Source organism: Scatophagus argus, chromosome 9 (assembly GCF_020382885.2).
Source record: "Scatophagus argus isolate fScaArg1 chromosome 9, fScaArg1.pri, whole genome shotgun sequence".
NCBI lineage: Eukaryota > Metazoa > Chordata > Actinopteri > Scatophagidae > Scatophagus > Scatophagus argus.
Genome location: NC_058501.1, coordinates 1,376,770 through 1,448,858, shown reverse-complemented (window position 1 = coordinate 1,448,858; position 72,089 = coordinate 1,376,770). Strand labels below are relative to the sequence as shown.

The window sequence follows — 72,089 nt, the reverse complement described above, 5'->3', positions numbered from 1 at the left end:
CTTGATGGATAAAAGTGCACCACCAGATATTGCAACTCCACACAGGACAATATGTCTCTCCCTGTTTTCCACTAGTAAGCATATTTCTCTCCAAAAAACAAGAAAGGAAAGAGCTCCATACATCTTTTCACTATTTGGAAACAACTGTCAAAGGCTGCTTTCTGTTATCTTTCTTGGAGCTTTGAGGCTCAGTCATTTTCTTACATATGCTAATAGGAATCTATTACCTCCTTCCCTTTCTCGATACGTTTTTGTTACTTTTCTTTATCTCCATGATTTCAAGAGAAAGGCCTAGCTTTAAGCGGTGTTTTAGTTGTGTTAGTTTCACTGAGAAAAGAATGGACCGCATGATAAAGACAGAATGATGAAAGTTAAATAACAAGCAAACAGTTATTTAAACTTGACCTGTGCCAATCACATGGATGAAGCTGGAACAAGAGAGCTGTAAGATCAATATGGCATGTCAGTGGCCTGCAGGCCTAACAAAGACACCCTGAGGCCCAGCTCCACAGATACGGGGTGGCAGTGATCTTGGCAGCACAAAACTGCAACCCAGCTCACTCCACGAGTGGAAACATCAGAGGCAATGTCAAACAGAGGTGGAGTGAGTTCAAATACGAAACCATGATTACTGTTTTGAACCCCCGACCCCTCGATCTTGCTCCAGCTCTAATGTGTATTCATGACTGCCAAGCAAAAATAAGCAAGGCCAGGCTGTGGGAATCAACACAAACGTTCTCACACACACATTATAGAGCAGTTAATCCATGCTTTGATGGACTGCCCCCTTCATAGTGCTGTGAGGGAGGAAAAAACACAGGGAGGATGACCTTGGTCATAACCCTGACCTCTCCTTTGAGGCCAGAGGCAGAGGAAGAGCAGGAGCAGGATCTGTGCACAAAAAAAAACAACCTGAGGCATTCACTCTCCTCCTCCTCTGCCTCTAGTGTTCAGAGAAGATCATCCAAGTCAAGGCTGCCACCTGGAGACACAGTTGACCAGTAAACCTTTGTTTCCTGATTGCCTTACAATTCTACAAAGAATTTTGCCCTTCATAATAACACGTTTTTTTTTTCATTATTATTTTTATTATTATTTGTACATATAAATTTAGCTGTGAGGACAACATGGCAGAGCAAGTTATAACCAATTCATGACCAAATGCAAGTAGTACAAAAGTCCCAGATAATTCAATTTGAAAATAACAATACAAAACGCTGCTCTGTATGTGAGGTGGGACATTACCCAGATTGTCAAACCAACCATTTAGTCTTCATTCTTTAGGCCTTTACTCTAAAACTGAAAAATCCTGTTTGAAAACACTTCTGATAAAGCACTCCCAAGAAGGCGTACCCCTCGTGCCTGAAGCTTGAATGAAAATATTGCTGCTTTGTGCACCAGAATGAGATGAAGAGGGAATGGCACTCGAAAAGAGACATGGACCAGCTACGCACTGGTGAGATTTATGCCTTAAAAGTGTAAAAAGTAAACAATATGTTTTACTTTTGCAAGGTAAAATACTCTAAGTACTAAGTGTTTGGTTTGAATTGAAGCGTCTCTACTCAGTTGATGACATTCTTGAACAGTTTTAAGTGAAGCCACACCAAGTTACAGTGATGCATTATGTGAGAGCATGTGATATGCACACAAAAAATATTCTGTGGCAAACTTGATATTTGTTTGTTTCCTACATCCTAATTTTCACCATATTTTCTAACTAGTTGAGCTACTCCACAATCTATACATGTACAGCCTGGTAACAGCAGCAGTACCATCCAGACTGTAAGTACCGCAGATAAATAATTTCCCAATATTATCTTATATCAAGTGAACTAGTAATCAGTTGGTTAAACTATTTATATACATATTTTCAGTTTGGCCTGAAACAGCACTTTTGCCATCTTGACCTCACTTTTTCACTTTTTCGAACATTTACTGGTTTGGTGAAGGACAAAACAAAGCCATACAGGGCGCTTCAGCATGAGGATGAAATTGGCTCAACAGGATGAGTGCATGGAAATGAAGGCAGAGGGAGAATGTGTGTATTAAAACATTGGTTTTGGCCTCTGTGTACTAACAGGAGACTCTTTTCACTGTGAACAGTGAGAGTGGCAAGTGCTATTCAGACAAGCTGACACATCTGAATATTCAGTAGGACTGACAGTTCTGTATTGTGGCAAAGCCTGTTTCTCTTGTTACCTTGCAATGCTGTGATTCAACCCCCCTCCCCACCTGGCTGGCTGGCATGACTCTGAGTGAATTAATGGGTGAAAGCAGCTGCTGTAATGAGAATGCCAGAGCATGTTAAGGCTGCTGCCCAGTCCCTGTAAGAAGTGGTGAGGTCTGCAGTCTGTTTCAATGGGGAGCACTTAGAACAGAGGAGGCGGAGAAGATTGTACTAAGCTATGTGCTAAGTACAATCCTAACAACAAAGGATTTCGTAGACCACCAGAGAATGGATCTTGATGCTCAGAAGAAAACTGAACACTTTATTCACTGGAGTACAAGGACCTCTGAAATGAATTATAGGAAACTAGGTTTAATAGAAATTGTTAATAACCTTTCAGTTCAATTCAATTCAGTTTATATAGCACCTTATACAATCAAAATTGTCTCTAGGTGCTTTACAGAAACCCAGAACCCCCGAGCAAGCAGACAGTGGCAAGGAAAAACTCCCTTTTAACAGGAAGAAACCTTGAGCAGGACCCAGCTCACAAGGGAGAACCATCCTGCTGATAGTCGGCTGGGTGAAGGGGGGGAAAAGTGAGCTCAATGGGTAACACTACTGACTTCGGTACAGGAGGGTGGGTTTCAAACCCCAGTCAGGGGCCATTGTTATATAACCAGTGAGGACCCAAGGTCTTGCTATTAGCCTACCTCAAGCAACCGAACAAGCAAGATTCATACCAGCATGGACATTGCCCGGATCAACAAGGTCCATGTCGGGTGTTGGAGAGCCAGGGCAACCTGGTGAGAAGTGGATCACTGGAACAAGACATTTGTGAACTAGGGCAGAAACTAAGGAATGTTACTACTTTACAATGAATCTCAGTGAGAGCTAACTGCACTCCATGAATGCTTAGGAGCACAAATGAAGCTGTTGATGGATAGGACTCACCCAGTGTGACTAACCCAAGGCAGGACAGTCCTAAGCATGAAGGATCCTCTGAAGGAAACAATTCCATCCAACTACAAGCCAATAACCTGCATTTGCACAACATGGAAGCTCCTGTCAGGCACCATAGTGGCTAAGGTCAGGAGGCACATGACTCCATACATGAGTGGGGCCTATAAAGGAATTGGTAACAATACCAGAGGAGACAAGCACCAGCTACTGGTCGAAGGAACAGTCAATCAGGACTGCAAGAACAGACAAGCCAAGCTGTGCACCGCATGGATTGACTGCTAGAAAGCCTACGACTCAGTACCACACATGGACACTGCCATGCTTGGAAATGTACAACTTCAACAAGACACTAAGAGCTTTCAACTCAAAACCAAGTGAACAAGATACCATCAGGTGCAGCATATACCAAAGTGATGCGCTATCCCCGCTGCTGTTCTGCATAGGCCCGAACCCACTGGACCAGATCATCAGTGGTTACAGATACCAGTTCCAAAGTAGAGCAACCATCAGTCACCTCCAGTAAATGACATCATGACATCAAGCTGCATGCGAAGAGTAAGCAAGACACTGACTCACTGATCCACATCTCCACAACCTACAGCAATGACAATGAAATGTTATTTTTCAAAATATGTGTTCTAACCATGCTAGGAAGGAATCTTGCCATGCCTCTGTAGGACTTGACTCTGAGAAGTGGCTACTGAATGGTTTAAGTTATTCATTCTCAGGAGGAATGCAGTGTGTTTGAGACACTACCATTTAGCTGAAATGATCCAACAACAATGGTGTTAGGCTGCAATCCAGATATATTTTAAGATATTATCTACACTGACATTATTCATAACACATAATGCGTTATAGCAGCTTTCAGTTTGGAAATGGTATCTTTATCCAACCAAATTCTCAGCTCACTGGTTTACTCTAGGTAGTCACCTGAACTAAGTGTTAATGGTGAATGAATCTTCTGAATAAATCTTTTTCATGACCAGAATATTGATGATGCTGAAAAGGACTCCTTTCTCAAAGTGATGCTGAGAAGTTGGTCCATGCATTCATCACTTCTAGGCTGGACTACTGTAATTCTCTTTTGTCAGGATGTTCTAAAAACTCTCTGAAGAGTCTTCAGTTGGTCCAGAATTCTGCAGCAAGTGTACTGACAGGAGTTAATAAGACAGCGCATATCTCAGCTGTTTTAGCCTCACTCCATTGGCTTCCTGTAGGATATAGGATGGACTTCAAAATCCTTCTATTGACTTATAAGGTTCTCAATAACAAAGCTCCGTCCTATCTCAAGGACCTGAGTGTTCCTTATTGCCCCAGTAGAACACTTCACTAACAGAACGCAGTCTGCTAGTGGTTCCCAGTATCTCTAAAAACAGACTGGGAGGTAGAGCCTTCAGCTACCATGCTCCACTACTGTGGAACCAACTCTCTCCATGGCTCAGAGAGGCAGACACTCTCTCCACTTTTAAGTCCAGGCTAAAAACATTCCTCTATGATAGAGCTTATATTTAGGGCTGGCTCAGGTAACTGAACCATTTTATAGCTATGCTGTCATGGGTTTAGACTGCTGGGGGGCTCATCAGGATACAAGGAGCCATCTACTCTCCTCTCCTCTTTTCTTCTCTCCTCTCCTACACACTTGATGTTCCATCTTTATCTGTTATACTGTGCAGTCTGGCCTTGTCTGTCTCACACTCTCTCTGTGTCTTCACAGATTTCTCCAGAGCTCCATCCACCAGCACCAACCTCCACCTGCATCACCTCCTTCCCTTTGCTTCTACCCTGCCTGCCATTAACCAACCTGCTGCTCCTGCTTTCCCTGTTCCCGGCCCAGCCTGCCCACCAGGAGCTGCCTCCATCAGCTCTCCCCTGACTGAACATTCCTCATCTATCCCATATCTCATGTTGTTAACTGCTTTCCTGCCTGTACAACATCCATTGCACGTCTGCCCGTCCTGGGTCTGATTTTTAACCTAGAGTCTCACATTTGTGCTCATATACACAATGCCTATATTGATCCCCTTGAATATTTCCCCCTTTTATTGCTTCTATAAATGGTATAATGGTCAATATAATTTGGCTTTTATGACAAAAAAACAGTCCTCTTTAATGTCAAAGTGGAAAACAGAAGTAATGTCAGTTAATTAAAAATATATGGTGTAAAATAACTGACTGCATAAATATTCAGCCCTATCAAGTAAGTATTTAATAGATGCACCTTTGACCACAATCACAGCACTGAGTCAGAGTGGACACGTCTCAATCAGGCTTGCACATCTGGTCATTTTATATATTTTGCTGCATTCATTGACTTGGAAATTTTTTCTCCCCTGACTTATACTTTTCAATAACCTTTTCCCGCAGTTGCTTGGAGTCCTCTTTTGTCTTCATGGTGTAATTGCAGCCAGGAATACTGATTAACCAGTGACTGGACCTTCCAGACACAGGTGTACAGCTTTTACTGCACTCAGTTGATCTCCATTTCACCTGTTATAAGACTACTAGCACCAATTGGTTAGATCTGTGCTGCATTAGGGCAGTCACTTTAAAGGGGGTGAATATTTGTGCAATCACATGTTGTACATTATATATTTTTAATTAATTGACATTATCTTGTAGAAATCTGTTTTCACTAGATTTGTTCTTTTTTTGACATTTTTTTGTCAAAAAAAACAAAATATATCAACCATTATACCATTTATAAAAGCAATGAAAGGGGAAAATATCCAAGGGGGTGAATACCTTTTATAGGCACTGTACATGCTCTTTATCCACAAGGCACACATTATCAATTTATCTCTGTCTAGCATCATGATCTCAGGTGGCCATTTTTTGATTAGTTGCCAGTCTTCAAGAGGATATTGAACCCAATATGAGCCTGGCAGAGAGCACAGTAAATAAATGAGAAATACCCTAAACCAAACTATAAAGTGTTTTCTCAGCCCTACTTTTGACATGAGGGCAGTTGTATTGATGGCTTTCACTGCTAATATCAGCACTGCAGGTCAACGGTTACAACAAAACAACAAAAAAAATTTCTTTTTTCAATTTTTCAATCTTTTTTATTAATTATTATTATTTTTTTTGCTTTCCTTTAACTTATTTCCCATCTTACATCTGGTCTCCCAAAGATGTGGGATGGCCCTGTGGCCTCTGACTGCGATCAGTGTATGCACATTTAAATCAACTAGAAATTTCTTGCTGACTTCCTTACTGCATCTTAGCCCCCCTAAAGCCCCCCCGCTTACTAAGCTCCATGAATGCACACTCCCCTATGACTTTCACCCATAATCCAATCAAAGGTACCAAAGGGACAAGGTGATTCATAATAACCATTCATTTTTTTGCCCAGTGAAGCTCCTTGCAGTAAAATTTACTGCGACAGCTGAAGTGTGATGGTGTGATGGTTTGAGACTTGTGCTGAAGTGTGATGGTTTGAGACTTGTGCTATTAAACGTGACTGCCATCTGGGCTGCTCATCTGTTAAATGTGGAAAGACTATCATAATGTAAATAAAGATAAGACGTTTGTCACAGGAATGCAGAGTTTTTTGTCACAATATCAATAACTCTTCTATGCTCAGCTGCTATTAAACAGACAGGTTCACAATTTTTCTGTCTTAAAACAATAGCCAGGTCCTTGCATAAACACTGAAACAGGGTGTTGCATGCTATAAGCATTCCCTTGTTCGTGCTGCCCATTAAAAGATCCCTTCCCCTTACTAATATACTTTCAGTTAAGGGGATATGGGACAAAATCTGGTCTTTGTTCCATCCATCTATCCATTTTCCAGCTCTTCCTGGGGTATACCAAGGCATTCCCAGGCCTCCATCTCATGCTCCATTATTTTCCCTTCACTTGTGAAGATGACCCAAAATGCTTACATTCCTTCACCTGGGAAAGCAACTCACCTCCATCCTGGAGGTAACAGTCTGATGCTCTGTATGTGTGCGTGTTTGTCTCCTGCTCTTCATTGCTTTTTTAGAAATGTGCCTAAGTCTTGCTGCTGTCATCAGGGAGGATCATCATACACACATTATTTTCAGTCAGACAGATATATGAGACAAAGACATATGAGACACATATGTCCCCTTTGTACACATACTATATATACAAGGGGACATACATGTGCAATGAATGTTAGGTATGAGTGAGATTTGGTGGGTTGCATATTGAGTGTGTGTCCTTGTGTGCATGTGTGTGTGTGTGTGTGTGTGTGTGTGTGTGTGTGGGGACACAAAAATGTGTCTTTGCAGTCGCACTGTGAGGACTTGGCTTTACCTATGGGAAAAAATGTGATTACTGTAAAATGAGCATGGGAGGTGAAAAGAGAAAGTCAGAAGATAGGAAATGAGAAGAAAGATGCAGGACAAGGTGTTTTGCATTATGTTGTTGTACAGGACAGCAGCAGCCTGAGTGTGTTCCTGTATGTGAGAGTGCATGGTTGAACAATCATCTTGTGTGCCTGCAAAGGCAATAACTCCCCAGGGGAATGCAGGAGAAGTGAATCTGTCTTTGTCATGAACACATGGAGCAATCAGGAAAACCTTAACCAAAAAAAGCAGCAGTTTAGAGTTCAGGCACAGTGACTGGATCACCTGTGTGGGAATTATAGCCAGAGAAGAACAAATGCAACTTAAGAAAACATATGCAAATAGATAAAACACAAGCAAACATGCGGGAAGCCTGAGGTTAATTTCAATACCTTTTTAAGACTTTTTAAAAAACCTTTCATCGTCACTTTAAGCTGTTGTTAGCAACACATCTTTAACAGTGAGAAGGAATAAAGCTTGAAAGAATAAATTAAACTAAAGGCAGGTTTATTGACATCCCCCTCAGGTCACAACAAGTAGCAACCCAAGTAACAGCCCAGCCAGCTTTGTTGATGCTGTCATCAAGCTGATGCTTAAAGTACGGTGCTAACCCGAATCTCATGACGTATCCAGTTGTGTCCTTGCCACAGGTGAATGTCTTAGCAATATCCAAATCCGGAAACATCGACCTAAAAATATCAGAAATACCTTTGTTTGAGTTCAATGACTGGTGATTCACCGCTGTGTTGAGACACCAGATAACCTCCACATGCAGCGTCGGTGTGCTGCCCATAGCCACCCTTATGACAGCAGACGACGAGGAAGAGGTCGCGGTCGTAGCTGTGTTGGCTAGCTCAGGTGTCACGTTACCAGGTGGTCGTGTTGCTGGTGGACCACAGAAAGATGCCATCAACTGCTGCTGCTGGCTAGTACCTTGCATATGGGACTTTACTGCATTTATGCCCATCGATGCTACGCTTATCGTTTTCTTGCAAAGTGTTCAGTAGGCTTACCTGTTATTATTTTCGACCGGCTTTATCCAGTCTTTAAATTCATTTCGAGCCAGGATTCAAAGAACTTGCACCTCCCCATTTTTGTTTTCTTCTCCTCTGTTTGGGCGCCAGAACATTCTCTGTCGCGTGACGCCGTACCCGAAAGCGCAGGGCCCCAGGACGATCTAGCTCCAAGTACGCCACCGACACATCGTTGTTCGTAATAGTCGCGAGGAGGAAAATAAATATTCATGGATACTTTTTGGAGTCAAAGTTTGAATACCAATAAAATGTAATACCTCATGAAATTGCTATTAAGACTTTTTAACACTTTTTAAGGGCCTTAATTTTCCCACAATTGAGTTATCCACTTTTAATACCTTTTAAGACCCCGCGGACGCCCTGAAATTAAAAATCAAAAACCAAACAAAAAACAACTTCATCAACAAGAACAACAAATGCAGGAGGAGACAACAGTGTTTTAACAGGACACTTTTGCTAAACTGGATATGGTTGTTGTTACTCATTAAGTAATTCAAGTTGGGGGGTTGCATCACAAAACCTAGTGAGAGCACTTTCTGGTTATACTCGCTGAATTTAGCTGTTTAATGAAAGCAGTAGCACATAAGTTACCAGGAGATTTAACCAACCAGACCAGACTCAGAGCCAGGCTTAATGATCCTGGTGCAGGCAGCAGCCATTCTGATCTGATTTCACAGTTACTGAATCTTCTAATCAATGTATTTTGCTTTATTTATACCAGTCTGGATTACAGTGCTTTTTTTAAAAAAAATTATTCAGTCACTACTACTGTTAAATTATGAGGACTGTTGTTGTTAGAGGTTTGATGAATATATTAATAAATGAATGTACTTTTAAGTAAGATGATTAGAAATTGCTGACTAAGTTCCAATAGTGTTTTCAACAATGTCACTGATAAGGGCAGTGTATTAAGTCATGTGTCGTTTTCTAGACAAATGCCAGAGATAACAGAGCAGTCTGTCAAGGTTTCCAATAACAAAGAGTTTTTGGGACATGTCAGACCCTTTGGCTTTGCCCAATAGCGGCTTTCTTGCTGCAATATTTCCTGCAAACATGAGACTTGTCAGAGCATTACACCATAATTATTTTAGTGTGTTTATTGATTTTTGATGTATTCTTAACAATGAAGGATCAAAGATCTTACATGAGTGGGCCTATGTGTTTATTGTGAGCTATTGTTCATTGGACGCCACAACGTTTTTTGACCTTTTACTTCGCTGGTATCACTAGCCCGCAGATGTTCTTTGACCGTAAAAAGGAGCATTGCATATTTAACAACATAAAACATAACAAAAATAAAACAACAAATGATACACAAAAGCAGCATTAAGCCATTTTCTCACTACATGGCCTTTACAGTAAAGAGAAAATATAAAACAGCTGAATATCAAAGACTGATGATGAGTAGAAACCTGGAGTTCAGTGGCTTTGGAGAGAGTGAAATTTTGTACACTTAAATTGATAAGTAAGTATATATAAAATGAAATGAACAATGAAAGAGCCAAGTGTAAAATGTGCATTGCCACTGCCCTGGTAAATGGACTGTACTTATATAGTGCTCTTCTTGTCTGACTGACCACTCAAAGCGCTTTACAATACAAGCCAGAATTTACCCAATCACACACACACACACACACATTAATACACTGGTGCCATGCAAGGTGCCACCTGCTAATCATAACTATTCACACAAACACTCACACACAGATAGAACAGCCGTCAGGAGCAGTTTGGGGTTCTGTGTCTTGCCCAAGGACACTTCATGTAGACTCTAGTGACTGAACCACCTACCACTCTACCACCTGAGCCACAGCTGCCCACAGCAGTACATTTATTGTTAGCTTAGCACTACCACTACTTCTCCAAAGTAAACTGGGGGTCTGTGAACTGTAGGTGGCTACTGTCTGCTTTGTTTTTGTGGTCTAGTTTTCTTTTTATAGAGCCCAACATGTGAAATCACTTTTTTCCTGACTCTCCTATTCCCTGACTGTTTGACTCTTGTCTCATCTCTGTGAATCTCAGTAACTCATCAACTGTTCTGTGAGTCCAAGCTGCACATCACAAATAGAGATCCCACATCACTGTACATGAATAATCATTGGTAAGTGGCTAAGTAGGCATGAGGTCCAATCTTAGACCAATCTTAGGATCCTCTGGGATACCGCTATAAAGCACAATGAAGTATCCTCGATGGTGGACCTCCAATGGAGTGCCATCAAAGGCTTTTTACTATGCCAGAAAATCATTTGGAACTGTTTCACCATAAATTCATCAGAACTTTCCAAATGCATCAGCTGCACAGTAGAAGCACAATTATTTTTAAAGTAATGTCATGCTAGCACTGCACTGTTTCACATTACAGCAAACATAGTGGAGGTCTGTAAAGCCTTACTTTGCTGGCTGTGGCACTGCGACACAGGCAAAACATCAGTAGCAACTGCCAGACCTGAGTAAAAGCCTGACTTTTCAGTGTTTTATGGATGCCAGCAGGAAACAGGTAGCACCTGAGAAGCTGTGACCATAGCAATACCAGACTAATGCTGTGAGGAAGTTGTTGCTATGGCAAGCATCCTGTGTTTAAATAAGAATGCAATGCTTTACTGGCGAGGGGGAGGGGTTGCCATGGGGACCAGGTACCATGGTGAAGAATAAGGTTAGACAGATATATGGGTTTGTCAGTACAGTAGCCTTTCATCAGAAATAAAATAGTAATCCATATGGTGTCACCCATGGTGATTTAAATAATATGATCCTGGCATGATATTAAGGAAAATGGAACAGATTGAAGTCGTGCCTTTTTGCCTTAAATTCACAATTTCATGTCATCCATATTTCTACATATAGAGAATCTCTTTAAATGAAGAAAGGAGTAATCACCCTTTGTGTTTATCTCTGTGCTCCCAAACTAGTTTTCCCTTTCAAAATAATATGGTTGGTCCTTTTCTGTCATATCCTATCCTACTCTGTGTAACTATGTATTTATCTGTAACTGGTTATGTGAAAGATGACATGAGATAACAGGAAACAAGGGAAACAGGAAGGCAACAAAGGCTGCAGCCAAATCCGACTTGTTTATCAGATCAGATATTTAAGACAGACTGTCCGCATCGTTTTATGCAAGTGAACATATCTGCATGGGTTACTATGGTAACTATGTAGGCTTCAGTAACTACATGCAGCTCAATCATCTTGCTCTCCAAATAACCACGCTGTCAAATCACAGAGCAAACAATATATTTCAGTGTCTGTCCATGGACTGTTGTTCTCCATGTTGTTCTCCATATCACTCTGCTATGGATTCTGCTCAGTCAATCTGATGAATTTCCATCACTCTGGATTTGACATCAACATTGTATATCTTGAATAATGGAGTCATGGTTTCTGGAAAGCGACATTGCTGTTATGTTTTTTTGAAATGTATTTGTTTGGCACTTTGAGTACCACAAGTGAGAGCCATCTAATTCCATTCTATTCATCTCAGACATCTCGAGAAGTGATATCTCCAAAAACTCACACCAAAACAGTCTAGATGGATTTTTGATTTTTGGGTGAACTGTCCCTTTAAAATGAAATTTTCCCCGACAGAAAATTTAAACTTTCACCAATGAATGTGAAAACTGCCTTATATGGCCTTATGTGTCAAACTCTGCACATACAGTATTCCAGACAGTGAAGCTCAAACATTCAGCTGTAGAACCAATTAAAGAGTTTGGTCGAGACCTGACCTGAAAGTGCCATGAGCTAACTTTTGTTGTGAATTAGCACTATATGAATAAACTGAATCGAATTGAATTTAGTAGGACAGTTTTGACTGTAGGAGGACTCTAAGTAAGTTCATTTCCCAGATCTGTCCTGTGTGCACTAAATGTAAGTTACACATTGCCTCTAGTTGTTTTTGGTCCTTTCTTGTAAATGAAATCTTAATGAAGTACCAGTATTTCGTGCATTCAGTTTTCCAGCATATTAGAAATGTCCAGCTCTCTCAAAGTTAGATTTTTTTCAAAGGCAGGGGGAATATACTCAACAAAAACATACACTTTAATTTTTGCTCCCGTTTTTTTCACAACTTCACAGCTTTGTTATGCACACAGAGGACAAAGATGTTTTTTTCTTTTACAAATTTGGTAAAATCTGTGTTAGTGAGCACTTCTCCTTTGCTGATATAATCCATCCACCTGAGAGGTATTTGTATGATGATGTCGATGAAACAACATGATTCCCTTAAGTATCTGGTTGACCTGTGGACTGTTCATCCACTACACGCTGGAACACGCTGTCGTACACGTCGATCCAAACATGCTCAATAAGTGAAAAGCCTGGTGAGTATCCAGGCCATGAAGGAACTTGGAGGTTTTCAGGCTTTGGGAATTGTGGACAGATATTGCAACATGAGGTGATGGCAGCCAATTAAAGGCACCACAGTGGGCCTCAGGACCTCATTGTGGTATCTCCATTCATGCAATTTCCATCAATAAAATGCACCCTATAAGCCTATAGTTAGGACTGTTCAGCCTGCGCCTGAACAACCCCTAGTTATGCTGCCATAGAATCTCCTACCGCACCCTCCTGAGGCCTGGTACTGCTGCTGGACCCTGAGCCCTCTATGGCCCTGCCTACTGCACTGGTACTGCTGCTGGATCCAGAACCCTCTCCATGGTCCTTCCTGGATCCTGCTGCTCCTGCTCTGCACTGTTCTCTCTATCCTCCCTGTCTGTCCTCTCCCCCTCTCCTGTCTCTCCTCTCCCCCCTCTCCCTCCCAGCCGGTCGCAGCAGAAGAGAGTCTGAGTCTGGTTCTGCTCGAGGTTTCTGCCTGTTAAAAGGAAGTTTCTCCTCGCCACTGTGGCCATATGCTTACTCAGTGTGGGGTTTTGCCCTGGGACCTGTTTCTCTCTGATTCTCTTCTTTTTTGAATGTGTTGTTTACACACCTGTAAAGTGTCTTGAATTAACTCTGTTATGAATTGGCACTTTAAATAAAATTGAAAATTAATTGAAAATTGAAAATTGAAAACCTATGTTTGTTGTCTGTAGCTTATGCCTGCCATTACTATAACCCCGCCGCCACTATGGGGCACTCTGTTCACAGTGTTGACATTAGCAAACCGCTCATCCACTGCCATACATGCTGTCTGCCCTCTGCCAGGTACAGCATAAACTGAGATTCATTTATTGAGAGGACACTACAAGTGCCAGACATCAATCAAAGGTGAGAATCTGGTTGAGTTGGAGCCCCCTACAGGTACATAATGGGTAATTCCCTACATGTGGTTCATCCCGAAATTGTAATGGATAACATGAGGCTTTTCCTCTTGCTTATGGACACTTGTTGACAAAATACCATTCAAAAAAACAAAACAAACAAACTAATCATTAATTTGCCAGCTTCAGTGCAGCTGTAATTTTGAAAGTTGCTTACACATACAACCAATTTCAATCTTGTTTTTCTGTTTCAAACATCATAAAGTGTAGGCTAGTTTCTGAGCCTCATGCTTGCTCTGTAATAGAACATTAAAACTGATGTCTTCATTGGAGATACAAAGATGTCTCCTCCTCCCTTTATGTTTGATTTTGTGTTACCTCGTCCCCAGCTCTTGAAACCTCACCCAATTGAATGGAAAAATGACATTAACAAAAAAAAAATGCCTGACTTGTTTGGGTGCATTTGAAATTGTATTCATTTAGATAACGTGTTTTTTTTGGACCAGGACTGTCCTGTATGAATTTCTTCATTTGGGAATGTTATTAAAATGCCTCTTTTTTATTTGATGTGTGAAAATTCCAGTATTTAAAATAACTACAAGAGGAAGAACTACTTTGGTAACCCGACATTTTTTAGTTTTTAACCTGATTCTTTATTTTTTAACCTGACTTAAATTTTCAATATCAGTATGTGAAAAACTGAATTTGATCAACCTGAAATGTTACAGATTATTGTTCTATTTGTTTTTATAGGTTATAAGTGTTTATTTTAGTCAATCATCTTTCAGGCATTTGGAAATGGTAAAGTAACACATGTTGTGTTGTGTTGGAGTGTTGACAGCACTGGGCTTCAAACAGCCAGGTTGGTGTGAAGGTGTAAGAGGATGAAGAGTGAGGCACACGTTGCAGCGTTCAGGAAAGAGCTGCAGCAGATGTTCCACTCACTCGGTGCTGGTGTGCTGAGTGGGCCATTTAGCAACATCAGACCTGCTGCTCTAATCTGGTGACCCAACACGGCAATCACGCTGTGGACACTCACGTCTATCCGGACAAACACACAGTGTTGTGGGCACACGAGCACGAACTGAACACAGACCACATGGATCAAAACAAGGTCCAAACAAGTTTTACTGAATAAAATCTCAAAGCACAACATATATGTATGTTTTTAAAAAAAGAAAAAAAAAATCCCTTGATACTAAAGAGGTAAAGAGATACTAAATTTACAGAGATAAGTATAAAGGCTCCATTTTCAATAAACATTTACATCAGTTTACAAAAGCATTTCGGGTAAGGCATTCAAAACAATACTGATATGATACATAATATGAAATATGAATTCAATATGTGCTCACAAACGGAAAGATGGGAAGCTTCATGGTAATATCCCTTTTAGAATAAAAGCACATTTTTCAGCATGCTTGTGCAGGCAAAGACATCAACAAAATGATATATTTGTAAGGATTCTGGATAATATTTTTTTTGGCACAGCAAGCCAGACATTTGTCATGTGGATATGTTGTATTGCTCCTTGTGAATGTCAGGTAAAGAGGGAAAAATACAAACAGAAAGCTATCACTGCTATTCATTCCAATGTCCGGGAGTAAGTAATTGCCACTCTGGACAAAGTGGGTTGTCCACCAATCAGAAGGTCCTTGATCCCCAACTCTGGCTGCATGTCAAAGGACAATATACCAAATTTTGATTGCTGAAAGGATTGCTAAATATAAAAATATCACCGAGGCCCAGCACTGTAGCATTCCTAATCAACAGACCTTGAATGGCCGTTAGAATCAAGTTTAGAAATAATAAGATCATGAATCCACCACCCTAACTCACACAACACATAGTTTTGATTTTTTCAGTGAACTATTAATCTATTTTTCTGTAAATCAATTGATGACAGTCTAAAGGCTGTTTTCTCCTTTCTTTAACCACAGAGGGTAAAGACACTGGTGGAGAAATACTGAATTCCTTTGTTTTTATTCTTCTAAAGGTAGCCACATTTAAATAACTACCAAAACCAACCTGCAGTATATTGTACCAGTCTTGTCCTATTTGTATTAATTAACCCCAAAATAAAAGAGACACCTCAAGTGTCCTTTGTAAAGATGTGAGAGAACTAACTAGTCTTCGCACACAAACTAACTGGTCTAGTCATATGTGATGACAGCGTGGACCCAGGAAAGACGGACAGCCAATGGGTGCAAGTGAATCAGCAGGTGTGAAAATGACCCGATCAACAAGTAACACGAATATGAATCAGTATTTAAGTTAGCAAGCCGGGCCATCTAGTTTTGGGTCCTCCCAAATGTTGAAGGTTGTAAAAGGTATACACTGCAGATAACCGATACCTTCGGTCTGCTGCGGATAAGAAAACAGTAAAGCGCTCAGTGTTGGCATTGTGTGGTCATGTTTTTAGTCTTGATTAAAAACACAGTTGCTGCAGCGTCTTCTCAACTGTGAGGACTGGCCGTTTTTTTCCCTGCATTACGATTGTGAATTTGGGATTTGAACTGTTAGACGGCTAGACAAAGGCTTAGGCTTGAACATGTGATGGGCCATTCATTTATTATCATAGATATTATTATTATTATTATTATTAATCAAATAATCATTTAGTCTACAAAATAAAAAAATAAAAAAAACATAACACATGGACACAGAAAAAAATGGGAACAAAAAGTCTTAAAACTGATACAAAACAACATGTAGATTACATCAGTCTGCTAGTATTTGGGCCTGATTGATTGATTGTATGTTTGAAACTGGTCATGTCTATACTGCTCCATCAAATCAATATTTAACATTCAGAAAACTTGCATGAATATATTTTACTGTAATTATTGTCTTGTGTTCTCATTAGAGAATTTGTGGTATAAATGCTGTTCTCTTTCAATAAATGTATGCATGAAAATAGTCACATTTAAAGATATTCAATTATTATTTGCATAAATAACATCTTTATGCTTTAATAAAAACAAACTGAAATTCTGGCACAGGTATGAGATAAGATCCAGAAGCTCCATTCAGTCTCTTGTGTCCAGGATTTCCTTCTCTTGTCCAGCAAAAGTAGTGCCAGACTACAAAAAGGGTGTGTGTGGAGGAGGTTAGAGTGTTGCAGTCTGCAGACTCACACAGCAGCTGGAACAGATATGATGTTTATGCCATGGTGTACCCATAGCTCCCACAATGCAATGCTACCAGCAGCCGGTCTCTCAGGACCTCCTGGCTCGGGTATTCTGGGAGTTTCAGCATGTTGATACTGCAAAGAGGAGACACAAAAAGGGAGTGAGGGGTGGACAAAGTCAACCCAGTGGAACATTGTGCTCATGACAATCCATCTGTCCAGTGGAGGAGCACTTATGTCTCATACTGATCCCACAGAAAGACCTGCAGCGATATAAATTACCTGTTGCACATTCCACCATGCAGAGACCTCTTCCTGTTTACAGACTGTGCCATCAGTGTATGCGGCTATCATAAGACAGAAGAAACATACTGCCCTCTAGTGCTCAGTAATATTTATAAATTGTCCCTCGAGTAAGACTGCAGAGTGACTTATGCTTATGTCTGATTGTTAAGAGTCCTACGTTTCTTGAGGTGAAGAATAAAACTACAACTTTGGCAGTACTGCTGAGCAGCCTCACCACCACAGCAGGACGTGTAAGAGTCCAACAAGGTTGAGTCAAGACGGAGTACAAAAAAAAAAGGTCTCATTGAATATTCTTCATGTTAGTCACAGATCACTTTGCTATGATTCAATCGCTCAGTATAGAGCGGTAACAACAGAGGACGTAGTGCATCGAGTACTGCCAATGCAGAACAGAATCAACGGCTCTGACTCTGAGGTTGACAGGTTCTTGTTCCTTCAGACTGTGAATATTGTTGAAAACTGGGATTGCAAATATTGAGACTGTATTTTACAGTTCCTAGAGTTTAGAAGTAAATGAAAACTCATAGGAAGGTTCCTCGAAATTGGAGCGCTTTTGAGTAAAATGTTCAGTCGGTACATTTCCAAATTATTAATTCAAGTTCACCACAAGTCTAAAGTACAACAGAGTCTTTTAATCAGTGTACAACACTACAGCTGTCATTGCCTATGCCTTTGTGCAGCAGTCAAGTTGCAATTCAGTATCTGACCAAATATGAAATCAGTCTTAAATAACAGACAGAAAACCCTGTGAATTTTATGTCACAGTGAAGTTAACCTTTGACCACCTGAATACAAGATATCATCAATTCATCATTTTATCCTAATAAACATTTGTGTGAAAGTTTGTCATAAATAGTGCGTGAATTCTTAAGTTCTGACATGTTTTTGCGAGGTCACAGTGACCTTTGACCACCAAAATCTGTTCACCTTTGAGTTCAAGTGGACATTTAAGCCAGACGTAATGAAATACTCTCGACATATCACATTCACCACAATAGAACAGGTTGGAAACTTAATGTCTTGGTAGATATCTTTTGGTTTCTTTTTAAAAAAAGTACCTCTGGAAATTAACAACTGCTTATAAACTTTGTCTTATAATGCTAAAAGTGTCATTAATCCTTTCCAGAAAACTACAGAGGAAATTATGATACATCAGAGGCATACCATGGCTTATACGTATCATCTGTCAATAAAGCCTGTCCTACCTGCTACGAGAGTGGCAAGGGATAGTGGGCCGGAAAACACAAAAGTATAGCTGCAAGTTACTAGTTGTAGGTTCATGTCCTTTTGCGGTCAAAATTAAAGCTGTGAGCAAAAACAGCAAGTTTCAGTCAAGAGCAAGAACATGGCCACCTGGAGATTCAAACCCTGGACCTTTGTATCCCCACACAATGTGATTAAAGCCTCGTTTCCACCGAAATGCCTTTGGCATAGTACTCTTGGAACCTTCGTGTAACCCCTAATTAAGTATCTAAAAAAAAGTTTTCGAGGGTAACAATGGTCACTTTTCCATTAGTTGGGAAACGACAACAGAGACTTTAACTAGTCTCGCAGCATCTATTAACCAACACAATGTAACCCGCAGCATACATTTACTACCAAGCTGACAACACAGACAACTATTAAACAATGACCTCTGTTCCATACAGCATCATTTTCTCTCTCACTTGCTGAGCCACACACTGCACGCACATTTTGTTTTCTCTTCTTGTCATGTTTGTACTTATTACAACAATGAGTTAAGCTCTTGAGAAAAGGCTGCAGACACTAAGGCAAAAACTAATTTAAAAAAAACCAGAGTTTTCAATTTGGGAAATCCTACATCATAGCACAGACAAAAAGACAACTCTTATTGCTTTAAATGACCAATGGATCATCTACAGTGTTTTAACTCCACCTTTCAGTATTGGATCAATGTGCCTGGCACCTCCACAGAGGGGCAACAAAAAACAAGACAAAATGGAATGGTTCCATTGGTGCCACCTTTGACACTTTGACACTAAACTAAACAGAACCAAACTTGCTGGAAACCAGTCTGTACTGACTGTGTTACTGGGGAGACAAGGACTCTGCACACCTTCTCAAAACTGTGGCAATGGCATCAGGTGCAATACTTGTATTTTTAAACTAAACACTAAAAATGTTGGTTATAATGTTCTGAAAATCAGACATCATTCTGCTTGGTTTCAGGTATACTGTCAAATATTTTGGTGATAATCAGAAAACAAAAAAGAAAATATTCTGCCTACAATTTGCAGCAAAATACTGATCATCACTGCAGACTCACTATAAACACCATCTGAATCACCTGATGGCATCCAGGGAATGTACTCGTCAGTTTTAGGACCTGTAGAAAATGCAATCATTGCAAAAACACCAATGAGGCCAAGCTCTTAACCCATTCACAAGAACTTCTCCAACCAAAAGTTCATCAGCTGCAATACATGAGTAATCTACATACTTGCCTACTACAAACAAAGAGGCCACTGAAACACAGGAAACATGGAATACATCATAGCCAAAGATTATCATGAGGTTAACCACGGCTGTCTAGCCACTTTGTTGAATATGAACAAAACTCCTCCAGCTAGAGGGGACAATTTCCCAAAGCTGCTGCTCAGAGAGGGGATTGCAACACTAAACATAATGACATGATGATTTTTTATTGTTTGTTTTCTTTTTTCAACAAGGCAAGAAACTATCATGGTGGACTTTTATGGTCCAAGAGGACTTTTTTGAAGAGCACACCTAGCTGGACTATGTCATAGTTCAAGGAAAACACACAATGTAAGGAGTGTGGCCTTGCATTTTTAGGCATCGATCTATGCGCTCAATAATAATAATAATAATCATAATCATAAACCAAGACACACAGGGTTCTGCTGCTTGGGCTTGAACCCAAATGGAAAAAAAAGGACTTGAACCATAATTGAATAAAAAAGGACCAAGACTACACCAGTACTACAGGCTTTAATAGAATGAGACATTACCAGGTACTAGAGGTAGGCAGTAGGTTGGAGGTGTATGGCACTGCAGCAACAGTGAACTTCTGTAAACCGCTGCCCCCCATCAGATAGGCAAAGCCACCATGAGGAACCCTGGAACTGATAGAGAAGGATACTTTACTACAATAGATATCCACACATTATTCTATATCAGGAGGCATAATGGAAATCCAGCAGACAAACCTTCCAGTCACAAACTGAAGCAGAAGAACACGTTCCTCTTGGGTCAGACTCTTCACCACCTCCCAGAACCACTGCAAAAAGATGCAGGCACATTAAACAATGGCTAACAGAAAGAGAATCAGAAACCCAGAAGGTGATGTGGGTCTGTTTGTCATATTTTTGTTTAATAGTAGTACACTAAAACATGTCCTGATACTGAGAATTGCTGACGAACGTTAAACTATCCCCCACCCCCTTCACCCAGTCGACTATCAGCAGGATAGCTCTCCCTTGTGAGCTGGGTCCTGCTCAAGGTTTCTCCCTGTTACAAGGGAGTTTTTCCTTGCCACTGTCTGCTTGCTCGGGGGTTCAGGCTCTGGGTCTCTGGAAAGCACCTAGAGACAATTTTGATTGTATAAGGTGCTATATAAATAAATTGAATTGAAATTGAATTGAAACAGATTCTTCAGCATCCTCCTCATCATCTTTCTAAGGAATTTACTTCTTCCGAACTCTGGGGTATTATACTTTTAGTTTGGGATTTGTTTTAACTATGTTCAAAATGTAAAAGGATACTCAAATGTTCAAAGTGATGGACTGAAATAACATATTCACTTTATTCTTTCTTACTTCCAGATGAGTCCGAAGACAGAAAATGAACAGATAAAGGAGGACGATAAGCCCTCCTTGGGTTATATCCAGGTTATGGCACGTTTTAAAATTCACAGTTCTAAAAATGAAGCAAAGCTTGGTGAATAAAGGATGTGTAAACTCTGTTATGCCACACATAATTCTGTTTGTGTGGTACAAAAACTATCCAGAAAATTATCAGGCAACTGTTCAACATTAAAACATCAATGAAAAACTGGTACTTTCATATTTCTATGCAAATAGTGCTTTCTTTTCAAACCAATGTTAAATGCAAAAAGATAATCTGTAGCCCACGGACTGGACGGTCAAACTGGCAAATTGGCATCATTACTAGAAACTCAGATGACTGAAGTGAAATGTGTGTTGAGTCTTTGAGTCTCTGCACGGCCATGACAAAAGAAATGGGAGAAGCCAATCAATCAAACCTAACCTCTCTCACTGAACCCCTAGTATGTACGTAGATTAACGGTGGGCTTTATAAACACTCAAACGACTCACCCAGTTCAGCAGGGATGTCCTACATACACCCAGAGTAGATATCAATCTACAAAAGAAGACTTAAACTAAAAGTGGCGAATGCATTCAGTGAAATCAGTAGTGGAAGTGAGTGCGTGAGTGAAAAAATGCAATGCAACACAAACCAACTGACAACCAAAGCCCAAGATATTTGAGGGAGGAGGACGAGGAGGAAGAGACAGAGACTGAGCTCCAGAAGGTGTCTGAAGGGAACACTGGCACACAAGGCCCAGGTGTGCCAGTGTTCAGGTGTCTCTCACTCTCACTCTGACCCCGCCCACCTCCAGCACCTGCAAACAGCAGTGGTGTACAACACAAACAATGGGCAGACAGGGTTGAGTGGGCCGCAGCAATTCTTAAAGGAGGCAGTCCATCAGGTTGGAAGAACTGGAGCCCACCTGGATGACCGGCTCCTGAGGGTCATAGCCACTGGTGTACTCAGTGTTCTTCCACCAATCCTGCACATCGATCTCTGGCATCCCTGAAAGTAGGAGTTCCTGTTCGTGCACACACACACACACACACACAACAGGCCTTTAGTTCCACAATTCATGATCACCATACCTTATATTACACTTGAACTGAATACACGCATTTGTTAAGTGGTGTGCAGTAAGGGCCTACTCTGTTACAAGTAACATTTTTGATTAAAGACTATCTTATGGGGCCCTGCGATTGACTGGCGACCAGTCCAGGGTGTACCCCGCCTCTCGCCCGTAGTCAGCTGGGATAGGCTCCAGCTCTCCGTGACCCTGATGGATAAGCGGTATAGAAAATGGATGGATGGATGGACTATCTTATGGATTAGTTTTAATGCAGCTTCTTTTTACTCTTACTTGAGTCAATTTGCAAAGAGAAATCATGACTTGTACCCTGTTATTTGTGGATACATTCATCATGATACCTTTATTTTATTTAGTATGTTATGCATTCATTAACATTCCGTGAGGAGGCAGGTCTCATGTCTGCACTGCATAAAACTCAACTGAACCACTTTCTACTTTATTTAGGTAAAGTTCTTATACTGGCGCTTGCGTTTATAAAACACTTAGTCGATTGCTGTAAGTCTGATGTTATTCCATATTTTTTTTTACTGGCAACAAATCTCAGGTAATCCATATAGACGAATATAGAAATAAAGAGTTTTAGTTTTAAACAGCAGGATGGTGTATGTGTGATTGAATAATAATAAACTACGGAGTGTTTTTCACGGTGCTGAAGGCAACAGTGTGACCAACTGTTATGCTTTCAATACTTTTGAACAACCATGAAGCTCTATGGCGCAGAGAAGAAGATATATCAGTGTTTTTATCACACAAAATACTCGTCCGTAGATACATACAGAGTTGGTTTTGCTCTACACATGGGATTTGTTGACAATCAGAAAAATATAGAATATTGCCACCCTCATCCTTTAACCTACACAAACATTCACACTGCTGACAACAGCTGATCAAACACAATGAAAAAAAAAACAAAACAAAGCAGGCTGTTCACTTGTGAAGCGCCCCGCAATGACAGCATGACCGAGACAAGTCCAACAAATCCAGGGTGGGATAATCATCATGCTACAGTATTGATCCTTGCAAGAGTGCAAAATAAAAAGACGAGGTAGGGGCTTCAAGGTGACCACCTCACCCAAACATGGCTAATCAATACCTGCATCAGTTGACGGGCAGGCAGGCAGCGCGGAACAAGGAGAATACAGACTGTAAAAGACAAGGGATGAAAGGAGGGCGGGAAAAGCAGGGAAGGACGGGGAGGTCAGAGAAGGACGACTAACCAATTCATATTCGTCAAAGAGCTGGATGAGCGAGGCTGGGATGAAGGTATGGAAGCCGTGCAGGAAGGCATTTATTTGAGGCTGGATGGCTCGCGTCATCCTCAGCTCCGTCACCAGCTGGACGTACTCGGCCTGAGAGAGGACACACACACACACACACAGATCAAACACTCCAGAGACACTGACGGACGAGATAAAGAGAGAGACCTTCATTCTTTCTGCTCTGCATTCTGACACAGCGCCTCCTGCAGGAACACTGCAGTACTGCACACACTTATCAGGACTCTTCCAGGCAGTAAGCTGGATGACAGAACACAGCAGCTCATAGGAGGTCAACTATGGTTGAATATACTAGAGGGGCTTGGGCTAGTCATTACTGCCACCTTCAGTCACAATGCTGAGCATGATCTGGAGCATGCTTTGGGATGATTCCATTAGGGTTGGGTGAAATGTATTAAATCACTATATAGTAAGAATATAACAATACATGTTAATCACCATATGGCAAATCTAAGCAACTCTACACAGACTCCCACTAGATATTTAGATTGATTTGATAGAATCCGAGTCTGTCAGAAACAACATACACCCTACAATTACAAGTTTTAGGTGCAGAACCCAAAACATTTTGGGCACCACTCAAGCCCGAGAATGTAACATCATTGTGGAATAACTGATCTCAGACCTAGATTGTATTTAGTCCCAAGAAGTAATAAAAATAAAATTTTTATTTATGACCTGCTCTAGCTTTCACAATTTTATGTACACATATATGGGAATAATAGTGCTCCAAAATGGTGTAAAATTACATCTTTTCTTTTATTGAGAATAGTAAAAATTTTCTTGGCAGAGGATCCTCAAATCCCCTGCCAAATATGTGCATCTAAGTCTTTTACAAACTAATGGAAAACACTATACATACAAGACACCTGTCTAAATATGTGCAAAAGAAAAAAAAGGAAAGAAGGAAAAACAAAAGAAAGAAAGCACCGGAGTATCTCACATCATCTTGGGAGCTGTTTTTCAAATCAGGGCTTCCACACATTCAGATGCACAGCAACCTCATGTCTAAAACTTTACTGACTTCTGACAGAGCTTAGTAACATAGCTAAAACGATTTAACTAAACACCTGGAAATATTCTGGTGTCCAGGATTCCAAAATGTGAACTTTCATGTTTTCATCACCATCGTGTTACTGTTTTGTTTTTTGTTTTTTGTTTTTTTACATTCACCCAAAATTCACCCATGTGTATGTTTTTAAATAATTGCATATATGCTCTATTTTACTTATTTTACAATCCAGCATTTGTGCAATCCAGTATTGTACTAAAACAAATAATTTACCCTGATCCTGATTACAGATAATTTTGAATAACAAATTTCATTTTTTTTATTATTTCCCACCCCTGTAAACATTTCTGAGGCACCCAAACGCTCGGAAAAGCTAAGATAATTTCTACTGTATTTTTCTCTATTTTATCTATACTATCAAAGGCGTTTCTCCAGATAATTTAATAAACTTTTTCTTCTTAAAAACATACGTAATATAAAGCGTTACCATCAGGCACTGATCTTTGTGCTGTGACCAAACAAGTTCTTGCATTACATGCTGACGCTGTATGACATCACGCCCCCGACTCCGTGGTGACTGACCTTGTTTTCCTGTGTGACCAGGATGCTGGTGCCTCCGGGTTTGAGCGGCACTTCCTCCATCGCTCCGAACACATCCGTTTCTACAGAGAAGGTGAGCTCCAGACCCAAGTCACTGATGTCATTGTCCAGGATCCACTGAAGGTTCTTGGCGTACTCTGGATCAATGGAAGACACGTCCTGATAGTTCACAGGGATGCCTGGAAAACACAAACACAGACAAATGCATTCAATACAGCATGGAAAGCCAGAACACTGGATCCAGGAAATTAATATTATTGTTTTTATTTTACTAAAAATGAACTGAGTTTCATACATACTGATGTGAAAATAAAAGCCAATATATTTTCAAAATATAACAAAGCAGATTGATGTAAGGATGGGCAATGCTAATCAATTTTCCCTCAAAATGTGTTAAATTATTAGTTTATCCATCCATTTTCTATACCGCTTATCAATCAGGGTCGCGGGGGAGCTGGAGCCTATCCCAGCTGACTACGGGCGAGAGGCGGGGTACACCCTGGACTGGTCGCCAGTCAATCGCAGGGCCAACACACAAAGACAGACAACCACACACTCTCACACTCACACCTAGGGGCAATTTAGAGTAGCCAATTAACCTAATGTGCATGTTTTTGGGATTGTGGGAGGAAGCCGGAGTACCCGGAGAAAACCCACGCAGGCACAGGGAGAACATGCAAACTCCACATAGAAGGGCCCAGACCGGGATTCGAACCTGGAACCCTCTTGCTATGAGGCGACAGCACTAACCACTGCACCGCCCTGATGAGACTTTAGTGTGCTCAAAGCACAGTCACTAAAAAAAATGACATGATTTGTTGTGTCAGTGGGGGTTTTTTTTAAGCAGTTTTCACTATTTTGGGAGCATTTAACTTTTATTTTGAGACAGTAGCGAGCAAATAGACTGAGAATGTTCTACATGAGCACAGGCTACCAGAACAGCCGAAAAATATATCAGCATATATCATCAATCAACACCCTAGTCTGACCTTTATTCATACATATGCCTGCATTCTGTTACCCAGTATGTGTTTGTAGAAGGAGCGGGTGAAGTAGATGTTGACCAGCTGTCGGTGGTACAGAGCCAGACCCAGAATTTGACCTGCGAACCGGAAGTAGTTTAGGTGGTCCGGGTTCACCGAGGAGTTACTGTTGGGCTGAAAAGTGGTACCTGGAATCACAAAAGCACATACCTTAATTCTACATGATAGTGTTTCTCTTGTAATTTGAGTGTTTTCACAGAAATTAAAAAAAATAAAAAAATGTTATGAACCATCAGCTGACTGAGTGAACAGAGCATAGTCTGGGTTGATGATCTCGTTGGACAAGATGTCGAACCACTCCCGAACTACGCCCTGGCCCTGAAACGCAAGAAAAACCAAAAGACAACACAACTCACTGCTTTGGATTAAATGGGACCATCAGCTGGTAAAAGGCTAACAGAAAGGTAGTTTATTATTGAGAACTGATGCAGCGTCATGAATGTGGAAACCCACCATCCCCTCCTCGCCATGGAAGCGAACAGCAATGCCCTGTTTGAGTTTCTCATTAGTGGACTTGGATACCATCTCACAGCTGCTCCTGAATATGGAGTCTGTTGGTGGAACAGAAAAAAAAACAAAACCTTTTAAGGACAAAAAGACAGGCAGTACATGTGGGAAATGTGGTGATCAGTGTTGGACATTTGATCACTTTGTAGCATTATTTTGCAACAAGCAGAATCTTTCCATTTCCACTCGTAAACATGGTTTGAATTATGATCGAGCTTGTGAGGGGAGGATGAAAATGAAAAGGACACGAGCTCCCCTGAAACCTATTTCGTGTCACAAGTTTGTTGGATGTAGGCCGCTTCGTCCTTTAATGAGGACTGATTTGGGTAGTCTAGGTAATTCCTAACAACTACAGTGAAATAAATAAAGTGAAAAAGAGAAGAGGGAACGAGAGTGCTCAGTCTTGTCTCAGTCACTGTCCTGACAGCCGGGCTAACATAATCTAAACAACAGACAGTTTAAAGGTTGGGTCGGGTGGTTGATTAGCACATAGGGTTGCTGGTTTGGCAGTGCGGACTGGCTCTGACCTGAGCAATGGAGATGATAGGAGGATGAAACATGTCACACACTTTGGTTGCATTCTTGCTTTTCATGGTTGTAAATAGAACTTTTGACCGTCATTCCAAGTTAAAAGTTTCTTCTTGATCATTCTTTCATATTAGTCTCGAGTCCATCCATCCATTTTCTATACTGCTTATCCGTCAGGGTCGTGGGAGAGCTGGAGCCTATCCCAGCTGACTACGGGTGAGAGGCGGGGTACACCCTGGACTGGTCGCCAGTCAATCGCAGGGCCGACACACAAAGACAGACAACCACACACTCCCACACTCACACCTAGGTGCAATTTAGAGTAGCCAATTAACCTAATGTGCATGTTTTTGGTATTGTGGGAGGAAGCCGGAGTACCTGGAGAAAACCCACACAGGCACAGGGAGAACATGCAAACTCCACATAGAAGATTCGAACCTGGGACCCTCTTGCTATGAGGCGACAGTGCTAACCACTGCACCACCGTGCCACCCTAGTCTTGAGTCACAAGAGTAATTTTGACTGTTTATGATGAATATTCTTCTTACTGTTTCTTAGTTATTGTGTCTAAGTTGCTATTCTCAAGATGTTAATTTTATAGGAGGCTCTTTTAATATTCAGCATTAGCATCTCATCAGCAAGTCTTCCAATTACTCCACCTTTTCTGTCATTTGGAACAATACAACATTTTGTAACAATACATTTTGTGATGGCGTGTATAACCAGAATATTTTCACACCCAACTTAAACTGAACTTGTCTTAGTCTTGACACACATCGTTCAACCCTGCTGAATTTGTAAGTAAGCCTGGCGACAATACGCTGGAGTGTAAATTCCATCTGTGCATGACTTTGGTGTCACCATGAACGTTGCCAATATCTTCTCTTCATACACGAAAGCAGAAGTGTACGGTGTTGAGCACAGCTTGTACCTCTGTGAATGAGCAGGATATCGTTCTCGTTGACCGGACGATGAACCATGTCTGAATCTGGCTGGCCAGCCAGCAGATGCTCATAGAACCATTCACAGCGATCCTTGAAAGGCTGAGGGGGGAAAAGACAAGGCTTCATCACACACTGTGCAGCACTTTCCCAGATTCATTTCCACTCCTCTGCGCTTTTAACTTTCACTCTGCGGATTTTTCTGTCTCAACTGATGAGTCAGAGAGCTTTCAGTGCTAAAATACTCGTCTGTAAAACAGAAACGAGGCTGGGGTATATTTGCATAATATATGCCTTTGTTCTCTAAGCGTTGGAGGTAGAATGAAGGATCAGCTTGGAAAAGAAAGAAAGACTTTTTCCCCTGGGGCTGTAGGGTGTACCGGGAGAGGAATCAGGAGATGAAATCAAATTCACGGGTTAAAGTCTGTAATTAAAACAAGGGCCTACTCCCAGGCGAGCCATAATCCATGGGTAACGAGGCTCAAATGCCGCAGCTCAAATATGAATACTGAGGAGTGAGAGAACAACACACAACTCGAAGCAGCACTTAAAATTTATGAAGCTGTATAAATGGAACTTAAAGACAAGTGTTATCGCCATGGTTGCAACACTGTTAAATGGTCCGAAAGCGAAGACGGGACATTTAAAGTCACTTTCCGTAAAGTCCCTGAGGATATAAACATAGAGACAGAGCTTCTTGTCAAAGTAGAAAACAAAGAATAAGGTAATCGCTTTTGCAGGCAAAGTGTAGTTCACCTGCGAGAAAGAGAAACGGAGCACAGTAAGCTGAGGGGAGAAATTTTAATGTGTTTTTAAACTGATGAATGATGGAATTTGGAGAAATAAAAAATAACTGAAAATATGAATTAAACATGACACTATCGAGACACTGGTGCCATCTTGTGTTTTTGATGTGTAACATTGCATCGTGTTGGTGTTTCCTGCAAGAAGTGCAACCAGTGAGATAGCAGCAATCCTAAGTGATGAAGAGATAATTAACAGCCTGATGAATATACATACAGACCAATTTAAGACTGGTAAAAAATTCACTGCTTTTATACCAGTGGATTTATCCACCATTTAATCATGGAAGACATCACAGGTCAGACAGCCTTAATACAAACAAAGTATTCTAATATTTCAGATGATGCTGTTTTTTCTGTAAAATCAGGAAATTTATGAATATAAAAGTTCCTTTTCTTTCCTAAAAATGAGGGTTAATCTCATTATTGACCTATCTTTCTATATTTAATGAATATCTGTTCAGTCTTGTTTTGTCCAACAGTCAAAAAAGATATTCAGTTGACACTGACTTAATGCAGAAAGAAACAAATCCTCGCATTGCAAATGATTTTTTTTCTGTTGATTGACCAATCAGTTGACGGGGAATTAATCAATTGTTTCAGAATTTTCAGAATTCAATTCAATTTTATTTATATAGCACTTTTTACAGTCTCAAAATTGAGACAAATTGTCTCTAGGTGCTTTACAGAAACCCAGAGCCTGAACCCCCAAGCAAGCAGACAGTGGCAAGGAAAAACTCCCTTTTAACAGGAAGAAACCTTGAGCAGGACCCGGAGAACTATCCTGCTGATAGTCGGCTAGGGGAACAACGCATACTGGGTTTTAGTGTTAAAATGACTGGCCAGTTAATTCATACAAGAAGGACTGAATGAATGAATCTGAATAAAAAGCAAATGTGGGAACAGGATTAAGATTGGTACTGCACATAAATGGAAACTAAATCTACTGCATATCTGTATATGAGTCACTGTGCAGCAACATGATATCCAAACATAAAAATCTGATATTGATATACTTTGTAACTAAATATAACTGTTACTTCCTGCTCAATAAGGAACAAATCATATTTTCTGAGAGACTGAATTTTGCTTCCAAACGTCCCTCGAAGCATTTCATAAAATAATTCACTGTGTCTTACTTGGCCCTTAATAATATGCATGAAGCGTGACATCAACTCCGGACACTCCAGGAGAAAATGGAAGTGGTTAAAGATGATCTTTGGATTCCTGAAAAAAGAGGAGACAGAGAGAAGAACAGAAAAACGATACAAGGGGCAGTGAGAAAACAAAGAGACCAGAGAAGAAATAAATGAAGAGGAAAGAAGTTGTTGGATCAATACTGTGTGAGGAGGCTGAAGTGTGGCAGAGGGCCACAGTGACTCACCTGGTTACAAAACACTTGAGCACCTCGTCATGCTTGCAGACAAACTCGATGAAGCGAGGAGACGTCATTCTGGGTAAGGGAAGAGAGGGTGGTGAAGGGCAAGGAAGATAGAGCGAGAAAGGAAAAACTGTGGGCAACTGCACCGCTGCTTTTTCATTGCATGGCCGGTGCGGACAGGATGACACACTCTGAGACTACAGATGGACGCTAATGAAATACTATACAAACAGCAAGCAGCAGCAGCACAAAGAGAATATAAGCAGAACACTGAAACTGGATGTAGCTGCAGTGGGTAGCTTCTCTTCATGTGAGTTCCATACTGCTTAGCCACAATGTCACAACGTCATATTATCAGCAGCAATATAAATGGCTGTAGCACTAGAGGTGGCAGTAGGAATGTGGTAGCAGTCAGTAGCGGTGGTCATTGCTATATTAAAGTTATTATGGGATAGCAGCACTGTAAAAGTGTGATTCTGGTGCTGTAGGAGGTCTGTTTACATCACAGCTGACGTTTCAGGCTCTCCATGTTGAATTCTGGTGCTATGTATATGGATTAGATACTGTATGACAGCAGACACATGAAGGCTGAGCACAGACCCTTGTGGCATCTGACAGGAGCAGCACATATAGAAGGCTTGGATCACAGCGCTGAGACGATTGGCTGTCATGGAGATAACATCCTCTCCATCGGCGTACGCCTCGGTTTCCATGACGATCTGACGGTCCAGCAAAGGGGGGAGCTTGGGTGTAGAGCCAGAGTGGTCGACCTCGCGCTGTTTGAGAAGCAAGGAGGCTATCTCACTGCTGGAGGAAGAGGAAGATGGGTTCTTTCTGTTCCTGTCCAGCTCTGTGGAGATGAGCACCAGCCACTCGTCAAGGGAGTGCCACAGCAGCTCCAGCGGCTGCAGAGGGACAGACAGAATGTGAGAGATCACAAAGAGAACACATGGAGTGATCCATGAGGGCATTGACCTTCAGGGTGTCTGCAGCTTTTACAATGCTTCATTTAAGTCTTCAAGCACCTTCTTCAGGTTGCCAAGGATTTCAAGACTAATTTCAAAGAAAAGACAGCTCCAAACAATAACCTTTGTCCAACTGAGTACAAATCATTAATCAACCGACTCTACTTCATGTCATTTTAATGAACATCATGCACATGGGAAAAGAATACTCTTTGCAACACTTGTTTAATGTAGCGGAAGGGTCTATTTGATGGTTCTGGTGTCTAAGCATATACAAGTAGTTTTGTTAGCTAAATGTAGCAAAGTATTTTTGGTGCATAAGCCTAACCCAAACCTAAGTATAGCTTGTAACAGGACATGAATACCAGTCACCTCTATAGCAACACGATATATGTGGTCTAAACTGAAAAAAAAATTCAATCTTACACTTCTGCAAATACCACTGAACATACACAGGCTCATCAGCGGTCCATTTAAAGATCACAATATGCTGCATATACACCTTCTACTAACCTTAAAGACCTGGCTGCGAGGTGTCTTGTTGCCATTGTAGCCCATGTCATTGCCGTTGTTGGGTGATGAAGGTCCCAGGCGGAACACATGGCAGAAAATACGTATAATTCTCAGCAGGCTCTTCATCTGAGCTTCATAACTGCTGGACAGGCTGAGGAGAGACATGGGGGAAAGAAGGGACTGATGCAAATCTTAGCACTTAACAAACACTTAACATGTGTTTGTGGGACTTGTATTCCTCTTCCGCCTTTATTTGATGGACACAGGGACTGCAAAACTTGGCCATCATATTTTCCTCAAGCAGTCTTTTAAGACAAATATTGTTAAGTAGCTATGAGTTGCTGCAGATTCCTGCATATGCAAACTGTGGTCAAAATTCCAACTGAGAAATAGTCAAGTTGCTGTTTATCTACATGCCCATCTAATATATGTAGTGACTGACAGAGAGCTATGTCACGTGCTGCAACGACAGTCACCTGAAGTTCAATATGATCGTAATCAACGAGTTTGCTCGGATGCTACACACTCATGTTCAACCTGGCAGCACAGAAGATCTATACAATCAGCACGGCTTCAAGATGAACACCCGAACTTAGCGTCACCACTTGAGTATCTGACTAATCTGCCAAACAGATGGCCGTGTTTCCAAAATGTTATATGACTCCTACCTTTTAATCTATGGATAAGTGCAATTAAAACTGGTGCAGTACGCTACAATATTTACTGAAAAAAGTTCTGTATAACAAGATTATTACATACATGCAAGATAAGAACATACGATAAAGAAAGCAAATATGTGCAACTATACCTGAGAAGCTTGTGTCCATTGGTGGTAGCCACTTCAGCAAGACTGGTCAAGATCCTCTGGTAATGACTGTCACTCTGCTGAGAGACATGCTCCAGAACCTGCCTGAGCTACACAGACACACACACAGACACACACACTCACACACATCAGCAGACGTATATACACATGGCTTATGAATTAATGTAGAGACAGACAGTTCATACCATGTTCTCTTTAATATCGTCATTCTGCGTCATCTGAATGAGGGTCTGGAACAGCCTGCTGTGATGCTGGATGAGAATCTCACATGTTTCCCCATATCCACCCTAAATCACACACCAGGACACAGTACCTCAGCATAAACTGAACAACACGACACTAAGAGGAAACAGTGTAAAATGCACTAAGTGTTCAAAGGATGTGGAAAAACTCACCTGGACACAGAGATCCAGAGGAGTGATTCCATTCTTGTCAGCCACGTATTTGGCACCTCGAGAGAGCAGGATCTGTGCTGTGTCTCTTTGGCCATGGCTACAAAATAATAAGTGTCAATGCAACTGGGCCCATTTTTGAAAGCAGTCTTAACAAACTCTGAATTTAATCCTGAAGTCTGGCTTGACTAATCCTGACATGGGAAATGGTGCGTTTTCTGTTCCAGAAAAGCTGATGGGAATTAGTTCAGTCAAATCTGATTATATTCAATCAAAGCGAAGTGTGCGCCTTGGGAAACAGGAAAACAAAGAGCAGAGCCTCCATTTTTATCCAGTGGATCTACAATATGAATACATGCCAATGCAAACCCTGACATTCAAATTAAAAAAGTCATACCATTCATACCAAGTCATACCAAGTTATACCATTTCATTTTATTTAGTGTAGTCGATTCATTCATCATTACCAACTTAAATGTCCTTAATGCAGAGTTTAATGTTAATCTTTTTTTTTATTCCACTTGTCTGGTCAAACATGTATATTCGTAATTCACTTGCCCAAAGTCACTTTTTGCTTGCCATTGTGCTGGTGTTTTATTTGTGTTTATTTTGTTTATGTTTATCTCAAAATTCAGCTAAAATACTTCCCTAGATAGGACAGGAAGCATTTTTTTCTTAGCTCAAGTTAGAGCTTGTTCCAGTAGACCTCTTCCAGACCAGCATAATGTCATAAATTTAATTCAGTCAAGTTCTACGTGAAAAAAAAAATAAAAGCAAACATACTTGAGATGAAATCATCTAGATTGCATGCTAGGTGTGTGTGTGTGTGTGTGCATGTCATAGCATCTAGATTGTATGCTAGGTGTGTGTGTGCATGTCATAGCATCTAGGTTGTATGCTAGGTGTGTGTGCATGTCATAGCATCTAGATTGTATGCTAGGTGTGTGTGTGTGTGTATGTCATAGCTATGTCTGAGGCTCCAGAGGAACCAGGAACTGTAAGAGAGGTGAGTTAAGACCACACTGTGGATCAGCAATGATATGTCTGAGGACATCACCTGCAGGCAAAGTAAAGAGGCGTGGCTCCAGACACATTTGGCCGGTTGATGTCAGCTCCACTGTCCAGAAGACACAACACCGTCTGAGCAAAAATAACACGCCTTCATATCAGATGCAGGGAAACATTTCATTGACATACTGGAACTGCGAGAAAAGATAACACATCACAATCAACTACAATGTATAATTTACAAATTTCGGTGCCTCATTCTCACTAAGTAATGGCTGAATTATCAATAGGACAAAAGCTTATGAAATGGGGGAATCTAAAGAGATAATTCTAATGTAGGTTCTCAGTCATCCGGGTCGTGGCGGTTGAAGCGCTAGAAACGAAGGCAACTGGATATCTTTAGGTTGTTGTAGATGCTTCGTTAGAATTTTTGCAGGTATCCAAGAAGAGACTGTGTGCCATATGTTTTCTGGCTATGTATAGCACACGCCTGAAGAAGCCTTTAAGGAAATACACCTCTGTAAAAAGGAATGTTCTGGAATTAGTCTCTTTGCATTACTTGGAGAGTTTCCATTGATTAAGATGAAATGCTGCTACAAAATTATAAAAGATTATGTGTTCATCCCATCAAGGACTGCAACTAATGATTATCTTCATTACTGATTAATCTGTAAATTATTTTCATAATTAATCAATGAATATTTCAGTCTGAAATTACATTTTCCCATAGCCATAGCGTCCAGGCAGCTTCAGCCACAAGAGCGGACTTCACACACTCTGATTGTCTTGAAGCAACGCTAAGCAGGAGGCTTATGACTATTTCAGAAAGTCCACAATCATCTGAGTGTAGGGATGTTTGACCCCACTGTTCCCCCTTAGTTCCTCACTCAAACCTCAAGAATGAGCCCACCATCTTGAGCCCGGTGAGAAAATGTCACTCATGTGACCTTGTCCACCATCTTTGTCCTCCGTCTCTGTCTCCCTTGAAAAAAATGAATAAGATAGGCAAAAGCGAGGGAAATCTATATTATACCTGCATCTGTATTGACATACTGCGTCAGTATATCAGCAGTTTCATCTGCAGAGGTGCTAGACTTTCCCTGTGTACATCCGTCTGTGTAAAAGAGGAAGTCTATAAATAAGGGAAACTGCATGATGGTTTTAGGTAAAGAGAGACAGAGACTTGGATAAATCCACTTGAAAGGACAAGAGCAATGAGTTAATTCATCCTGTGAACAGCTGTTCATCGTCTTACAAAATGATGCAAACCATAGTGCATAAAAGGTGACGGTCATATAGGTCTGATATAGGTTTGTGGCCTAAGGTAAGAGATGAGTTGAACTGCTCTCATTCCACACATGCACAGTTCAACTCTGAGCGATTATGCACACATGTAAATAACGTTTACAGTATTTCTGATTCGGTTTCATAAAATTTGCAAGTCATTAATGTCTGAGAAAATGGACAACCTTGGCCTTCATGCAGTCACCATCGGTCTCAAAGGCTTATTACAAAGGGGCATCCGCAAGGACAGGGTGGCAGCACTAGGGAAGAGTGACCCTTCTTTCAGCATGGTTAAAAAGTGGGTTGCTGAATTCAGATACGGAACAGAGAGCCTGGTTGATGGCACTGTCCTGAAAGACTGGTCCCTCTCAGCACACAGGAAGACACTGACCACTGACATGATACTGACAGATTATGTCTGTCAATACATTGCCACGGAGCTCAGTATCTCCAAGGAACATGCCCATGCAGTTAAACATTACAAACTCCAAATGATCAAAGTGTCAGCTTGCTGGATCCTGACACTTCTTAGGCCTCATGAGAAGTGGATTCAGCCCGATATGTCAATGGACAATCTTTGAGGTGGATCCTGACTGATTTCTCCAGCAATTTGTAACCATGGAACAGTGGAAACACTCAGAGTCTCTAGCTCACAAGAAAGCCAAATCAGTAAAGTCCGCAGGCGAGGTAATGGCCTCAGTTTTCTTGGATACAAAGGGAGTGGTGCTAGTGGACCACATGGAAAAAGGTCATACTACTCTGATCTCTTGAGACAGCTGCTGGAGAAAATCAAGAATATTCAGTTTCATTATGTCATGATAAACTCTCCTCATCCCACCCATTTAGACTGATCTACTTCAACTATGTGTCCCCACATACTGCGTTTGAATTTCACAGTTATCACTTACTGACCCATAAATCTGAACCTGAAATATTTTCTTGCCCAATCGATACATCAGTAACAGCCAGCGTGGACTAGGCACAACAAAAATCTATAACCTGTGACACAAAAATGGATGCTGTTTTAGAGATTCCCCTAAATGTCACAAAGTATAGCTTGCGTAGATTTCAGGGGCATTCCCTTTTAGCGCGACCATTATTTGAACTATATAGCAGATTCTCTTTGTGGTTAATACCATATCAATCAGTCAGTTAATGCTAAACAAAATGTTTTCAATCAGTTTATAAGTTATAGTGATGAGAGCTGACAATGAAGTGGGCCTATTTCAGCTACCAGTCAATCGTGGCTGACCTCATTTATTCGTTTATAGATTTTGGAGTTTGGCCGGTGCTCATTTTTTATGGCTAGCTTTTTTGTGGAGAAGCTATTCCTGAATATACACGTGTCATATCTTATTTTTATTTTTTATCTTATCTTATTTTTATTATTTTCACATCCTGGCAGTGACTGGCTTTACAACCTTTTACAACAATTTTACTATATAAGGTGCTGTAAATACTGCCCAGCCAATCACAATCACATCTAGAGTCATAGCCAAGTTGTCTTTGAGGCCCGCAGCTAGATATAACCATCAGGTCTGCTGCAGTCACACCAAGCAGCTATGGCGAGAGTTCCCCTGGAATACTGAACACAGAGAATGCGAAATGTATTGAAGTCTAACAAGCTGCCATGCCATCCCTAATAACTAGAAGGAATAAAGACGCTTTAGCAAAAGTACTGATCAAGTAAAAAGCTAATATCTGTTGTCAAACTTTGAGTCTCATGCTGGGCTTAAAATACATACATACATTTTCAGTTCAAGAGATATATCTGAATTTACTCACAGTTTTGTGTCCGTTCTGACAGGCAACATGCAGAGCTGTCTGCCCCATGGCATCCTCCACATCCACATTGGACACGTGCTGGACCAGATCATGGAGAAGCTCCGTCCGCCCATTCACAGCCAACCAGTGGATCTGCAGAGGTCAATATGGACAGTCACCATCCTGACTACAGGAGTCAATTAACCTCGAGTTACACAGATAACAGGACAATAATTTGATTTTAGAACTTTCAATACAACATGGACCACAGCCAGAAGATGACAGTCCACTTACAGCAGTCAGACCCTCGTTGTTGCAGATGTTAACATCAGCATTATACTCCAATAGTTTGCCCATACACTTTTTCTGTCTGAGGGAACGGGAACACAGGAAAGTGTTAAGAAAACAGTTGCTCTGTTTCATGCCTTTTCAGAGTTTTAACAGTCACAACTATCTTGACAGTCCACTGATTACATGTAAATACCATCTACAAGTCCAATAAGCAAGCAGGCATTTAAAAGAGTAATGGATCCAACATTCTCACAGCAACAACAACAGTTTGATATTCTACTGTACATTTGGTTCTAGATGTGAGTTTCAGTATTCGACCTGAGAGAAGTCAGCTTTTTTTCTTTTTTCCTTTGTGTAACTTATTAACCTGCAGGCCAAGTGTAAAGCAGAAGTTCAGAATTATTTTGATGTAAATTGGTACAAGTTCAAGTGCACTAAAGAAGGAAAAAACGCCTGCATTAATGCTGACACTAAGCTTTAATTGGAAATTGTCCACAGAGATGCACAAATAAAGACCAGCAGGACATGAGGTGGAGATAACAGTAATATTTTATGCCACAACAGCTCTCAGACCAGCTAGTCAGCTGAGGACGGTGCACCCTGGTAAAAGATGACAGTATAATTAAGGTGCAGAAGCACTGGAAAATACGTTGACTTGTCTTACGTGTTGTGTGTTACAAGGTTTGCGTTAGCCCCGTCCCATACCCGGATGCGGATGTTTACAGTATTTAAGCCTGGCTTACCACTGTATGGCTGGGAGATGTCAGATTAAAGAGAATGAAGCACAAGCTAATCTTCACAAATAGAAACCATTCAGACTGGAGGTTGTCTGGGATGGTACACGTCATTGAAATAGTAATCAGTGAGGGGCCTAATTCACGAAATTCTATCTTGTATTGATCGACTAATCCCACCATCGGTATATCCAGAGGAGAGTTAGATAGATATCTCTCCACACTATTCCTCTGGCATACAGGTAGTAGTAACGTGTCAGGAAACATAGCAATGCCCCAGCAAAAGGCTGTAAAATAGTAAGCACAGATGTAAACGATGCATGAAGAATTTCTAAATACCTGGCAATACCTACTATTTACAAATGATTTTTGATGAGGGAAATTCATTCAACATGTTTGCTAGAAATATCTAAAGGTCTAAAGGTGAACCCATTGGACCAGCTGTCACAAGACACCCCACTGAGATCAAATGCAGTTTAAGGCTCGTACCCATTCCTAGCAGCGAGGTGCAGAGGGGTACAGCCTGAGATGTCCTGATAATTTGGGTTGGCTCCTCTCTTCAGCAGTAGAACCAGACACTCCACTGAGCCACAGCTGTGCAGAGAGATGATGTTAGAACTGATTTCACTTGGCTATCATTCACGAGAACGGGACAGACAACCTGAAAGCATAGTGCCCCTGGCCACAGCCATCGCCAGCGCAGAGGCACAAGAATCGGCAGGTTCTGTTTGGGCCTGGCCAACATGCATGCAAGCTAATAATCAGCCTGTCCAGCTGTAAGGTAAACCCCAGTCAAGCAGGATGGAAGGTCCTATCAGAACTGAAGGCTGTGGTTACTGAGGAATAAGAACAATATCTTACTTTGCGGCGATGTGCAGCAGACTTCTCTTCACCCGTCCAAAGGCATAGTTCACATCAAACTTGGAGTTGAGCAACAACTCACACACTGACCTTTGAGAGACAAAATGGAACAAATAAACCATTTTTTTCAGTAAATCTCTGCAGTGGGAACCTCGAGCACTGAGATCACAGTGTGCCAGCACTAACCTGTGCTGGTCAGCCATGACCATCGGCATTAGTGTGTACACTGCGGTCTCGTTGTCTGTGGAGGGAGAAACAGAAGAGCACATGTTAATGCAGGTAAGATAGTTACAGTTCATTCCAATTCCAATCTGGTTGTACACCAACCAAAAATTAGGATTTGCTTTTTGGTTTATAATTATGCTAATTGTAACATCTTCCAGGAAGGTCAAGGAAGGTAGGTAAGTGGAACTTCATCCTTAATGTTGACTGTTTACGTGTAGAAATCAGTACTTCATATATTAGGACATATCTGCAATATCCATGTAAGAGTGGACAGCAACAGTGAATGCCCATCTGGTTGCTGTGAATTCTCCCAGCGACATGTGTTTTACAACAGGAAGTGAACTCGAATATCCTGGATCAAAATCATATGACCCACAACTCTGACCTCCACCCCTCTTGGGACTGTCTTGTTTTCTGAAATTCCACCGTGTTGCATAAGATGCCCTGATCATCTGATACTGACGTGAATGTGTTTGCACTGGAGGTACATCAAAGCTCACTGTGTCGAGCAGAGGGACGCACCAAAAACTACTTGAGTTGATATATTAAAAAAAAAGAGAGAGAATAAAAACAGAGACACAATTCTGTATTTTATAGTCTCATATTTGAGTGTATGGGAATCATTTCAAACCACAGAAGGTCTTCCTCGGGTAAAGAACTGGACATATAACTGTATTTATTTGTGATGAAAAGACAAAACATAATCCCCTGATATATCTCCTGCTATATTAAGTACACCACACTTTTGCTGGATTAGCTGAGCTGACAAACAGCAGTAAATTTGAGCGAGTGAGATCTGATTAAAGACAGAGTTTCGAAGTACGAGTATGCAGAGGAAAATTCAGGAGATGAAAGCTTAAAGGCGCTCTGACACTGACCCAGGAAGAATCGGGTACTGGAGAACAGTGAGGTGAGCTGCTGTTAGCTGAAAAACAGCACCATCTATCAAGTAAAATGATTATAAAAAATAATGTAATAAAAGTGTTTCAGATGTGCCCTCCAGTGAGTGATGGAGGCAAGATGTTTGTGGAGTCGGCTACCAAGATTCCTAAAACGTAAAGGCCTCTCGTTTCGACACTGCACCATCATGGCCCAGGGATTCCCAGATCTACTCACTATGTTGGCAAGGCTGTCAGCTCTAAATGGATTGAAGAGAAAGACATCACCGCAATGGACAAGACTGATTTAGTGTCTTGCTGCCTGAGGCAAACTTGATATAGGATATGATCGGAAATCCTTTCAGAGTTTGTGAACTGGCTGTTCGGCTCTTGCTGCACACGGTGGGGCATCAGCAGGCGCTCTGGCTTTAATACAACCCATTACATACCTAACTTATCAAACAGAGGCCAGTCTCTTAAACAAGCCTTCTTCAGTTGAGGTAAATAAAAGCCACGGTCACTGTTTGAGGAAATGTGTTACTTACTTATTTCCTTTCATTCATAATGGAAAGAACACAGTGGCCGAGAGGGCTTAAATCACTGCAGACTCACTAAACATATGCAAACAGACAAAACACAGCTTAAGAAAATATCTTCATCATTTCGACCACATAGAGTGTGTGGTTGTTTGTCTTTGTGTGTCGGCCCTGTGATTGACTGGCGACCAGTCCAGGGTGTACCCCGCCTCTCGCCCGTAGTCAGCTGGGATAGGCTCCAGCTCCCCCGTGACGCTGACGGATAAGCGGTATAGAAAATGGATGGATGGATGGATGGATTTCGACCACGTGGGTGCAGAATTCAGGAAATGTTCTGCAAATACAGGCTATACAACCAAATCGAGAAATATTCAGTGGAAGTGAAACTAGAGCTAAACACAGCTTGGACACACTTCTGGCTATCGTCTGACTCACAGAGTTGCTCGAGCCTGGTCTGTGTATCATCTGTTTATGTTTATCACGTGAACTGACATCCAAACTGACTTCAATAGCTGCATGAGTCACAAATCATCGTAACAATAAGCTGCGTTCAGCTGTTGTTCAGATGTTTTCTCAGTCTGTTTGTTTAATCTATTTGAGATAAGACTTCACTGTCATTGTAGTTACACTGAAACTTGTTTGGTAGCTCTCAAAGACCAGCAGCAATCAAAAGGGGAAAATACACCTCAAAGAAAAAGGAATAAACTAGTTTGTGTGTTCTGAAGCACACTTCCTTCCATCCACACTTCCTCTGATCGAATCAGAGACCATCAACTGATACGTGCTTATCATATTGCAGACAATTAAAAAGTTTACACATTTTCACCTTAACACTCAAAAAAAAAAAAAGAAAAAAAAATCCAGTCTTTACAATTATATTTGCAAAAATGTTTTTTGACCTGCTCTAACTGGAAAGTGTCATGAGATGCCTTTTGTTGGTGCTATGTAAATAAATTGAATTGAATTGAAAACGATGAAATGACACAAATATTCGTCACTGCTACTATTAAGTCAAAGCGAATAATAACAAAAACGACACAGTGAAAGTCATTTGAACAGCCTGCTCCTGTATGCTAGCCTGTCCAACCTGAACGCCACACTGTTTTAAATGAACATGCTACGCTGCGCTGCCGGCTCGCGCTGTTTTGGCTAACGCTTTTATAATCCTGTACGCTTACCTTCCGGGAGTTCCACGGTCCTCGCCCTGCGGAGGGAACGGGTAAGCCGGTTGAGCTGTACGTTCAGCTGCTCCATCGCCCGCTCCATCATAGGTAACCGGTGCAGCAGGAAGTCGAGGCAACAAAGCCTCGTCCGTCGGGTTTATTTCTTCCTAAATGAGGCGTGTTGTTCCTGAGCGGCGGCCATGGGCGCTGGCAGAAGGGGAGCCGCTTCCCTGACAGACACACTGATTTACAGTACACTCATTTTTTCCCTTCCACACTGCTCTGCCTCTGTTATTTCCTGTTGTGATGACGTCATAAAGCTAAGCAGTGTGGGTGATGTAGTTTATAGGACACTGGGCTTAAAGGTCAGCAGTTAGAACATGTAAGTTGTAGCCCATTGAGCTGTCTGTTTTGTAGTAGTGAGGTACATATAATTAAACACAGTGTGGTAGTACTGTGTAGTAGCTGGCTGGTACATCAATAACAATCATACTGAATTTGCACATGTTTCAGGTGGTTAAATTCTTCTTTTTTCCCCCCATTTCTGTGTAGTGTAGGAACTACAGAACCTTCAAACAATTTCGGGACATTAAAGGAAAACTTGGGTAGTTATGAATATTGATTATTGCTATTTGTTAAAAAAGTGTTGCATGGTATTTTGGAAGTTAGCAGGCTAACTATAGACACCGAATCAGAATCAGTTTTATCGCCATATATGTTTATACAAGGAATTTGTCTTGGCATAAGGTACAAATACGTATAGATTTTGAATAGGAATGACAGGATTTACAATTAAAAAACAAAGTTAAAATCTTTATTTAAAAAAAAACAAGTAAATATAGTGCAATGACTGGAATTTCAAATATTGAACACAACCTCCCAACCAAAAAAAAAAAAAAACAAGAAATGAACATTATGAACATTACAACAGGCTGTAGAATACATGTTAATGTAACGTGAAATGTAAATGTCTGTACAGTGTTAGAGACTGTGTATGGGGGGGCTATGTGTGTTGTTCATGTATACAAAATCAACAACAAAGCTGATGTTTCTTGTAGTTTCTTCTTTTAATTTTATTATTCTCTTTTTTTTTATTATTAGTAAATTTTATTTACTATTTTTATTGTTTAACCTACTTTATTTTATTTTGATCTATGACCAAATAGGGACATTCTTGCTAAACTTAACTTTTTTGCAGGAATGTGACGTTTTTGATGACACGGATGACAATAATGACCTCCTGACTAATAATAATAATAATAATAATAACAATAATAATAATAATAATAATAATATAAGCGGAGGGGGTTGAGCTACCAGAGTCAGGAGCTCAACCCCCTCCGCTCTGATCATGTCTTCTCTTTGTTACCATCCAGCTCTATTGACCAGGAGCTGGTGCTTGGCTCCCCTGGTATTGCTACTAATTCCCCTCTGGGCCCCACTCATGCATTGAGCCATGTGCCCACTGATCTCAGCTGCTGTGATGCCTGACAGGAGCTTCCATGTGATGCAGAGGCAGGTTATAGGTTGGTAGTTGCACAGAATTGCTCCCTTCTGAGGATACCCCAGGATGAGGACTGTCCCTCCTTGGGTCTGGATGAATCCCATCCATCAGCAGCAGGTTCACTTGTGCTGCTAGATGTTCAAGGAGTGAAGTTAGTTTCTTTAGCCAGTGAGCATGGGTTGTATCAGGTCCTGGTGCTGTCCAACTCTGCCTGACACTCTTTGTTGGATGTCTGCCATTGTGGTGGTTATTAGGTCTTGTTGTGGGAGATTGATTGCGGTGGTCTGCACTTAGTTCACTAGCCCTGAGCACTGATGCCTCCTTCTGTTATATGTTCTTTCAGAACTGTTCAGTATCTACTTTCTTGTATGTATCTCTTCAGGTAGGCTTTGTTTCTAAGTATATATACTGTATACACATACTATAATGACCCAAGCATGCACTGAGCAATATGACCACAGGGGGGCACTCTTCTCCTGTATATCTATATATACTAAAGCAAACAACAGAGTCAGATGACTGATCATATTTATTTAATGGGGTACAACAGTGGAATCACAGTAATAACTGCATCATAATCTTTTTACCATCCATTACACAATGAAATATTAGTATTGTTGCAATATTAGTATGGTTAAATAAAATAATGTCTTCAAAAAAAACAAAAACCTCATCAACAGAAATTCTGTGCTGTCAAACGTATGCATTTGTGACAATGCTTATGTGAGTGAGTGTCTGTATATATATGTATGTGTTTTTCTTACCTGGTGCAGACAAAAACCTGTTCACACACATGGGGACTCACCTACTTTATGGGGACAAAATGTAAGTCCCTATGGGTAAATGATCATATTTTAGGGTGAAGACATGTTTTAAGGTAAGGTTTAGGCTGAAGTTGGGTAAAGGTTAGGGTTGGGCAAAGTTATGTTTATGGTTATGATTATGATTATAGTTATGGTTAGAGTAAGTCTCCAGGTACTCCAGCTTCCTCCCATACTCCCAAAAACATGCACATTAGGTTAACTGGCCACTGTACATTGTCCCTAGATGTGTGTGTGAGTGTGTTGGTTGTCTGCCTGGAGTGGTCGCCAGTCCATGGTAAGGATAAGTGGCGTAGAAAATGGATGGATGGATGGATTTATATATATATGTATATACAGAGAGAGAGAAAGAGAGAGGGTGACGGGATGTTTTACAGAAGTTCTGAGAATTATCTTTAAAGGGCAACTGTTACAACCCAACTAATACAGGAAGACATTATAGGAGTTGGTGGGGACCAAACCAAACCAAAACAAAACAAAACTGGTGGACAAACTATGCAATTGATGCAGTTTTTGTAAGTGACCATGAATATATTATAATTTCTCTTCTTACACTTGTTCTCACTCATCAGCCATCTTTTGGCAGGGCTGATAATGTATATCATTGTACTATAGACTGCTGGACAGACTAATGGCTACACTTCATTAGCGGAAGTGCTGGGCATACGGCGAGACTTGGAGGGAGAAGATTCTTCAAAAACGTCATCCTCCATGCCTTCTTCTATGGGATTCATTTTTGCGGAAGTCTTGGTGCCAGGTGATTTTTCTAAAAAATGAATAATAAAAAATATATATATATTACAACTGAATCAATAATGTGTTTCAATAAACCGACTGTCACTTACTTTTGCTAACAGACAGTCAGGGATGAAAACTGCATCATCCCGGCTCAACCATCAACACAAGTGGTCACACGTCACAAAAGACACAAACTTTCATCCATATAGCTAACACTTCACACTGGAGGAGGTTACATCAAAAAATGCTTCAGCAACAACCTCCAGACCCAACACAAGAGGAGTGGATTAACAGACACCGTAAAAAAAAACCCCAGAAAAAGCCCTCTGGATGTGTTTCCATTACCACCAACAGCTGCTGCATTACAACTCTTAAGAGCCTTTCTGCAGAATAGAAATAGAACTGCTCTTCTGGACTAAAAGCATTTTGAAGAGCAACACTCCACCTCAGGTGCTTTTAGACTGGATCTACAACAGATACAAATATTTGGTTTTACACAGCTACTCCCCCTAATGCATGTGAAGCTTTTGCTCTGTTTTGGAGAATATGAATGAGTGATGTCTCTTGGGTTCAGCAAATAAGGGTCATCGAAGGTAGCGGTGGCTAACATCAAAGCTGTCAAGGGCTGATGTGACCAGTGTACAAATTATTTCACCATTTTTCATGAGATTGTCATAATGTCATAATGTTCTTCAGTCAGTTTTTACACACACAAGATACTCCAATCACTGATAAAACATGAAAGCATCTTTGTACATTCCGGTCTTTCCGCTGACAAAATGTAGATTGTTACAGTTTAGAGGGCTACTTCAGCAATTTGGTGTTGTTCTTCCATAAAGTTGGAGGGTTAAAGTTGAAGTCAAGAGGCTGAGATATCCTCTGGGTGCTACATTTTCCATAATGCTATAATGCCAATACGATCTTTTGTGTCCCTGCTTGTTTATATCCAGTCTGTAACACAGCATTAGTCTTGGAAATGGATAATCTCAACCAATCCTGATAACATTAAGTGCCACCAGAATGGCTTTCCTCTTTAAAAAGTAACCAAACAACCAAATGCTTCATATCTGCGGAGATTCTCAGTCATCCAGGTCATATTCACTCAAAGGGTTAAAGCAAGGCATCTGGACTTTTGAAGATCGCTGCTAATCCAAGCAGCGAAACGTCTTCAAGTCAATCTTCACAAGTCCAGACACCTTGCTTTAACCCTTTGAGTAACCAAATGCTTCTTCTTCATATTACTTACTGCAGTAATATGCAGGGGTACACCAGGACCCTGTGACGTCTCTGGGTTCACAGGGGGCGGTTACTAGGTAAATCAATGCACACTTTTGACCACACCCAAACACACATATCAGCGATGGCTGGCTGTGCTTTGAGGTGAAATGTGCTTAAAGCTTTCGACCAAAACAGGACAGGGGAAAAACTGATGTTCGGCCTGGTGGAAGTGTAGCTAAATAAAACAATGACATCACAGTTTAAGTGGGCGCCATTTTAGAACAGGATTTGAAAGGACTTCCAGTGGAACGAGCACCCAATATGACTGAGTATTGAAATTCCCTACTAAGGTTGTTCAACTTACTACCTCCTAAAATAGCAATTTAAATATTTAATAGCAAAAATAGGCGTGTGATGGGTTGACATGACTTACATGAATGCAGACAGTTCAAAGAACCCTGACACATCCAGACTTAATCTGAATGTGGTCTGGTTTAAATTAGCAAGATTAAGGTCAATAAAATCATCTGCATTGCAACAACCACAGTCATGTCATTGTATTATATTTTCTCAGTACTTTGCTGTACTGGAATGTTTCTGTAAAAATGTGTAGCAACCAGCCAAACATTTCTGCACGGCCTCTCCCACCTTTACACCTTCAGTCTGTCATAAAGAGCTGCAGGCCTGAGGCAGAGTGACGCCTCCCCTTCGGCTGTATTCACAAAACATTCAGAGGATCGTGCATGTTTATTTGTGCTTTAAAATGTAACTACTGTGAAACAATCAGCAAATGGTTTTATTTTACAGGTATTCATCTACTGCGTTTTGGTAATCACTTTTGAATAAATTGAGCACCGTTGAGCTAATAGGCAACATTTATCAATAGGAAAATTTTGCTAGAAGCACTTTAAAACTGTACACAAACTATAATTGCTCTAGAAATACACTGTAATTTGTATTACTCTGAACTTATGTGATGACTTCAAGGTTCGAGTTTGGATAAGACAAAATCAAACAATGGAATAATCTCCCACAAAGGCACATATGTTTCCGGGAACCTGGAAAGACGTGAAAACATCTTGTGGGACGATCGTGCGACTTACGGAGCGATGATCCAGCCGATCCTCCTCGTAGGATCTGGTTAAGGACATCATCAGTGTCGCTGGTGCTTGCCATGCTGTTCCTCATCTGCGTCATTGACAGCTGAGAGCACAGGCTGGGCTGACGCTCCATCTTCTTCACTGCCTGAGAGGCACCCACATTTCACTTCACAATTTATTCACGCCGCGCCAGACCATGCGCCACTCCATTCTCAGACAGAGCAATAGCAACAGCAATAATAACAATAATAATAATAGTAGTTTGTAATATACTATTATAATCATCTACATCTATGGGGGCAGCCGTGGCCTAGAGGTTGGAGAAGCAGCTTGTGATCAGAGGGTCACCGGTTCAATTCCCTCACCTGACGGGCAGGAAAAATTTGGGTGTGGTATAATGATTAATGTGACAAATCCTCCACCCCCCATTAGCTGGCTGATGTGCCCTTGAGCAAGGCACTTAACCCGCAATTTGCTCCCCAGATGCTTGATCCTGTGTGTGTTTCACTAGATGTAATTTGCTGGGTGTTGCATGTGTGTTCAGCTAAGAATAGGTCAAATGACAAATTCAGTGTGTGTATGTAAAAATATATATACTGTCAATAAAGCAGTTCTTCTTCTTCTACAACATCAGTACAATAAGCATGCTAAGCAAGATGTTGATGTGTGGTTGTGCAGCTACAGCTTTATCACTGTGATGTGACATCAGAATTGTGCCCACCTTGTCACTGAGTGTGGGGTCGTTCAAAGAGTACAGTTTGTTGGTGATGTCTTTGCCAATGAGGTACCTGAACACCTCATTTAGGAAAGTATCTGACTCCAGGAAGTAGGTGAGCCTCTCTCGAGACCAACACATGAACTTACAGTCCTCCTCCGCCATGATGGTCACCTGACAACCAAACACAACAACAGCATCTATTATTCAAGAAATGTTTTTTACTATTAGATTTTTAGTCCTTGGGGCAATTAAGCACTAATGATATAAATTAAATGTATTTATTTTCTTATTACCTGGAACTTCTCTCCTCTGTGCATCTCAGTGGACCTGAACTCAGGAGAGTCAATGAATGAATTAGTGTAGATGTTGTGGAGGAAATGGCCTCGGTACGACACCTTCATCCTGTCACAGAGAAACTTCAGTGTCAAAACTCTTACAATTATGCATTTATTCAGTGATTTAAAAACTTCAATCCAATGTTAAAAAATGTAGCTGCCACTTGTGTTGTTTGGTGAAGCCAAAGAAGTGGTAATTCTCCTAATGGTAATACTAGATTTCTAAGCATCGAAGCACCCTCAGAACAACTGAAATGTCCCAAATTTACTCTAAAAACTATTTAAAAAGTTCCAAGTTCGCATGTGCCCTCTCATCATTATGCTGTTATGTTAAATGTCCCAAATTCACTTTCAAAGTGAATGAAAAAGTCAAAATACATGAAGTATCCAACAGCCAGACATGAGTAAAGGTGTCATGCAAAAATATTATTTGGAAACAGTCATGTATATGAATAAAACGTGACTAAAAGTCTTAAATTATCTGATATTAAGTTCAACTTAAGCGCTTGTAAACTACAAGTAGCTCAAAACTAGTAGAGTAGAGTACTTGAGTAAATATACCTGGTTACATGCCATCACTGGAAGAAACTGCATTTAGACCATGGAACACAAACATCAGGATGTCTGACATTTTTGACTGATAGTCAACTAAACTGTTAATGGATAATAAAAAGTATAGATGATTAAAACTCTGCACATTGTCTTATCAATCAGTACACAATTCATTTAAACACCATTATCATTATTATTATTATAAATCCTTATCTTTTTTCCATTGGTGAGCTCAGTTTTGACGTAGGTTTTGTAATTTTTTGAGACATTAGCGTTTAAAGACTCTTTACCTCTTGAGTTTGAGTTGAGTTGTCTCTTGAGTTCGTGTACTTGCGCTCTGAATTCTGGATCTAAACTTAACATCGGAATTTGTCATTCCTATGATACGAATCTGCGACTGGAACACGGATGAACATGTACTTTCACTTACTTTCCTTTGAGCAGAATGCTGAGGCGTTCATCCACAGAGGTCTTGTCCTCGGCAGCATAGGCCTGGCCTTTCTTCAGCTTCTGGATGGTGCAGAACTGTCCTGTGAGCCTCTGAAACAGGGCCTCCTGCACATGGAGTGGCTCAAACATCTGCTTGTAGACCGGCCGCAACGCCCCGTCGATCTTAATCTGAGAGAGCAAAGCCGCGACGTTAAAGGAACACTTGGATCGAAACTGAACCTGCTCCTACTGACCCCCCCTTTTCCATGGAAAGTTTGTCCACAAAACATTTCTGTGAGTGTTGCAGCTTTCTCCTGAACAACTGAAGACGCTGAGGTCAAAATGTCCCCCAAAATTTTGTTCTAAAAATATAAATAACAAATTGCTATGCTACAACAGGCAACCACACACTACTGTCCAATATTCATTAGTAAATATAATCACAGTTATAGGTAAACTTAATAAACAGCCATTATCAATGCTGCTAGCTCTAGTATTACGGCTAACTGCATTTCTGCATGACATTTGTCCACAATCAATCAATGTCAAGAGGCTACTCTCTGTTTATTTTTCGTTGCTTTCCATTGTATCAAAAAGTGGAAGTTACTGTAGACTGCTGGGAAGCTCCAGAAATATTTGCGAACTAAGAAACTACACCACTTTGCATTGGCATCAAGGTGAGTAGATAATGATTGAACTGTTTTTTACTTATGAAAAACCAACATGAAAGAAAGTCATGCTGTTTTGGTCTATGTGAAAACACATTCAAATGCTAGTAAAGAAGCAGTAGCTGAGGAGAACAGGTCTCCTGTTTCATTATGAAAAGCCCTGGTCTCTGGTCCACTTCTAGCGGAACACTGGAGGCCCCTTACTTACAGTAAATCCCCCAGTGGAACCCCCGGATTCTATCTGCATCTCATTACCTTAAGACAAGATCAAACCCAGGAGAATATTCTGCTGCCCGCCCGACATGGCGATGAAAAACTGAGCACTGAGGCTGAGCATAAATGAAACACACTGTTCCCCTAACACCTGGGTCCACCATTTCAATTTGGTGAAACACTTGAGTGGCCTGAATATGAAGTGACGACTTCTAGAACGTGAATGGGAGCGTGTTGATGTAGAACTCACCGGCCTTCGCTTGTACAGGAGGAAGAACAAATGCATGAAGTTGACCACCAGAAATACAACATTCCAAATCATCACATCCAGGTTGCATCTGTACAGAGTCGCCCACGCAATTAAGAGACCACATCCTGTCAGGGTTAAAAACACAGAATGTTAACGCTTGATTCACAGTCTGAATTCGAAGCTGTCTGGTCTCATATCAGTTCTACAAGATCATACATGATGCAGTCACGTATGGTAACTATGTTTGTAATTTCAAGAAGCTCATTCACAGCACCCTGGGTTATTATGGCTTGCTTGGCCTAGAGCGCAAAACTAAAAATAAGAATAACCAAACAAAAAATTTAAAATAGTCTTGCATAGAGTAGTGCAAAAGGTGAGGATAAAATGTCAACGGTAACATTAGAAAATGAGAAAATTATTGAGAAATGTTCTTATTTTACAACAAAAATACTTACTAAAAAACAATAGAAAACAATCAGTACACTGACGCAAATTTAGTTTGAGACTCTGTAAGTAAAATGGAGGAATTCAAAAATATTCTCATTGTTATAAAAGCAAGGCATCTCTCAAAAGTAAACAATTGTAAATAATGTTCTGTAAAATGGATAGTTTTACTTTGATAGCTCAGGTATGTTGTGAGGTACTTAGGGTTACCTCAAGGTTAGGTTACCTCACAAGATTGCTACTTTAGCTCTGTTTGTTTACCCCTGATCTTCATTTATTATCTGTTTCTTTTTCCGTGGAAAACCCTCAGAGACCATGTGCCAGAGGGCAATACAAAGAAATTAGCTGTCAAATTAATTACAACCTAAATCCTGCTACTTTCATGTCCCCACTCATCTTCCAAGCATTAGATAAACAAGCTGGAAGTGTTTTTTTTTTCCATCTGCCACTCTCCACTTTCGTTATCTGCCATGTCGGAGACTTTTAAGGCCTCAGCTCTGTTGAAAACATCCCTCTTTGTGCATGACAGCTTTTTAAAAAAAGAAAAATCCGCACATGTCCACCCTGTTAACAAAACAAAAGCAAATCCTATACAAGTGGTGGTAATAATCTAGAGATCTTTGATGCACACGGCACTTCTGATTTATCATTCTTCAATATTCCCAGCCACGGAATTATCACCGACTGACCTGTCATCAGGAGGAGGCGCAACAGGATCATGTGCAGACCCAGGGTGGTGGGGATGACCAGTCCCAGCAGCAGGGACAGGTTCCCCAGATGGAAGAGGAAGTGGTGGGTTTTATCCCACTCCTGGCACAAAGCTGCATTGGGTTCCATGGTTGTGACTTCCGGAGCGGCCGAGGGAAAGGAGGCCAGCGTGGTAAAAAGGAGGTGGGGCAGCTCCGGGGTAGAGGACATCCTGCAGCACGGTCACCTTGAAGACTACAGCAAGCTTGAAGGCAATGTGAGTGGAGGATGATGAATTGTTCAGGGCTTATAGCTATTACACTGGTTTCCCTCCTCTTTGGTTTGTTTGTTCGTTCTGTATGGCTATCATATTTTCCCATTAGCAAATATGTTTTTTTTTATTTATGTTTGCTGTGACTTAAATGCACAATGTGCAGGTTCTGCTGCTGGGGTCTGTCAGTCAAAAGAGAACAAAAGATGTAAGTAAAGCGGCGCCAAGGGTTGTCTTCATTGTTAAACGGCCGCCATTGCAAATGAAAATCCATCTGATGTGACTCAAGCAAAAACGTTCACAGATGAGGTCATGTTTTAAGTTTCCCTCTTTTCTTATGTTGCATCACCAACTTCTTTCCTCGCCCTCCGACTCTACTAAAAGCTATCGCGACGGGCGAGCAAAAGTTGCCAAAAACGCAACATCAAACATTTTAGGAATTGACACGTATTGCGGCGAGGACAACGCGAGAATTCACGTGAAAATGTGTTTGATTCTGACTGGTCCTCACCATAGAATATCTGACTGCTCAGTGGCACATCGACAGCTCCACACTTCTCACCTGCTAGCTGCTTATTTTTGTCAGTATTCTTATTCCCAACGGTTACAGGTGAGCACTGCATTCACACCAGTAAAACCTGATGCAAAGTGTACAGCTTCATTTTAATTATGTAGAAGGACTTAATGAGATTTAACAAAAGCTTTTATTTTGGATGCCATTTTGTGACAGGTTTGTTGCAACTTCCTTTTTACCGAGAGTTACACTTAACAGTTGTCAGAATACTTTCAGTTTCTCCAGTTCATATCACTGCCATGAAGGTGAAGTGAATGGTTCACAACACTGAGACACTCGGAATTCACGGTCTGATTGATTACATGGATGTATCAGCTGTGTACAGTACTGCACTGTGCAAAACACCGGACCAAAACAATGAGCCAAAAGAGGGCAAAAGAAAAAGCTGTTGCCTCTTACATATTGCCTCCTGCAGGTTCTCTCTCTAACAAATACAATTGCTGTGTTATCTTTATATATGTATTTATCCATATATCTAGAGACAGACAACCACACACTCTCACACTCACACCTAGGGGCAATGTAGAGTAGCCAATTAACCTAATGTGCATGTTTTTGGTATTGTGGGAGGAAGCCGGAGTACCTGGAGAAAACCCACGCAGGCACAGGGAGAACATGCAAACTCCACATAGAAGGGCCCAGACCACTTCCACACATTTTGCCTTTACTTTTATTTTTTTTTTAAATGCAGTTTTGATCTGAACTATTTCTTTTCATTCATTTTCTGCCTCGATGTAATGTGTGCGCCTGTAGATGAAAAAAAAAACAACAAAAAACTGAGCATGTACACTTGACAAAACGTTGCAGTAGGACTAAGTGCATTAACAAAGAGCAGTTGGTGTGGAACAGTCACGGTACATCCTGTCATAATGTCTCAGCGGGCCTGCACAGGAAGGCTCCTTTTAAATATTTGGCTGTATCTGTTCTACTCAAAGATTAATGGAAGTTGATGGGCTCGCGGAGTAATATTAAAAAATGTAGCTATTTAATTAAAAAATGAAAAGCGACATATTCTACCTCAGGTAACAGTACGAACTGCAGTGTTTTTGTTTTATTTTTTGTTTTTGTTTGGGGTTTTTTTTGTCAGTGTCAGGACGATGTGCTCCAGAACTGGGAGGGCTCAAATGTAAAAATAGATGCGAGGACACACATTAAGCCTCCCCACATTTGCGATTTCTTACAGCTGGAACTTTCTAACTGCTCAAAGTAGCCTACCCGAAGAAGAAAAACGCCTCTTTACTTACCGGTTTTAGCAGCGGAATGCGAGTCTGTACAGCAAAAGGGGGGAGGAATGATTTCTGTGAAAGACTTGAGAGACTGCTGCTGGCTGAAGAGCCGACCCTCTGATTGGGGGGGGCTGCATAATGTGCGTCGCACATTCCACACTGCGAACAGGGGAGAGACTAAAATGGGAAAGAGGGCGAGCGGAGCGCACCTGCAGTGACCGACAGCTCCGACAGGGGGCGACAGAGCACAGATTAGCCCCGTTATCTGGTATGCGGAAAATAACTGTACTGATAAACCTGGTCATTCGCCATGGCAGTAGCCAGACTTATAAAGACAGGCTGTTTCCCTTCAAATACTTAAAGACTAAACTAACATTTGTGTAAAAACCAGACAGAAACACGTAGGTTTTCAGCACTGCAGTTTTAATCTTCTCTGAGTAAATCCATGTTAATGTTTCTCTAAATTGGTGGTAGGAATGCAAATAAATCTACTGAACTAATGCACCTCAGGTTTTAACCACCGGGCAACCATGAAATGTTAGTTATCTCATATTCTTTTGTCATTCATAAACAAAACCTTTGAAAAGTTGTGATGAAATGTGATTTATTTTAAATGCACTTCAAAAACAACCGACACCAAGAGCTACTGGATAGAAAACCTCTTTAAATATCTGATCATACTCTGCGTTAAATCAAGACTGTTTTTATTATTTTGGTTTATTTTTGATGTATTCCTTTGGAAAATGGTAAGGATTTTATTGTAGATTACTTATAAATGTAACTCAAGGCCTGCTGTTAAGAATGAACTTTCATGGTAAGTTTGCACTGCCATTAAAATAAAGTATAATCTATTTCTACAGCACAATACAGTCACAATTCACCTATTTACATCCACATTTTACATCTGCACAATATTTGTTCACAACAGACACCCATCTATTCTGGCAATATTTCACATTTAAAACAGTTAAGACATCTGCTGCCATATTTATGTCACTTTTTTTTACATTCATAATGTACACGAGCATCCAAGTAAATAGCTTTTTGACTAAAGCGTGAACGTATGCCTCTAGAAACAAAGCTGATAAGCGCAGCTGTTTTCCTTAAGGTTCAGTTTAACAGCACAGTCGTAAGTGTCATACAGCTAAAACCATCTCCATGTACACACAGGCTTTCAACCTCCTCAGTCATCTTCCCTGCTTTTCTGTGGACAAAGATTTAAATCAAAAGTCAGGTCAGAATGCCCACAGATAAATCATCTCCCCTCGTCAAAGCACTCTGAGATGTGTGAAAAAATTGACCAAAACTGCCAAATTGTTAATGTCCAGTAGTGGATAGTAACTTTCAGGAACGTTCCACTTTGCTGAAGCATCAATTAACCACCAGAAGAACCAGGGGTAGAGACTGGGAGTTAGACATGGTTTTACCGATGGCTACACAAGCTTGTCATACACACAGTAAAAACCTTCTTCACCCAGCCGACTATCAGCAGGATGGTTCTCCCTTGTGAGTCGGGTCCTGCTCAAGGTTTCTTCCTGTTAAAAGGGAGTTTTTCCTTGCCACTGTCTGCTTGCTCGGGGGTTCAGGCTCTGGGTCTCTGTAAAGCATCTAGAGACAATTTTGATTGTACAAGGTGCTATATAAATAAATTGAATTGAATTTGAATTGAATTAAAAAGCAGCTCATTCATTTCTAACCTGAAAAATTTGTAGTCAGGCACAACCATAATAATGAGTCACCAAATTATTCACCAAACTGCCAATTTAATAGAACAGTTAGACATGTTTGGAAAATAAGGGTGTTCTTTTTCTTCCTGAGAATAAGATGTTTCTTGGTCACAGTTAGTGCACACTGAAATCTGTTTAACTTCCTGTGTCTGCCCACACACATAAATGACATTCAATAATTTACTAATGTGGCAATTTGAAGTATTTCACATGTTACTGGTTGAGATTTATTGATGGAGTTTTGGGTCTTCGTGATGCATAAACAAAAGGTATTTACTGTTTCCCTGCTGTTCATTTTTTTGCCAGTGCTCCAACACATGTCCTGAAATGCTGATAATAAATAAATAATGTGATTGCCTCACAGCGCAGCAATAGTAGCGAGGGCTCGCTGTGTTAGGCATCTTGATGTCTTGTTGTAACAGCAAGTTTGGTAGGATTTGTAACACAATGGTTATACAGCTGTACATCAACTGTGCTCACAGATCATATCTGGCAGCCTGGCAGGCAGAGATACTGCACAATGTCAAGATGTTGTATCAGCACTAATGCACAAACCCAATGTCTACTATCAACATCTGTCCATGTTGTTCTTCTATGTAGTGCTATTATAACTAACTTAAACAACATATCAGCTAAAAAACAAATATATACAATACATAGTCTTCAGAATTCCAATTATAACAACCTGTCATGTTTGTCCTTTGTAATTTATGATGTTTATTGCATGTATGTTTCTCTCTCTCTCTTTCATCCTCTCTGTCCTGTCTACCTCTTCTTCCTCCCCTTCACCCAGCCGACTATCAGCAGGATGGTTCTCCCTTGTGAGTCGGGTCCTGCTCAAGGTTTCTTCCTGTTAAAAGGGAGTTTTTCCTTGCCACTGTCTGCTTGCTCGGGGGTTCAGGCTCTGGGTCTCTGTAAAGCATCTAGAGACAGTTTTGATTGTATAAGGTGCTATATAAATAAATAAATTGAAATTGAAAATAAATTGAGTTAAATCATATTTTTTTCTTTGTTTTCATATTAAACAAATGATAAAAAGCTCAAGTGTCCCAAAACTGCTGAACAGTTCCTTAGTCACTGGTTCAGTCCTATAGACCTGTTATAGTATGTTGTTTTGATGTTTTGGTTTTGCTCTCATGTCATCCATCTCTATATACAGTCAATGGCTGCCTACCATTCAAATGACCCTGCTCTTCCAGTGTGTAAGAAAAGGTATCCTCTTCACTTGACAGTCCATGATGGCTGACGAGTCTGCTAGCTCCACCTACGCAGTCGGCACACTGAAATGTGATGATAATACTGGTAGATGAAGCATGCAGTTAAATCAAGTGGAGCAGTTTGTGTGCATACTTGTATCACTTATGTTGCAGGGGACAAAAATCTGTTCAACACACTGTGGGGACTCACCAACCTTATGGGAACAAAATGTGTGTGTGTGTGTGTGTGTGTGTGTGTGTGTGTAAGTTCAGGCAGTCCTTTCACCCTGAGCTGGCACTTGCAGGAAGACATCTGTTTTTTCTAATTCGGTCCTCGGCATGTGACAGTAACTTGGTAAGCGGAGATCGTAGCGGTGCCCGGACTTGTCAAAAGCCTTGTCGTTCAGGGAGTACAACTTCTCAGCAATGTCATTGCGCACAACCAGGGCAAAAATCTTGGCTATGTAGCGATGCTTAGCGAAAAGAAGATAAAGTTTCTTCCTCCTCCAAGCCACATATCGGCAGGGGTTATCAGCACGAAGGGTCACCTGTGAAGAATAAAAGAGAAACAGAGGAAACAAGCTGGCAGTTAAAGGATCATTCCAACATATTACAACTTCCTTCTAATCTTGCTAGTTTTGTCCATGACCAATGTTATTGGGAACTATGAAGACCCACATTATAATAAGTTTGATTTATCCTTGAATAGGGATAAATTCAACCAAAGATAAACTTGACAATTTAATAGTTTAGTAATTTATTAAACAGAAGAATAATACTAATACTCTTTAGCCATCAACTAGATATGTTCCCAGAATTAATTGTACATACAACCTAGTTTGACAACTTTGTTGGTAGATGAATAGAAGAATAGAATAGAATAGAATATTGTTATATGAATCTTTTTTTAGGAAAATTCTGAATGACCACCTAAATTTAGGGTCACAACTAGAAAAGTCTAACTTTATCCCAACTGAATAATACCTGAATTTTTTTTTTTCACATGCACATGAGATAAAATGAACCTGGAATACACCCTCCTCTGATGGTCTGAGAGAGTCCCACTCAGGTGAATCCAGAAACTGGAGGGGGTAGATGTAATGCAGAAACTCTCCATTAACTGTCACGCGAATTCTGTAGGAGAGTGGGTGAAAAGCTGATATTAACACACTTTTTTATCAAACAGAACTCAAACTGTGCATCAAAGTTTGCATCTTTCCTGCATATTTAATGTAATTTAGTGTGATCGTGTAAGCTAGTTATTCTAAGTGTTATATCGACAGGTTCGAGTCCGGGTCCTGTCTGGGGTGCCCACGCGGGTCTTCCCCGGGAACCCGGGGGCGTACCCCGCCTCTCACCCGTTGTCAGACACTGTAAGACATTATGAGAGGAGAGTCACCTGCCAGACAGCAGCACTGACAGCTTGTCAATCGCGGTTTTTCCCTCTATGGCGAAGTAGTGGTCCTTGTCTATGGCGTGGACGTCTCCATCGCAGCAGTCCATGATCTTCCCAAAATGTGTGAGCGACACTCCCAGGTTTTTAAACACGCAGTTGTAAAGCTCCTGGAATTCCTTCTCGAAGGAGACGCTCCTCAGCCTATAGGCGACATGCAAGACCTGTCCCAAACACACCCCGAAGAGCGCCAAACTCCACAGGAAAGATTCCGTTGTGCAGGAATCCGACCATGACCACACCGTGGAGCACAGGAAGCCCAAAGTCAGAAAGGTGAACAGGTAGAGGAGTCCATAAAAGCCGCTGCCGCCCATGAAGCCTAAGAAGAGGAAGATATTAGCCAGCTGGAAGACGGAGCCCTCCGAGCCGTCTCTCCATTCCTCACACAGCGGATGCCCTGGCGACGCCGCCTCCACCGTGAAGTTCGTGGCTTCAAAGTCCGGCGGCTCCATCAGTACTAAAGTGATGAAAACTACCAGAGCGCTTCACATGGAATCACCTACAGGCTTCCAGAGCCCGCGGGCTGCTCAGACAAACACAAGGCAACATGTCAAGCGAATATGAACACCTGACCGACCGTGTGAAGAGGACAGAGTGAGCTGGGATGTTACCGGAAATAGTGTCAGCAGGTAAAAATAAAACCGCACGGGGTTTAGTCTTCCTGTCCTCTAGTCTTTCCTCTTCTATAGGAAAGCCTTGAGCAGATACGACGATATGATTTATTATTGGGATTAAGGACGAAGTGAATCAATCTAATTTAACGTACAAATAAGTAAATAGTTCAAATAGGCGGTATAATATTACATTAAGTGAAAGCAGAACTGCTCTGAGGGAAGTACTTATAGACCCTTTAATTAAATAAAGGTACAATAAAAGTAAATAAAAATAAAAGTGCTCAACACATTTGTTTTTTCCTTGTGTCTGCTATTATAAATGATCTCATCAGATTATTATGATTCATGCGTGTAAATGCATGAATCATAATGAATAATAATCTAATCTGCTGATTATTTTCTCCGTTAATCGACTGATTGTTCGGTTTGTAAAAATTCTGACAATAATGAGAAATCCCGTCACGATTACTCAGTGCCCAAAGGGACATCTTCACTTCAGCTTGATTTGCAGTTTCAAGTAAGATAAGTCAAGACAGGAATCCTCTTGAAGAACAACTAATTGCACAAATTCTACATTTAAGAAACACTAAAGTAAATTTAACACTAAATTACATGCAGGTTTGCAAAGGCATGTCTCTCTTTTGTCGTTTTTATAAATCTGGTTCTCCAAATCAGTGAAGGAACTAACAAGGTGAAAATGCTTGAATAATTATGTTAATACAAGCACAGTAGGCTATCGGTTGTAGAAGATCTGTTTTTGGTTGGATTATTACTGGTTATATGACTTCAAACTAAAGGTTAAACTCATAAACTGGCTTATTAAATACTAATCATGATATCAAACATTTTATTTTGACAGCTAGAATGCCTCATTTCCAATGTCCGTCTCCGTTTGACTTAGCAAATTAAAAATGATGTACAAACGATGGCAGTTGTCCTCTTGGTCCTGGCGTACTAATGACTCTTTATATGTAATGGTGAATACGATGTAATATGGAGAAAATTTTAAAAATAAATAAATGAATAAACAGATAAAATAAATCAAAAGCAAGCTCGGCAACATAAATGGCTCGGTGATGGGGAGGTATGAGACCAGAATAGCAGCAGCCCTCCCTATGTGTCCCCGTTCAAGGTGACTTTGACTGTTTGCCGGATGAGAGAAAGTGTGGGTGATGTATCTGGGGCAGCAGAGAAGGACAGAGAACCCCTGGGTGTATTCACATCATGTCAGACTTAAGGAACGAGTGCAGAAACATTCTCATTGGGTCTGGCCCTGCTTTTTTCGGACAAGGGTTAATGACAAAGCAAAGCAAACAGACCGAGGGGCATCAGATGCCAGTTCTGAAGCTATTTTTACTCTGAGGATGAGAGAACATGATATAATTGTTGGTTATGTGTGTGTGTGTGTGTGAGGACATGTCTGCATAGATGTTTAACGACATAGAAAATGTTCATATGAAAGGCGTTATCGCCATACATATCACAAGACACCTAACACTAGCTATTTTTAGAACATTTCCACCCTGGACAGTTTGTGTGTGCATGTGTAATTATGCACACAAGTATGACAGTATGTGTGCACAGGAGAGAGCTATGATACCCACAAGTGACAAAGTGCAGAACATTGGTCAGCGCGCAGGGAATACGGCGCTGCTGGGGAGCAGATGTGTCCAATCACAGACCACCTTCCCCATTACACACTCCTAGGAGACAAACAACAATAATTAGTTTCCTTGAGAAGATGAGCTTTCGTGTTATTTGCCAGTGCTGTCTTATTTTTAGCTGTGAAGAGAACATTAGCTCTTTTGGCAGGGTAGCAGTTGCAGAGAACCATTCCGGTTCCAGAGGGTCTCAGGTTCCATCTCACAAATGGCAGCTAACAGTGTGCTGTCCTGAACAACACACCATAACAGCAGGGACCCCACCCCCACCTTTCCAAATTCCATTTTTGACTGAAGTTGCAAATGACACAATATCTGTTGATATTGCCATAATTAATGTGCCACTGTTCTATGTATATTCCTGACTGAACAGTCCATACATTTATTACCTCCAGGCTGGACTATTGCAGCTCCTTGTCATCAGGCTGCAACAGTAAATCCCTACAAATTCTCCAACTCATTCAGAGTGCTGTTGCATGTTTACTGACTTTACTGATCTTATCTTAGAGACCCAATAGTACCACATTATCCAACAAGAGCTTTACACTTTCATTAGGCAGGGTTACTTGTGGTCCCATAGAGTCACCAAAATTAGAACGGGAACCAGAACCTTTAGCTATCAGGCTCCTTTCCTATGGAATCACCTTCCATCTTTGGTCCGGGAGGCAGACATCCTCTCTTAGACTTAAAACATACCTTTTTGATAAAGCTTATAGTTAGGGCTGGCCAAGGCTGGCTCCTAGTTATGCTGCTGTAGGCTTAGACTGTCAGGGGTAGAGGAGCTTTCACTGAGCTTCTCTCTCCTCCTCTAATTCTCCTTCCATACACATTCATGTCCCATTAATGCATGTCTCTAACTTGACTTCTTCCCCTCAGTTGCTGTGCTTTCTCATCTCACAGATTTCCATGGATTGTGCTTGGAGCTCCTGCAGTGGTCCTGCTTTACACCAACAACTGTTATCACCACCTGTCATATTTCAACATTATTACTATTATTATTACTACTACTATAGTTATCATCTCGTCTTCCTCCACTTCTCCGAATCCTGGAAGCCCAGATTGTCCTCTCCCCGGCCACTTCCACCAGCTTGTCCGGGGGGATACCAAGGCGTTCCCAGGCCAGATGCGAAATATAATCCCTCCATCATGTCCTGGGTCTGCCCTGGGGCCTCCTCCTGGTTGGACATGCCTGAAACAACTCTCCAGGGAGACATCTGGGAGGCATCCTAACCAGGTGCCTGAACCATCTCAACTGACTCCTCTCAATGCGAAGGAGCAGTGGCTCTACTCTGAGCCTCTCCCGGATGTCCAAGCTCCTCACCCTATCTCTAAGGCTGTCGTTATAATGATTGTTGGTTTTTATTCTTCCAGTACTCAGTTATTATTGCTGTTGCAACGCATCTCTGTCTGTGTGCCCTTTCTCTCCCTCGCTCTGTCTCTTTCTCACAACCCAACTGGTCAAGGCAGGTGGCTGCTCACATAGAGTCGGGGTCTGCTCTGATGTTTCTGCCTTCTATAAGGAAGTTTTCTTTGCCACTATCGCCAAGTGCTTGCTCATGAGGGTTTTGTTGGGTCTCTCTGTACCAAAAATTAAATTAAATACTTTGGTCTAGACCTTCTCTAGTTAGAAAGTGTCATGTGATTTGTCACTATATAAATAAGCTGAACTTCACTGAACTGAAATAACCAAAACTAGCTTCTCTGCAAAACTGTATGTAGGCACAGTGGTGCTTAGAGCTGAATGTTAATATGAGCAAGTCAGGGAATCACCAAAGTGATTAGGATGAATGCCTGTACAAAACTTCATAGCGATCTATCTAGTATTTTTCATTTCAGTCCTGACCAAAATGGTGCACTGACTGAAGAACCGACAGATTGAAAATGCCATTCATAGAGCTATGGCATTAGCATGGCTAAAACTTGGTCGATAATAAGCTATATGCTCTCACACGGGCTTGCATTTTGTCAGCTAATAAGGTTGCAACCTTTTATACCGATTCCCACTATGCCTTTGGGGTTGCTCATGATTTTGGTCAGCTTTGGAAAATGAGAGGGTTTGTGTCTGGAAAACCAGTAGAACATCATGCTCTGATAAACGATTTGTTAGCTGCCATTATGCTTCCATCTAACTAGGCCATTGTAAAATGCAATGCACACTCAAACAGTACTGATGCCAGAGGAAACGTTAGAGGTGATGCAGCAGCCAGACAAGTTGCACTTTATTTGGTACACCAATGTGCCTCCATGCAACCTTCCAGTCCGCTTAATCTGCCTTCGATTAATGTGATGGTCCAAAAATCACACCGAGGGAAGGGAGTGTAATCTGTGGATTGCAAAGGGCTGCACCCCTGAAAAGGAGTCTGGTTTGTGTCTCCAACCTGATGGCTGACTAGTCTGTCCTCATACTGTACTGTATGTGCTTGCATGCGTGGCTCATGGTCCGGTACATGTGGGTCATTCATTTGCAATGGTTTGCACCAGGCATCGCACAGGATTCACACTTGTAGATAGATTCAAGGATTCAAGGAGCTTTATTGTCATTTCACACATGTAGAAACATGAGGTGGAACGAAATTAGTTTCCCCGGTCTCAGTATAAGCCCAATTGCCTAACAAAATACCTAATGCAAAAAAATATAAAAAACAATATATGAATATAAAAAAAGCAATCAGAATAAAAGATATAAATACCAGAATAAAGCTATCTAAACAGTACTGCGGTATTGTGCAAATGACTTAGACAACCAAAACAAGTAGAGTTGTCCTTTAGACCAACACAAAAACTACAAAAAAAGTTCTTAAACCCGGGAGCGTGAGAAGCCGCTGCACTACTGCGTGCCGCCATCTTGATGTATGATGTATGATCTGCCAGCAGAGCAGGAAAATGAGCAGCACAGTGAGACATGACCATTTCTGTTGTCATTTTCCCCTATTCCTCTCCTCTTTCCCAGTTGTGTGGGTGGGTGTGCTGAGCCTCCCTTCAATCAGTTGCCTTTTTAAGACCGGTCTCTTCTCTCCACCTTCACCAGATTGTCCCGCTGCCTTAGTGGTCCTTGTGAAGATCCTCCCCGAATCAACTTAGTTTGAATGCTTTTGTTAGTTAGATTCCCCATTTTTTCATCTTTTGTAAGGAAGACCTCCCTAAGTTCAGTAAATTCTTGTGTTTTAGCCACTCTAGGTTTCCATGTGTCCTGCTTTTGGGGTCGCCTTTCTGAGAGACATACACCATCAGGTCCCTTTGTAAATAAGCAAATAGATTTTGTCCATAAGCCAGCCTGTCAATGTTAAAAGTAATTACTTGTGATTGCTGATTGCTTCTCAAGATGGGTGGAATGCTTCTCCAATCGGAGGAAAGATGTATGAACAGTTGTAAAATGTCTGAGGATTGATTATGTGAAAAAGCTAACTGAAATTTTGAGAAAGTATCATTTGCATGTAGCTGACTTCCTAAACCTTCAGATGAACCAATCCACCCTAATCAAGTGTTTGGAAAAGGTGTCTTTGTCTCGTAGGTGGAAAGGCCCGTATCAGGTGCTGCTGACCACGCGAACAGCCCTCAAGATTGAAGAGAAACCAGAATGGGTCCACGTCACACAATGAATATTCGCTCTGAAAGCCGAGGATGAGGAGGTGCAGCCCTGCAGGCAGACTGTCCCTGCCCATCCTCCTGTTTGGCAGACTCCTGAAGCGGGTGATTTGGAGGATTCCTGATAGCTAGGGGATGGAGGATTATCTTCTGTCTGACAAAATTGGTGAGAAGCTTAATGTTGTCACTGATGAGCCCGACAGGAGGAACAGCCTCTCACAGCATGCTTCAGAGAGATGGAACCAAGACTCCGGCCTTTGCTTTGATTACTGCTTTGCACAGTCTTGGCATTCTCGCGATGAGCTTCATGCCTTCACTCTGTGGTCCATCTCATCCCAAACCATCTCGACTGGATTTAGGTCAGGTGACTGTGAAGGCCAGGTCATCTGGCGCAGCACTTCATCACTTTCCGTATTGGTCAAATAGCCTTTACACAGCCGGGAGGTGTGTTTGGGGTCATTGTGCTGTTGAAAAATAAATGATGGCATGTCGCTGCAGGATGCTGTGGTAGCCATGTTGGTTCGGTGTGCCTTCAATTTTGATTAAAACCCCAACAGTGTCACCAGCAAAGCACCCCCACATCATCACGCCTCCTCCTCCATGCTTCATGGTGGGAACCATGCATGTAGAGAGCATCTGTTCCCTTTTTCTGCGCCACACAAAGACACTGTGGGTGGAACCAAAGATCTCAAATTTGGACTCACCAGTCCAAAGCACAGATTTCCACTAGTCTAATGTCCATTCCTTGTGCTTCTTGGTCCAAACAAACCTCTTTTGCTTGTTGCATTTCCTTAGCAGTGGTTTCTTAGCAGCTATTTGACCATAAAGGCCTGATTTGCACAGTCTCCTTTGAATAATTGATGTAGTGATGTGTGTGATACTAGAACTCTGGGTGGCATTTATCTGGGCTCTAATCTGAGGTGCTGTTAACTTGCGATATCTGAGGCTGGTGACTCGGATGAACTTATCCTCAGCTGCAGAGGTGACTCTTGGTCTTCCTTTCCTGGGGCAGTCCTCATGTGAGTCAGTTTCATCATAGCGTTTGATGGCTTTTGCGACTGCACTTGGGGACATATTCAAAATTTTTGCAATTTTGCAGACTGACTGGCCTTCAGTTCTTAAAATAATGATGGACTGTCATTTCTCTTTACTTAGAGCTGATGGTCCAAACCCTATTAAGAAGGCAAGATATTCCAAAAATTAAGTGAAAACCATTTCAGGTGACTATATCATGGAGCTCATTAAGAGATAGCCAAGGGTTTGCAGCGCTGTCAACAAAGCAAATGGTGGCTACTTTGAGTAATCTAAAATATAAAGCATATTTGTTAGGATGACCATGTAGTGGATGAACTTAAAAACAAGAGGCTTGAGGCAGAGGTTAAGTGCAGACCAACCAGGTGTTTATTTCACCCACACGAAGATATAACAGGAGAACAATGAACAAACACCATGGACCCTGTGCAACATGTGGCCCTGACCACCAGCCCTCCTAAATACTGACAGCCTTTTATACTTTGCCACTGATTAGGACTTCAGCCACTACCAAACATAGGGAAATATACCCCTCCTCTAACATCAAACATTACAACAATTTACAAACAGAATTAACATTTGTCTCCCACCGCCGGCATGCTCTCAATTTATATTCTACTATACAATAATGTGACAGAAACCTGGAAAGAAAACATACAATACATTGTCACCCCCTTTCCTATTAACAATATGGTATCTCCCAGAACCTTAAAATGGTGTTCGGTTTTCCCAGGGACTTTTTTTTGCCTGAACACCCTGGAAAGAAGACAACAGGTGAGTGATGTGCCACACAATATCGTATATGCAAGGCATCACTGCAGAATTGGTAACACTACTAAGACCACATGTTTGATTAACCCCACTAAGTTTGTTTTGTCTCCTCTTATCGTTGCAGGCTCAAATCTAGGAAATGCTAGGAAAATTAGTAATGAAGAGGACCTTCATTACAATATTTAGAGTTATTTAACATTTTTTTCTTTGCTACATAATTCCATATATTCTGCTTCATATATTTGACCCTTTTAGTATGTATCTACAATGTAGAAAGTAGTAAAAATAAAGAAAAAACACTGAACGAGAAGGTGTGTCCAAACTTTTGACTGGTAGTGTTCTCCATACCAGTCGAGTGAAAACAGACAAACCTGGAGAAAATTAAGGTATAAATCAACTTTTCGAGGTCAAACCGTGGCAGGAGTCTTGAGATCATACACAGTCGGAAGTCATACACCGTTGGAGCAGGACTGGATCATTTTTTTTGATTTGGGGGTCAAAGCTGAGATTTGAGTCAAATATAACACCTAGTTTTCTGGCAGTGAGTTATTGACTGGTGGACAGAGGACCAAGGCTGATTGATTTCTGAGGATGTGGGGGGGCTAAACAGACAGTATGATTTCTGTTTTTGAATTGTTGAGTTGAAGAAAGTTGTGGGCCATCCAACAGTTTACATCACTGAGACAGTCGGTGGCAGCCGCTAGGCTTCTTGGGTCGCTGGGTCTCAAGGGAAGGTATATCTGTGTTGGTTGCACCATAGCAAGTTTAAAATCAGAGGGAACGATACCAATTTCTAAGGAATTGTTTAGAAGTTAAATAATGAGACCAATAGCATTAAAAACCTCTTTGAGAAATTTAGTGATAATAACATCAAAAATCCGATCACATGGTTTTATTGGATTTCTGGTGTTGGTGACTTTCTGGCTAAATTGGGACTGAAATTTATTGCACAGCTCCTCAAATGGGACAATAAAAACGATTATTTAAAATGACACTGCCCTCTTTAACTGCCTTTTGATAAGATTTCATTTTTTCATGTCATATCTGATAAAATACTTGAAGTCTTGTTTTGTTCCATTTAAATTCCATCCTTCTACACTCTTTTTAAAACTTTGGCGGATTCGTCCAACCAAGGACTGATGGTTTTGCTGATTTTTTTTTTTTTTTTTTTTTTTTTTTTTTTTTTTTTTTTTTTTTTTTTTTGACAGGTGCATTTAAAAAAGGTGACCAACTCCTCTGTCATAAGATTTGGATCAAAATTGCATAGAACGACAAAAGTAAAATTAAGTTAAAGGTGAGTTAAAAACCCGGCGACCGATGGGCGTGGAGTGACCAGATCAAGAGTGTGACCTTTCAAATGAGTTGGGTCCTGAACTTCCTGGGTAAGGTTGAAGGGTTCTGAAAGGTCCATAAAATCAGACACAAGAGGCTGAGAAGGGCAGAATATGTGGATATTAAAATTACCTAAAATTAGAATATTTCTGTATGTTGATATAAAATGTGATAGAAACTCAGCAAGGCGAATTCTTGGATAAGGCTTAGGGGGTCTATAGATTATAAAAACAGTCACTTTAGAGTGGATCATAAAACCACGGTGTTCAAAAGAGGCATAATGGTCATGTAAAATAGGAGTGCATTTAAAACCCTCTCTTTAGATAACTGCTCCTGGGCTGTTGGGCTCGTTGGTGGTGGTGGGGGGGTGGGGCAACCAGAGACAGGTGTGTGATTCAGAGCTTGTGATGAGCTCCTCCATCAGCTTGTCTTTGCCTCGGATATCTTGCTTTAGCCGTTGGATGTTGTCTCTTAGCTGCGAGTATTGCATTTTGCAGTCTGCACAGATGTCCATTTTAACTCCATTTTCTCCATAATGTGAAGAACCAAGATCACTGGGTTTGCGATACACATTTGCACTGAATCTCAGCAGCAGACACCCAGGCGTCTCCCCCGGAGACAGCTGGAGGGTGAGCTGATACCAAGGTCTTGACAATGGCAGGTGACTGGACACTTACTGGACAAATCTTGATTCTGTTTAACTTTCATTTATTTAACACTGTCCTGTTTTGGTTATTTCACCTGTGGAGTAGATGCACAGTCCCTTCCTTGTCATCTATTTTGGGGTTTTGCCAAGAAGTTCTCTAAGTTGTATAAAAGACTAGTGTGGGGGTCTCTCGGGTCAGAACTGGGTGACATCACACATAGCGCTCTTTACTGATGACTCCTGATTTTCCTTGAGCACAAGTTCAATAAATCTTTCAGCATAAGACCTCCGGGTCCAGCATCGTTTGTTCACCACTGCAGTACTGAGATTTTCTTCTTAACACCATGATGCACTGAGCTTCTCTCTCCTCCTCTAACTCTCCTTCCACATACATTCCTGTCCCATTAATGTATGTCACTAACTTGTTCTGCTCCGATGTTTCTGCCTTCTAAAAGGACGTTTTTCCTTGTCACTGTTGCCAAGTGCTTGCTCATGGGAGTCTTGTTGGTTCTCTCTGTCCTAAAAACTAAATTAGTGTGGTCTTCTCTTATTGGAAAGTGTCGTGAGATAACTTTTATTGTGATTCGGCACGATATCAGTTGAACTGAATTGAACTGAACTGGGGCGGTGCAGTGGTCGCCAGGTTCAAATCCCGGTTTGGGCCCTTCTATGTGGAGTTTGCGTGTTCTCCCTGTGCCTGCGTGGGTTTTCTCCGGGTACTCCGGCTTCCTCCCACAATACCAAAAACATGCATATTAGGTTAATTGGCTACTCTAAATTGCCCATAGGTGTGAGTGTGTGCATGAATGGTTGTATGTCTTTGTGTGTTGGCCCTGCGATTGACTGGCGATCAGTCCAGGGTGAACCCCGCCTCTCGCCCATAGTCAGCTGGGATAGGCTCCAGTTCCCCCGCGACCCTGACCCTGACGTATAATCAATATAAAAAATGAATAAACTGAACTGAATACTACAGCATGTGATGTTCAGTAAAATAAGCTAATCTTTTGCCGATTCCCCTGAGCAAAATTTCAGGTTTTAAGCTATGTATGCCCCTCAAAAACAAATCAAACATGATCATCATCTTGAGTCGTCAGATGTACTTTCTCATATATGTATACTTGTTTTATTTCAAATAATAAGTTATGTGTATTTTAAAGTTGCTCTTTATTTTTTGTGGACATGACTTTACACAACACTTTAAAAAATGTCTTCTGTGATTTACAAAAAAAATTAAATGTTGACAGGCTTGGTGTACCTTGTTAGAGAAACAAACTCAAAGGGAGCTACAGCACAGAGAACACATGAAATACATGGTGGCTGAGGAGGGACTTAAGGTGGGCTCGGGGTGTGGGCAGACATGAGATGAGGGTGAAATCAGCATGTGCCAGATGACAGGAAAGTGGTGGTGGACTATCCATTATTCTGTCTTTAAAAGCATTTTGATAATGTAAAGAAAAGGCATATGGTTCAGGAATAAGATGTTTGCCATCTGATAGGAGTGGAATATCTTTCACCTTTTCTCAATTGACCAACCCCATCAAATGTGCATCAAAAGGCATGAAATCTGCAGATAGGAAGAGGAAAAGAAGCCCATTTACACTGTAGCGTCTGTTGCTTCTCCTCATGCACGGTGAGGAAATCGTCATTTCACTCTGTCCATCAGTGGGGCAGATCAATGCTGATGATGTGTGCTCAAGTCTTTCTAACAGAGGAAATGAAAGAAGACATGGGTGATGGGTTCAACCCCAACAAAAGAAAATATGGAAAGCAGATTCAACCTCCTTTTATCGTCCCTGCATAATGAGAGAATAGCAGACAGGTGATTTCTATCTGACCTTTTTGTCTGGGTTACCCTAGAGACGCCTGTTCTTTCAGGGAACAGAGCCTTTCTCTACTCCAGAGGCACGGTGAAAAGAGGAAGAAAAGGCTAAGACTGTTACATGGACCTCTTTGTTACATTAGATTCAGCTTTATTGTCATTATGCAGAGTACAGGTACAAGCCAATGAAATGCAGTTTGCAAGTAGTGATACAAAATTATACAAAATTTATAGTATTATTGACAGGGGTTTGCAACATATATACAGATATTATTTGAATAAAACAGCAATTAAATTATGATGAATCAGATGAAAAGGGAACGTGTATGTGGTTTGTGTGTACAGTGCAAACAGTATACACAAAGTGTGCAGTTTTTTGTATGTGCAAAAGATTTTTTTTCTTTCTCTCTCTCTCACACACACACACACACACGCGCGCACACACACAACCCAACCGATCAAGGCAGATGGCTGGGGTCTGCTCCGAGGTTTCTGCCTGCCTAAAGGAAATTTTGTCCTCATCACCAGTGCTTGCTGATGGGGGGATGTTGGGTCGCTGTAAAATTAAATTGAAGAGTTTGTTCTAGACCTGCGCCCATTGGAAAGTGTCATGAGACAGCTTCTGTTGTGATTTGGCGCTACATAAATAAATTGAATTGAACTGAACTTAATTACAATGTAAAATGTTCTTAAAGTTATGCAAACTGTTGTTAGTAAGTATTACATATGAGTTATTCTTGCCATACAGTAAACATCCATATTGCACACCATCTAGTATGATACCATTATATCAAAGAACCTCCTAGTACCCCAAGGCCTACCCCTGCTCCACTTTTTCTGCGGTTGAGAAACAACAGATAAGACTTTTTTTTGTCTCGATTAGATGTATTAACTGACACACTGTAACCTTACTATGCGTTTGACTGACAACTTACTGCTTAGCTTTTTCTCTGCTTCGCCACCAGTCTTTGTTACTTTTTTTTTTTTGCTTTTCTCACTCGCTCAACCACATATGCACAAACAATGGAAGACACTGAACGTTTCATGTTCTTTCTTACATCGTCCAGTCTCCTCCCAAACCTCATATCAGACCCAGCCTAAATCTGCATGCCAGTATTCAATTATAATCCTCACAGCTGTATTCTTACAAATGACCTAGCAGGTTAACGACATCCACCTCATACTGTAAGCGGTCACAAGGTCTTAAGTCTTGATGAAGCTAAAATATGAAGCTTGTGGATTTTATGCCATAATGACCAGGATTTGCAAAGATTTTACCTGTATGATGAGAGTCCCAGCCTGACGATTAGGAGGTATGCTTTGTGTCAGTTGTCATTTGGTTTACACTAAATTTTCATCCTGTGGTCCACACTTGATGTACTGGATAATAATGTTTGTTTAGTAGGTGTTCTCGAGCACCACATAATGGACACAGGACATGACACTCAACTTCGTTGTGCTGCGTTCAACAGACATGCAACTTCAGCGAGGTGTTGATCAGTCAGAGTAAAAAGCAGGATGCAATCACTGCACACCCACACTGCCTGCAACTTTTATTACAATTTTTATTTTCATATTATTATTCTCGTTTTTTTTTTTTTGCCTTGGCTTATGCTGGTCGTTTCATTATGTGATGGAGTAGTGTTTATTTACACTGTATTGTCTATGAAATGTCACAGGGGTTATCAACTGAGTTTTAGCTATGCTAATGCCATAGCTCTATGAATTTTCAATGTGTCGGTTCCTTGGTCAATGCACCTTTTTTTGTCAAGACTGAAATGAAAAATACTAGATTGACTGCTATGGAGTTTTGTATGGGCATTCATGGTCCTGCAAGGAATTCTAATCACTTCAGTGATTCCCTGACTGGCACATGTTGAATGCTAACACTGTAAACTACGATGGTGACGATGGTATTCTGCTTAACTGTGACGAAGTGGGTGAGAACCTTTCCGTACTCACCACCTGTCCCAGTCACCTCGCACATTACACCATATTTTTCAGTTTGTTTAATTGCGTTTGTTCGTGTGAGCATTATGTTTGTGTTAGCATTATGTTACAGCTTATATCAAAGCATAGGTGTAAGTTAAAGCAAACACATAGACATATATTAGTTTAAGATTACTTTCATTTGGTTGCAGGTTTCAGTATTGTTTCCTGGTTCATACTAACCATTGTTCCTTTGTGCAGACCCACCATGCGGGAGAACTGATTTGAAAAGAGGTCCCACCTTGCGTTTCCTGGACTTATAGTGTTAAGTGAAGAGGGTTTCTCTTTGGTGACAATGTTTAATTTGGTTTATTTGAGAACTTGCTTACAATGTGTGTGGATAATCCATTTATTTAAAGTCACTGAGTAGCATGGTGAGCACATGGTGAGCAGTGAAATGAGTCTTATAATGCTATGAGGTTTCCTAGTTATGAGGATTCTGTGTAGGTTGACCTGCACTAAGTATGGTATTGGACAGTATAGGTGTACATTGATCACCCTATATAAGCAGTAAAGCTCTTGCTGCTGAAGGACGAAAGGTGAGGCCGTGTTGCCATTATTGCTTGCCTTTAATTTCTGTGAATGTTAATTCAGAGTTAATTTTTCTGAGATTATTTTTCTTTGTATAAATGTAAATTATGCTTGACTTACACATGTTATAGAGAGCACCACAAATAAATTTTCACCTTTGGGAAGTCAAGATGTCTGCTGAATCTGTCTGCCTGCCACTTTCCTTGACACTCGTGCCACATTGTTAGACCAAACTATTTCATTTAATTTTTGGTATAGAGAGAGACCCAACAAAATCTCCATGAGCAAGCACTTGGCGACAGTGACAAAGAAAAACTTGACCACAGCTCTAGGTGAGCAGCCATCTGCCCTCGATTGGTTGGAAGAGAATTTTAAACTCTGTTCTTAATTTTCCAGGCAGCCAGTGTGCAGAAATACAGGAGGAATATGATCTCTAATATGA

General features: G+C 41.0%; 3 protein-coding genes across 4 annotated transcripts; all 3 read right to left on the bottom strand.

Moving 5' to 3' along the window:
• Nucleotides 1–14,785: 14,785 nt before the first annotated feature.
• Nucleotides 14,786–41,862, bottom strand: hace1 (HECT domain and ankyrin repeat containing E3 ubiquitin protein ligase 1). 2 transcript variants are annotated; one of them, XM_046399302.1, is made up of 24 exons: nucleotides 41,559–41,862; nucleotides 38,928–38,982; nucleotides 38,742–38,831; nucleotides 38,370–38,474; nucleotides 37,150–37,225; nucleotides 36,877–37,008; nucleotides 33,857–33,939; nucleotides 32,803–32,899; nucleotides 32,593–32,694; nucleotides 32,390–32,496; nucleotides 31,582–31,732; nucleotides 30,704–31,008; nucleotides 30,107–30,175; nucleotides 29,862–29,949; nucleotides 27,910–28,021; nucleotides 26,397–26,494; nucleotides 26,174–26,261; nucleotides 25,922–26,071; nucleotides 24,883–25,079; nucleotides 23,229–23,360; nucleotides 21,844–21,942; nucleotides 20,300–20,370; nucleotides 20,102–20,215; nucleotides 14,786–16,940 (listed from the first exon to the last, which is right to left on the bottom strand). In XM_046399302.1, the coding sequence occupies exons 1-24, from the start codon at nucleotides 41,647–41,649 to the stop codon at nucleotides 16,838–16,840; spliced, it is 2,715 nt and encodes a 904-aa protein (XP_046255258.1). In that variant the 5' UTR covers nucleotides 41,650–41,862; the 3' UTR covers nucleotides 14,786–16,837. The 2 variants fall into 2 exon arrangements, with proteins under 2 accessions (XP_046255258.1, XP_046255259.1); XM_046399303.1 differs by lacking the exons at nucleotides 33,857–33,939; nucleotides 37,150–37,225; nucleotides 38,370–38,474; ... (1 more) ...; nucleotides 38,928–38,982; nucleotides 41,559–41,862 and having other exon boundaries at nucleotides 36,877–36,989.
• Nucleotides 41,863–43,565: 1,703 nt separating this feature from the next.
• Nucleotides 43,566–53,522, bottom strand: bves (blood vessel epicardial substance). Its single transcript, XM_046399323.1, has 8 exons — nucleotides 53,310–53,522; nucleotides 51,223–51,485; nucleotides 50,090–50,214; nucleotides 48,960–49,147; nucleotides 47,936–48,044; nucleotides 47,646–47,813; nucleotides 46,928–47,069; nucleotides 43,566–44,634 (listed from the first exon to the last, which is right to left on the bottom strand). Exons 2-8 carry the CDS (start codon nucleotides 51,449–51,451, stop codon nucleotides 44,504–44,506), a joined length of 1,092 nt encoding a protein of 363 aa, XP_046255279.1. The 5' UTR covers nucleotides 51,452–51,485; nucleotides 53,310–53,522; the 3' UTR covers nucleotides 43,566–44,503.
• Nucleotides 53,523–55,932: 2,410 nt separating this feature from the next.
• popdc3 (popeye domain containing 3) lies at nucleotides 55,933–58,130 on the bottom strand. Its single transcript, XM_046399325.1, has 4 exons — nucleotides 57,614–58,130; nucleotides 57,240–57,348; nucleotides 56,501–56,762; nucleotides 55,933–56,298 (listed from the first exon to the last, which is right to left on the bottom strand). The coding sequence occupies exons 1-4, from the start codon at nucleotides 58,117–58,119 to the stop codon at nucleotides 56,273–56,275; spliced, it is 903 nt and encodes a 300-aa protein (XP_046255281.1). The 5' UTR covers nucleotides 58,120–58,130; the 3' UTR covers nucleotides 55,933–56,272.
• Nucleotides 58,131–72,089: the final 13,959 nt, after the last annotated feature.

Bases quoted from the DNA above. Each gene is read 5' to 3' on its own strand.
- hace1 (XM_046399302.1), bottom strand. From the start codon at position 41,649: ATGATGGAGCGGGCGATGGAGCAGCTGAACGTACAGCTCAACCGGCTT. The intron at 29,950-30,106 runs GTGAGTCACTGT...CTCTTTTTTCAG, and splicing joins CTCAAGTGTTTTGTAACCAG to GAATCCAAAGATCATCTTTA. The intron at 26,495-27,909 runs GTACAAGCTGTG...TTCCACCAACAG, and splicing joins TATCCTGCTCATTCACAGAG to ACTCCATATTCAGGAGCAGC.
- bves (XM_046399323.1), bottom strand. From the start codon at position 51,451: ATGTCCTCTACCCCGGAGCTGCCCCACCTCCTTTTTACCACGCTGGCC. The intron at 48,045-48,959 runs GTAAGTGAAAGT...TCTCTGTGACAG, and splicing joins AGCATTCTGCTCAAAGGAAA to GATGAAGGTGTCGTACCGAG. The intron at 44,635-46,927 runs GTAAGTCGCACG...TTCATTTTTTAG, and splicing joins ATCGGCTGGATCATCGCTCC to AAAAATCACCTGGCACCAAG.
- popdc3 (XM_046399325.1), bottom strand. From the start codon at position 58,119: ATGGAGCCGCCGGACTTTGAAGCCACGAACTTCACGGTGGAGGCGGCG. The intron at 57,349-57,613 runs GTGACTCTCCTC...ACTCTCCTACAG, and splicing joins TCAGTGCTGCTGTCTGGCAG to AATTCGCGTGACAGTTAATG. The intron at 56,299-56,500 runs GTGAAAGGACTG...ATCACATTTCAG, and splicing joins CCTGCAAGTGCCAGCTCAGG to TGTGCCGACTGCGTAGGTGG.